Genomic DNA, 60,948 nt, shown 5'->3' with positions numbered 1-60,948 from the left:
ACCCAAGCACACTGGTAAATTACACTGCCACTTTAATCAATACTCATTCTCTCAATGAGTTCTCTGACTGTCAAGTGGCATTATTGTTACTACTGTGACCATTATTTATTGGTATTGCACTACTCAGTGTCATTACTTTGTTTGTGCAATGTTTCTATTGTCTATAGTCTGGAGAAGCATTCAGGAAGATTTTCATGATACTTGTATCTATGACAAACTTGAAACTACCTACAATTCTCTGCTATTTTGCCTATTGACTGACAGTGAATACAAAAATGAACCAGTTTACAAAAACAAAACAAAAAACACTTTATTATAACAGCAGAAATTCAGGATTTAACAAACTCCAGGGAGAGCAGTTTCATATAGCAACTCATAAAACATGAGCTCTATTAAAAATTGCATTAAAAGTATGATTCAAGTATTAAAAGTCACAGTACACGCCCTCTTAATTCCTGCCCGTCGATCCAAAGCCACCATGTCCACGTGCCGTCTCATCCAGGCTCTGAAAGGAGAAGGAAATAACAGTCAAGAGTCATTGACACAACTACAAATACTGTATATCGGGTCCTTCTCTCCGGTGGGTCTGGGGTTCGAGTCCCGCTTGGGGTGCCTTGCGACGGACTGGCATCCTGTCCTGGGTGTGTCCCCTCTCCCTCATGCCCTGTGTTGCCGGGTTAGGCAACAGTTCCCCGCGACCCCGTTTGGGAAAAGCGGTTCAGAAAGTGTGTGTGTGTGTGTATATATCAGGGGTGTCCGACATTCAACCCACAGGCTACATGCAGCCCGCCGCTACATAGATCAATGATATATAAACACACTATACCCATCATAAATATTAGAAATTCTATTGAATCACATGGTAATATAGGTAAGTGCACACCATGCTGAAATAAAAAAACAAACATTTTTTCCAAACCTTTACTCCACACATCACTATGATTTTTACATGTATGGCCCTCAAACCCAAACCCATCCACATTGATTGAGGCACTTGCCCCCCCCCCCCAAAAAATAAAAAGTTTTACACCCCTGCTGCAAACCAATCACATGTAGGAGAGTCGATACCTCGTGCTGTTCGAGTTCTGGATAGCAGATTCTCTCACAGATGAGCTGGGCCACGCGGTCTCCCTTTTTCACTGTCAAAAAGAGAAGGGTGTCACCGGAGGAAAGACAAGTGTCCCCCTTGCCAACAAGTGGGGCAAAAAGCCACTCGCACTTGGAGTCACATCAGCATTTACCTTGAAAAGGTTCTTTTCCGAAGTTGAAGAGCACAACACCAACATTCCCTCTGTAGTCTTCATCTACAACTCCAGCTTTTCAGATCAAAGGGACAAAAGTGTTAACATCCTGGCAGACAATAACTCAAGGCAATATTTCAAGTAGTTAGTGGTGTAATAGAGGATCTAACAGTTTTTCCATATTCTACATTCAATGCGAAATTCTGGAGAGGAAAAAAAAAAAAAAATCTATCAACGTTAATAAATAATAATAATAATAATAATAATAATAATAATAATAATAGGACCCGACTGGGAATTACTTACCTCCGACATCAATGAAGTTTTTCGCCGCCAATCCGGACCGTGGAGCTACGAGAGATGACAGAACACACCGCATCGGTGTTAATACTCGTGGCTCGCGCGCGCCCTCGCGCTCTACACACAGCATGAGCGGCGCGGGTCATTCGATTCGTGCATCGGACGAGTCCTCGCTCACCAACTCGACCATAGCAGCCGGGAGGAAGGGCGATCTGGATGTCCGTTTTCACCACGGCTTTGTCCAAGGGGGGCACCGTGTAGTCATATGCACTGTGTGGTACAGGAGGCAGCGGGAACGAGAGATCACGAAGCAGCGGGAAAAAAAAAATTAGAATTTCACCCCGTGTGCGCTCAAGAACATGATCATACGTGGAGCGCGCACGCGGTAAACTCAATGTAACAGTTAACAGTGTGCTGCATTTTTTGTCACTCGCTCATGATGAAGCGGATCACACACGGAGAGAACGAGCAGCGGTTTCCCCCCCACACCTGTAGAGATCGTAGCCCGCTGCTCTGGCTGAGCCCCTCGTGGGAACCGTGGCGTTTTCGGAAAGCTTGGCGAATTTCAGCACGGGTCTCAGCTCAGCCTCCGCTTCCACCCGAAAGCGCTTCGCCGGAGAAATCGCTCCGCAGTCCAGCTTGGAAACGTCCGAGGAAGGCATCTTTTCTAGGACGTCAATTAAAATAATGACTAAAATAGGAATTAATTATTTAAACGAAACAAAGCGCGCGTGGCTACTTGCACGCGGGACACCGCTGACCGTACGCGGCAAACGAAGAAGCGCAAATTCAATTTACCCGCCAGCAGCAGCAGAATTTAAATTCCCCGCCAAACCCCTCACCAGTGACGTTTCTCGAATCACACGTTAACGTTAACAAATAAAGGCCAAATTTATTTCGAGAAACTCCAGAGAACTGAGACTTAAAGAGGATACCAATCATTTGTTCATGATATATATATTTTTTATTTTAACTAAAAGGAGAATGCTTAGAAAGTAGAACGCTTTAGAGACGCGTGAGCTGAAACCATAGCAACGCAATCTACTTCCGCTGGTACGTACGCATGCGTGAGGGAGCGCGAGCGTCTGCGAGGAAATGACGTCAGAAGCATTCTGGTGGTACAGTATAATAACCTGGGGCACAATACGAATTCACTGGTTGGCACCAAGTAACTGTGATGAGAGATACTTCGTCGTCAAGTCACTGAAGTGTACAAAGTATAATCTTAGACATAAGAAACGGTGTATTTCGACATTAACAGCGAGCAACTCAAGCCGCCTGAGGGAAACAATCATGAATGACAACGAACAATCTCACGTGAAAGTAAATAAATGTCACGAAACAGTTTAGTTTAATTTCCTCAAAAATAACGACCCACTTTTGTCAAACGGAACGAGCGACAGGCCGAGCTACGTCGTCGCCTACACTGCAATGTGTATCTATAAATTCGATTTTAAAACAGCATTTTTTTTTTTCATTTACACATTCCCCAGTCCTGGTTTTCTTCGTTATTAATGAACACATATATTAAAAAAAATATCTTTATGAAACCACATCATGTCTGAGTGTATTCGCAAGGAAAGGGAGCAAATGCTGTACCTCCTCGTCCTTCTCCTTTACCCGCCATTTACCGCCATTAGCGCCGCGCAGCTCCTGTGTCGCGCCTGTGACTCTCAGCCTTTCTGGAGCTCCCGTCAATCGAGCAGCTGCTGTAAGGAATTCGGCATGAGGCCTTATGGGTGTCAAATACGTTTTGTAGCGTAGTAGAGTTTTAAAACCAACATTTGGATTACGATTCAGGATTTCTCTTCAAATTTTCAACATTTACAGCAACAAACACACATTTTCAGAACCGCTTGTCCCATACAGGGTCGCGGAGCCCACCCGGCAACTCAGGGCGTAAAGCCAGAGGGGGAGGGGACACCCCCAGGACGGGACGCCAGTCCATCGCAAGGCACCCCAAGCGGGACTTGAACCCTAGACCCACCGGAGAGCAGGACTGTGGTTCAACCCACTGCGCCATCACACCCCTATTCACAGCAACAAACAAATACACAAAAATATATAGATTATAATTAACATCCGAATTTATTCATTGAGAGAATAATAATAAGGCTCTGGAATTTAAAAAGAAATTGACTTAATATTTTCATCTGCCAGCAAAGGATACAACAAGGATTATTATTTTTGTTGTTGTTTTTAATTTTGTTGTTGTTATTATTGTAGAAGCTCTTGGAATTTGTTTCAAAATTTGACTTAATATATTGTTATTAATTGTTTATTATTCTTATAGTATAATAATAATAATAATAATAATAATAATAATAATTAATAAGGCCCTGGAATTTGTCTCAAAATTTGACTTAAAATATTTTCATCTGCCAGCAAAAGTCACAATGAACAAGGATTATTATTGTTTTTGTTGTTCTTGTTGTTATTTTTTATAATACTAAATTCGGATGTTAATTCCATGTATATTTTTGGGTGTTTTTGTTGCTGTGAATGTTAAAAATATGAATAGAAATACTATTCCTCAAAGTCTATTCATAAAGCCAGATTAATCATAACTTGCATTGGAGACTCAAATTTCAATGAGAAAGGTGCTGTTTCAGGTTTATTGAGATGTTTCAACGGAATGCAGCATGATGTATTTTTTCTTTGTTTGCGGCACTTATTTTTTTTGCTCCGCTTAATGTGATTGCAAGCTGGTTCATTACTTGAAAAGTGTGTAAGTTGAATGTGACACAAAGCAGAGCAGGGCTCACCCATCAGTTCTGTTCGCAGCTATTTGTATAATGTGCCTTCGCATGGACAGTGGAAGATTTACAATTACATTTATTCATTTACCAGACGCTTTTCTCCAAAGTGATGTACATCTCAGCAAAAATACAATTTGTGCATTACATTAAGAGAAAGAGACATGGCTGCAGACATGTGGCTCTTAAGTAAACCTAGTTTGTTATTTTCCACTTGATGCACCGATATTCATCGCTCAAGTAAGTGCATAAAATGCAGGATAGATGAATCTTGATAACGTCCTACCAATTTTATTTTTTTTTATAATATAAGATACACAAACACACACACACAATGCCGGAGTAGTGGCTATATAAAGGCTAATCTGGGGGTGATCATGAAGTTAACGGTGCATGAACATTTACACCATACATGAGCTGGAGAGATCTTGGGCGAAATGGACTAAGTAACTGTACTTCAGGAATCATGTGTCTGCCTTTGTATTTCCGTTTGGTAGTGAAAAGCATTTTTGTTTGCTTTCAGTCATAGGTTGCTCTGGAGCAAAGGGTCGGCTACATGAATAAATGAAGATTTCAGCAACACAGACAACTCTTTATGGTGGGTGTCAAGGCAAATAGAGAACACAGAGGAGGCTGGACCCAAGGGCAGGATCATTTATTCAAAACCAAAGGACTAGGCTGACTCTCATGGTTGGGGACGGGCAAATGTTCGGTCGATTGGCAGACAGGGCTGGGGCGAGGATCCAAGGTAGGGGTCGAGGGAGGAAGCAAGCGGTCGTTACCACGGAGGCGTGAAGCTGGACTTAAGGAGCAAAGAGGAGCAGGACATGGGGTGAGGTGGGTTCAAGAGCACAGGGGGACAGTTGTCTCAAGTGAGATTCTGAAACTGGGCAGTGGTGGAGTGGTGCTCTTTATAGCCAGTTGCTTTAATTATAACCAGCTTCTTCTGGCTTCAGTCCTCCTGTACAGGTGAGGGGGGAGAACCGGGACCCCTCGTACACCTGCCTGCACTTTCCGAGTCCCCTGGCAGGAGAGTTAAATGAAAAAGCACAAGGAAGAACCAGACCAGGGTGTTCATGCTCCCCTGCAGCTCCTTGATCCTATTGTTACTCAAGCTTAAAAAAATGGTCATTATAAGAAATCTTAAAATCATAGAGAGTTGTATGTTATTTACTTTGAAGCATAGTATTCCTGCTTTCTTTTTATGAAAAAATAAATACGAAATACTTCCCAGGAAAGTTTGTATTGGTGAAAAGTTTGTTGCTTGGAAAGGTTGTTAGTAGGGGACCAGCTGTGTATTCAGCTAGGCTTTACATCACGGTGTATCCCTGGGACTGCGGGTGATCTTGTATTTTTAGCTGTCTCCCTGCAGTTGGAACATCCTGGGTGCGCAAACCCTTCCTGCTGTAGTACCCCGACAAGGTACTTACCCTGAAATGCCCCAGTAATTACCCAGCTCCGGGTATAATGGGTGAATTATAAATACCTAGTTTTCTTACTTGAAGCTCTTGGTAGCACCTCCCTGTCGTGCTATAAAACCAGTAAGGTGTGTGAAACATCCCATGATATCTGAAGCGATGAGGAGCTCTGGGAGTCAGCTCCTGGACCACCTTCCGGAGACCGGAATATTAAAGTGACTCCATTATTAGATTACAGTCTGGACACTTTCGTGAGGAACATTTTATTGGATTATACCTGGACAGAAGGGACCCTGTCTAGAGAACTCTGTAACATTTTGTCTAGCATAAATTGAATATGTGTGTGTGTGTGTGTGTTATTTGTCTGGGGCAGGTTTTAGCCTGAGAGCTGACAGATGGATAATATTATCTTCCTAAGAATGTCCTCCTTTTAATGTCTGGCAGGACTGGCTGAGAAAGACAGATGAGAAGATGGAAGCAGACTGGCCGATCCTGTGGGGCAGAGGTTCTCAGCAGGCCTCTGCTATCTCTCAGAACACTGAAATAGCATGAACCCTCGCCCTGGGGAAGCATCGTTACGAATGCAGCTTATTGAAAATACACATGAAGTTAGTCAAGCTAAGAGGACATATTTTGATTACCCGTGCCTTATAAAACTTATTACTCTCTTGTGTGTTTGTGTCTATGGGTTGGACTGGGTCCTGCTCTCCGGTGGGTCTGGGGTTCGAGTCCCGCTTGGGGTGCCTTGCGGCGGACTGGCATCCCGTCCTGGGTGTGTCCCCCCCCCTCCGGCCTTACGCCCTGTGTTGCCGGGTAGGCTCCGGTTCCCCGTGACCCCGTTTGGGACGAGCGGTTCTGGAAATGTGTGTGTGTGTGTGTATATATATAATATATACATATACATAATGTAATGAACACATTGTATTTTCTATAAGATGTACATTTTTGGAGAAAAGTGGCTGCTAAATGAATACATGTAAATGCATGCATACATATACATGCATCAAACATTTTAATCCTGTAAATTCTGTATTCCTTAAATACATTCTATACTGTGTTTTACAGTAAGTTTATGCTACATGGAGAAATTTGCTCTTTTCCTGTGTTTTTCTGCAAGCAGGCAGAAAAATAATGATTGTTACAATCATTATTAACCAGAGAAGTATTTCAGGGTATTTCATTTCATAAAGGCTTTTAGTTTCTTTGCTTTTCTCACTAAAATATTTACTTCAACTTTGGAATCCACCTGTGTGCTGTTTTTGAGCAGTAGGTCTGGCAGGGGATGCTTTATAACAGGATGATGAAGTGTTTTCATCACATGAACTTTATGGCTACAGTTCAGTGTTTGGCGGCGGAAGAGTGACGCTTCGGAGCTGCTGTACTAATGCTGACTTTCACCAGCGTTTCATCTGCTCCTAAATAGGGAGAGAAGTTATGTGTTCTGGCAAGACTCTGTATGAATCAAGGGCTGGGTTCAAACAAGTTTACTGGGTTTATCTTATTGATTATTTGGCCTGAGTTGAATTTAATATTACAGATGCTCCTCTACTTACCACGGTTCGACATACAATTTTTCAATGTTACGATGGTATGGTAGCAATACGCATTTGGCAGAATCTGTACTTCGAATTTTGAATTTCGATCTGTTCCCGCGATTGCGACATGCGGCATGATTTTCTTTCCTGATGCTGGGCGATGGCAGCGAGCCGCAGCATCCACTCAACCGCGCTCGCAGTCTCTGTATCGATCACGCCAACAAGTGTAAACAACCAGTACTGTGTTGAAAAAGTTTTTTTGTGTGTTTTTGCATCCCATCATGTCTACTAAATGCCCATGTGTGTCTCCTGCTTAAATTTGCCCAGCCGTAGGCTACGGTAAGTGTTCTGAGCACGTTCCAGGTAGGCCAGGCTATGGTGATCGGTAGGTGCGGTACTCTATTCTTTTTCCACTTACGATTTTTCCACTTACGATGCGTTTATCGGAACGTAACCCCACCGTTAGCCAAGGAGAATCTGTAATTTTTAATGACGTGTGTTCATGGGGTGTGATGTATATCTGTAAGTCCAGAGCTCTTGTGGTGGTGTGATGATGCCTCAGTTGACTGTAGACACTGCCGCTTGAGTCATATTGCTCTCAGTTGCGGGTCCGATTTCATTGCCCTGACTTCAGCTGCTCTTGATTTATGAGGACTTGTTTGTGTTTGGCAGTGAAGGCTCTGCATTGATTCTGGAACGTTTCTCACCAGCAAAGCAATGTTCTGTGCCTAGATACATAGAGTCATTAAGGCAAAGGGCCAGTCTCTTTATTGGGGCAAGTGGTGCTGTGTGCCTTTGCTGTTCATTGATTTTTATTTGAGTATTTTTTTTGTTTTGGACTTCTTTTATTACTGTATCAAAGCTGACATAAAAAATTTCAAATTGATTAAGCTGAGACACTTAACAGAACTTCAGGCAGAGTGATTGAGTAATGTAATGTTGGGAATAAACACTAATCCATTAAAGGGACCTCGGTTTTCAAAACTGCTTTGTGGAAAGATGCATTAAATAATGTATTGTGAATGAATGCAGTCCACAGAGTTAATGTGGTATTCGACTGCATGCAGTGCTTCTTAGGAAAGTTTGTGAAGACTTTGTAAGTTACAGATGTTGGTTGGAAGTGATTTTTCAAATCATGTTGTTCAGTAAACAGCATTTAGGGATTTTTGTTAGAGAGTTTTTTTCAAGATCACATATTAAAATGGATAAAGCTTATTAGCATTGAGTAATATTAAAAACTGGTTTCATTCCTCTTATAAACATTTATTTTTGATGATTTGTAAAAATGACAAGGTTAGGAAGATATCTTTTGTAGATGAAATTTGAATGAAGAAAACAAAAGATAACTTTTTGAAATCAATACCCATACATTATCATGATAAATGTTTTACACACTTTTTTTTGATGTGTTTATTGTCTATGAGGAAAAACATAATGAACTATAGGCTTGTTTTATAGGAGGGCGTTCATTCTGTGTGGCAGATCTGTAGGGTATGATTATTGTACCTTCCAGAGTGGTACCTACTTAGGGTTGTTTCAGCAAATGGCTACATGCATGAATGGATAAAATCTATGGATCGAGACATTTCACACACACACACACACACACACACACACACACACACACACAGTCTGAACCGCTTGTCCCATACGGGGTCGCGGGGAGCCGGAGCCTAACCCGGCAACTCAGGGCGCAAGGCTGGAGGGGGAGGGGACACAACCAGGACGGGACGCCAGTCTGTCGCAAGGCACCCCAAGGGGGACTTGAACCCCAGACCTGCCGGAAAGCAGGACCTGGCCAAACCCGCTGTGCCCCCACACCCCCCTCAGATCCAGACAAGTTTTAAGCAAAAATAAATCCAGTTTTATACATGTAGGCAATCGAATTTCTGCACCATTTTTGTACAGTGCACTCTTAAAGCTCCCTGAGGATAGAAATAGCGGGGAGGCCGTGTACCTTTTCACTGACAGGACTGAAATTTGACCCCTGCAGGAGTGCTCTGCTGCCATCCATGGCTCTGGGTTCTGGGAGTGAAATGCTGTGTTCTGGCAACGAGAAAAACAGGCCAAACATTTAACACTCTCATCACGGTCACCTTTGCTGGTTCACGTTGCTTTTCACTGCGTCACATCTGAGGACGCGATCGAACCATGTTTCATTTATCCTTGGGAGATGTCACCATCTGCATATTTGAGTTGGTGACACTGACATTCAACACAACTGAAAAAATAAAGTCTCGTACTGGAGCATAAATGAAGTCCACACCAGAGACACTTTAAAACCAAAGACATTTTAATCCACGTGGCACATTGAAACCCGCAGCAGTGAGCCATCGCCTTCCCCTGTGCTGCACTTGGTGAGGAGACAGCGGTTAAGGTCTTCACTCGCAGTAGGTGCCGCCTGCTGGGGGAACGTGGCAACAGTCCTAAATGAAGGCACGTAAAACCTGTTCTAGGTTACAGTAAGGCAAGTCCACTGCACAAGGAAAACTTGGCATAAGCTCTACTGCACATACTCTCTTTGGGGAGGCACCCCTCCCCTTGCCTGCCATCAGCCTTCAAAAATGAAAACAAATGAGCCCAAATACAGATGACCTCATAACTGTTTGCTGTCATTTTGACTGGGCTTCATCTGTTGGCAGGAACAAGGGCTGATCTCTTCTCCTCTCCCCACATTATCTCCACGGGGAATGTTTAAATGACAGCCCCCATCATTATTCCAACTCCACCTGTGCATCCGTGGCAGATTAATCTCTTTTTTTGACAACATAATCCTTGGCACGAGGCAACATGTAACAGGAACGAGTAACCAGCACACGAATCTGTAGAGGACTTAGCAATCGTCTCTAATGTCACATATCTACACACAGTTGATCAACATTATAGACATGTACACACACACAATATCTACAACTGCTTGTCCCAAGTGGGGGTTGCAGTGAACTGGAACCTAACCAGGCAGCACAGGGTTCAAGGTTAGAGGGGGAGGGGACACACCCTGGACGGGATGCCACTCCATCACAAGGCACCCCAAATGGGACTCAAACCCCAGACCCACCACGGAGCAGACCCTGGCCAAACCCGCTGCACCACCGCGCCCCCCCCCGTTATAGACATGTAGTGACGCCAAAATACGGTAAGGCTTTATAATGGCGTCAAATCATCACTCAACGTCACAGGTAAAAGTCAGACCTACTCACAAGACGTAGAGGAATTCGAGTCTCTGAATTAATACAGATATGGAGCAACCTGGTATCTGTATGCTCGAGGCATGCAGGTAGTGTAGATATCATGTCACATTCTGAGAAGATGGCTCGTCTCTCTTACAAAACATCACTGCCCACGAAACACCCTGCCTGTATGCCGGAGCATAAGGGCACAACTTTTGTGTGCACAAGGTTGTTGTGATCTTGAATTTCTCATGTTCCCTGAGACCTTTCCCTTCGCCCACCGACAAATGTGGCTCCACAGAACGGGCCCAGCGAGTTCTAGAAGAACAGAGTCATCACCCATAAGACGGGCGGGGATGCAGAGACGAGCTCATGGTCTGAGGGGGTCTCATGACTGAGGATCTTCGGTCACCATTGTTGAACTTAGCGTAACGCACAAACCCCCGGCTTTGCCCGTGGCTCAAACGCTGAGTTACGCAAGGGCGTACTCAAAGGTCCCCTTCTCCAGGCCCTCCACCCCATCCGCCCAGGTGGAGGAGGGCATGCTGCTGTATGGGTCCAGCAGGATGCGGAAGCATCTGATGATCAGCAATCCCAGGAACACCAGCAGCATGCCCACAAAGGCAAACACTGTCTTCTGCTCCAGAGTCAGGGAGTATGCCATGATGTCATTGCCGCTCATTGTAGCCAGCGAGTGGTTGAAGTGGATGTTACACATGGTGATGAGCCCTCATCTCAGTGCCGGTGCTGTCAGACAGGAGCTCCAGATAACCTCAGAAAGAATTCCAAATAGAAATCATGCTCCAGTATGGTAACAAGGAAAGAATCATGTTAATTTTCTGCAAAGTCACTTGGTCAATATCCCATATTTATCATTTAAAGGAATATTAAATGGAGATTTGCTCTTTTTTTTTTTTTTTTTTTTTTTTTTTACAAATAACGTTAGCAAATACGTGATTATGAAAGGTTGATCTACACATGTATCATTATTTCCAGCAAAACCATGCAAAATGCAGAAAAACTGATATTGTCTTCATGTCATTCAACACGGCCAGTCGTTTCTTATACAGAGGTGTTCTTTTTTCAGGTGCCATAACATGCATTTATCATCCAGGTTAGACAAATAAAATTCACCCAGCTAATTACATAAAACAGTAAAACACACACCCATGCATGTTGAAAAAGGAAAAGAAACGGGTTCGGATTTCCTGATTTGCCACAAACCTTCAACGTGAAACGGAACTTGGAATCATCCGCTTACCATGCACGACGATTTCCCACAGTATCCAGCGAAGCTGCTGTCTGAACCAGATCAAGAAAAGACCCTTGACTTGGGTAAAAGACAAATAGAATCATAAGAGTCTTACCTGTTGCTTTCAAGCCACTGTCGTGTGGTTCATTTTCATCGGTGATCCGGATTGTGATGCAAGACCAAGAGGCAGGATGACAACACCTGTGGTCGAAAACCACACGAACGGAACGGAGGGGATGTGTTTATCCTTCGCTCAGATGTCTCCCATGACGACGGTGGTCTCTGTCTCTGAGCCAGGGGACGGGCTACCCGAGCGGACGCAGTGGTGTTGCTGTGCAGAGGGTGGAAGCATGCGGCTCACACTCATCGTGCCCCCCGTCCCTGCCGACCTGTTGCTGCCACTCCCGCCAGATGCCTCGTCCTTCCGACAGCAACAAAGCAGAGAGCCCTTCGCAGACCCCCCCCGAGCCCTTTCATTGGCAATAGAAGATTGCACACCCCCCCATCTCCACCCTTCACCTTAAAACTGAGTGCGACTCAAGCTTCCAGAGACTCAGCTCCGGTGATTTTCAAAAGGTGTGTATTTGCAGGGGGAGCTGCCGAGAACAGCGGTTCTTGTTTCGTGCTGTGGAGCTGTGTGCGAGTGCCTATCGCCTTTTGGATCAGAAATCACCAGCCTGGAATTCCTCAGCTGTGGTCCTCGATTTCGCTGCAGTTAGCCCCCCACCCACCCGCCCCTGCCCTCAACTCATCCCTCCGTACCATTGAAAGCCTCACAAGGCAGCTGAAGGTCCATCTCCACGAGCCTGTCTGAGGGTGCGCGTCGGTCCTTGGCGCTGCGACGGCAGCACGGCGGCTGGATAGAGTCCCTCCTACTCTGCTTTGTGTTGGCTGTTTACAAAACCTCTGCCTGAAATGTCAGAGGAATCGTGAGCTGCTGCCAGCGGGCAGGATTCTGTCTTGTCCTCCGTCAGTTGGGGCTGGCAGGCGACAGGGACATAGTCATGCACTTCAGCTAATATAAATCCCATTCTGTGTTTAACCTTCCTGTTAATTAGAACAGGTTGTCCTTCGCAAATGGATCCGTCCTCTTTCAGATTCTTTACAGGATGACCCGGCATGGACTGCACACTGAGGGTGTGTGAAAGTGTAGCAAGCCTGAGTAACCACTTACTTTTTCCAAAGAGTTTGCACAATTCTGTTGAGTAAATTTCATATAATACATTTGCAAGGAGCTCCTTTTTTGAAATGCCTCTTAGCTGCAGAGTTTGTCTAGCCAAAAAGACTACAAAGTCTTCCTTATAATAATAATAACGATAATAATACACAAGAGCCCTCAAACTCCTTAGTGATGTTAATAAATGTTATGGGCAATTTTTCAGCAGAGCTTAAGCACTTTGATTTTCTGCCCAGTAATTTGCTCATATCTTAGAGGCGACAGTCTTGGTATTTTGGCAATGTTCCTGTTTGTCCTCAACACAACCGTAGAGAAATATTACATTTATTCATTTAGCTGATGCTTTTCTCCAAAGTGACTTATAATGTTAAGCTGTTTACAATTATTTTACCCATTTATACAGCTGGGGGATTTTACCAGATCATTTTAGGGTAAGCACTTTGCTCAAAGGTACTACAGCCGGAGGTGGGGATCAAACCTCTCATCTTCAGGTCCACAGGCAGCAACTCTAACCGCTACACTACCTGCTCCCCATTATGTGGACTGGACCACCCCAGCAGCCACATCTGGGCAGTGTTCTCTTGGGTGGGTCAGATGGCTGGACTTCTCCCGCCCACATTAATCACAGCAAAGCCTATGGTTGGCCAGGTACTTATAGGGCTATGGGCTGTGTTGAGTAAAACGTGTTCCTCCCCAAGCATGTTCCATTGTCCAGTAAAGCCAGTGGCCGGTACAGTGAGAAAGGGTCAGTGGGTCACAGCACAGGTGTGAGGCTGGGTTCACCTCTTGTAACTAGGTAACTGGCTAGAACTTTACTGGAACAAAAAGTGAAAAACACAGAAAAACAGTGATTTTTTTTTTAAAGCGACTAAAACCAGAGGACTGATTTCCTTAAATGATTTTGAGCAGTGGATGAAAAATAAATTCTGAAGCTATTATAAAGACATTTTAGGTTATCAGCTTATATAGGGTCTCAAACCACCTGGATCGCTACATTCTTGAAAATCCAAGCCAATATAATTATCATCATCAATTATCATTAAAATCAATGCTACAAACTTCAGCATCACCAGCACAGACTTGCTGCTTGGGAAACTCTTTACTTTCCTCTGGAGTCACTGTTCAAATGTGATAATGCCATTTCTGCGAGGTACAAATCTTTGTCTGACTATTTCTGAACGCAAAAAATGTAAAGTAAATATGACCTGTTACACTGTTTTCCTGTGTTTCACTTCCGGTTGCTGGCCACACCATGATCAGGACAAAATGATCTGAGCCATTTTGACATATTCGTCCAAATCCATGCCTCATTGGTTCCCTGACCAGCTCCAGCCTCACTCACTTTTCCTCCTGGACACCCTTATGGATTTTTTTAGCTAGATCACATTACACTAAAGCCCTTCCCAACCATCAAGGTATCTTTCTCCTTCAAGAAATCGTTATCGACCTGCCTAGTAGCAAGATTCGTGAAGGCTCCGCATCAACGCAACGACCTCCAATAAGATTTTATCAGAAATGTTTTTATCTAACCATTTTTTTAAAATGGTGTGGTATTTGTTTAGCCACTTACATTTAAAGATAACATCCTTCTGTAGTTTATATTTGGTTGTTTTTAAAGGTTGTGCAAGTGATCGATGCAGCTTGCTGACATTTAACTGCTCTTCTCATCGCCAGAAACTCAAGAGCTTCAGAGAAGAGTTGCTACGACATTTCGAAGAGGGCTGCTGTGACCTCCTTGCTCGAGTCACAAGCATCGCAACAGTTGTAGTCTACAATCTGTTAAACAAGGTAAATACTGGCTTGGATAAAATTTGGAAAAAAAAATGTCTAATCAAAATGTGAGTTTTTCAGTTAGTGAAAATATTAATTTTGGGAAACTGCCATGTTTAGTCTTTCATTACTGAATACTACAGTCTTGACTAAGAAACTTGTTTGAATAATAATATGACTTTTGGATACTTCTGATGCTCTCAAAGTTTAACACACGAATAAGAGTTCCTATGTGCTGGGATTCGCCTGCAGACATCATTGCAATAATGCACATCATGTACTGAAAACTTGCTTAGATTCTTTTCTTTTATGAAACATTTGAACAAAAATGTGCTGTTGCTTAGATTTTATCAATTTCACACAGTAAAGCATATTTACTAAATAAATTCAGATTTGATCTTGTCCGAGGAGCCATTCGCGTCTTCTTGATCATGAATTGAAAGTTTTTTAGACAAGACCCTTGCATTTTTGCCCTCTGAGCTACGTAAAATTCAATGTGTTGAAAAAACAAACAGATTACACTGCAATATTTAGTAAAGTAAATTCAAGTCCAGCTCTGAAAGAGATATAATTCCGTGACCTCACCACTTCTGAAATATTTTCTACACCGACGCCGTCAAGGATCGGTGGCCGCGTTGCTTAGAAACCTGACGTCATGCAAAGCGCGCGCAAAGCACGCTAATCCCGAAAGCTCTCGCGAGAGGAGAGGCCTTTGTTGACTGGGTTTGCGTGTTCGGAGCAGAATTTTCGCGTCGCAAAACAGGCAGAAACTTTCAATAATGGCAGATATTGAACAAGAGTCCGGCGATAATCAGGAGATATTGGCGACCGACGCTGAGAACGAAAGCGAATTTCACGAAAATACCAACGGCGTGAAAATGTAACTATGGCTTATTTGCTTTTTCAGTCAGTGGGCTGTGTGTGTGTGTGTGTGTGGTAAGATGGGGACGCAGATGGCCGTTGCTAACCGCGGCGGTCCCTCGTCATGATACGAACTCTCTTCTTCTTGTATGTATCTGCACGGACAGAGTTACTGTGTCTTTATTACTGCTGTCTTGGCAATTTTTTAACGCAGAGTTTGTTATTAGCTGTGTTGTGTTAGACTTTGCGTTGAATTCAATATAGAAGGCCGCGCGGTCAGCACCACCGAAGCGAGGAGAGGGCTTCCGGCCTGTGTGTGTGTGTGTGTGTGTGTGTGTGTGTGTGTGTGTGTGTGTGTGTGTGTGTGTGTGTGTGTGTGTGTCCCTGTCCCTGTCCCTGACTGTGTGTGAGAGAGAGGCAGATGTCCACATTCACACCTCTTTCCCAATGAAAGTGGCTCTTTTGCAGGGCTTCGTTGTTAAACTTAAGTTAATGCATCAGCTGCTTTCGTTTTGTTAAGCGACTTGCAGTGCTACGTAAGGAACTTCACTGAGATGGGCCCGTTGGTACTGCGGGGTATTCTTACTGTACCTATTTAGGGAATGTATGTAATATGTTGATCTCGGCTGTCGCAGCACGAGTGGGGATTCGAACTAAGAGCCGCCAGGTTCCAAAGTAACAAGCCTAGCAGGTGGTAACGTAGCAGTCAGAGCTGCTGCTTTTGGATCTGAAAGTTGCAGGTTTGATTCCCACCTCTGGCTGCGTACACTTGAGCAACATACTGCTAAATTTTCTCCAGGAAAGTTACCCAGGTGTATAAATGTGTAAATAGCTATAAGTAGCTTTGGAGAGAAGCGTTAGATAAATGTAAATGTAGGCACTAGTACTACCGTTATGACCCTAGTGTCGTTTTTTTACCGTAGTCAACTTTGTGATGTTACACAAACGGGGCGTTGTGCCTACCTTTTGTACCAACAGCGACGGGGATGAAACCGGGCAGGAGAAGTCGGATCTCAAGGAGAGAGCTGGAAGCAGGAGACCAAACCGCTTTCAGCCTTATTCTAAGGACAAAGTCGGCGATAAGAAGGGTTCCCACAGGAACCGGGTGTTCATCAGCAACATTCCCTATGACATGAAGTGGCAGGCCATCAAAGATCTCATGCGACAGAAAGGTAAATGATGTCAGCTCTAGGACGTCACTCCGATGAGCCTTGTTTCCCTTTCCTCAGCAAAACTTGTGCCGTTTAAATGTGGCAAGGTAATAGTCAGTTTGATAAACTGTGTATTGGAGGACTGATTAACATATTTCAGGAGACACTTGGTAATTGTGTACAACAGTGAAAACTATTGTGAATGTTTCACAGTTTTTATTGCAATTTGGTAGGAAATAATTCCTGCTTTGCATATTGGTAAGATCCTATTGGACCTGTTTGTTAAGGGCTTTGCTTACAGTATTACAGTATTGATAGCTCCTATGTGTAACCTCTCAGTACTGAGTTTGTGTGTTGAAGATGACAAATACAATTACTGATAACTGGATTTGTGCCTTGCTGTGCACTCTTTTTGAATGATTGATATGTAGCTTTATTCAGTAGAAACGTGTTTGTCAGAGGTTGAATGGTTAACATAAAACATGCAAGTTATTTGGTTGAAGTAACCATGTAATGTTGGGCACATTGAAGTGTCCTTTTACATAATGTAGCAGCCTCTCTTTGTCCATAGCCGATCAGTTTCAGTGAATGGCATGGCTCTGTCAGGTGGAATGCTGGTCTGGACTGATTAACGAATTATGGGTTCTCTCCATCTGTAGCTTGCTACCAGTGGCAGCGGTGATGTGACGACTGGTTTCACATGCATTGTGTCTTGTGGTATTTCCCCCCTCTGTATGTCTCGTGTAGTCGGTGAGGTTACATACGTGGAGCTCTTTAAGGATGCTGAAGGGAAGTCAAGGGTAAGTGATGTGGTCTACTTGCTGCACGAGGTTTAAAATCTCCGCAGTTTTTCCATTTTTAAACCCAGTGTTTTTGCCAGGTTATTGCTCTTTGGGCTCTGTTTATGAGTATGGCTCCTCATTCAGGAAGTTTTTGTGGTTTGGGCCCGTTATAGTTGGCCGTAGATTTGTCAGAGGGGTGTTCTTGTTGATGCTATTGATTTTAACTTTGGGGTAATGAACACAGAATTTGTTTCCTTAATGAATCTTAAAGTTGTCTTGTAGTTTTTAAATTGGTGGATCTGTTTGGTGAAATTTCTGAAAGGGGGAAAAAATGGAAAGGTCAGTGGTCAGAACTTGTTGTGATTGACTTTGACCATTTTTAAAATCTTGCACATAGATATGTTAAACTGAAGGTAGGTAAATGGCACAGTGCACTCTCCTTGGGAACAGTATATTTCCGTCTATGTCCAGGATTTCAAACCTAGGAATGTAATCCAGTGCTGTTTGTTACTGTTGCGTCTCATAAAGCTATCTGTTAAAAGTATAGTCACATTTGAGCTACAAGCTACAATGTTCTTACAGCTGTGCTTGCTAGGTGAAAAACAAATTCTCACTGTAGTTGCTTTCCAGTCTAATAATGTTAATTTCAGCTTGTTCAGAAGTGGGCATGTTGCTCATCTGCAAGTGCCATATACTTTCTCTGAAAACCAGTATAATTTCTGTAGTCATCTTGCATTTACAAGCAAAGGCCTTAGTCTTTATATATCCTTGGCCTTCTCCTAAATTGACATCACAACCAGTTGGAAACCATGCAGAGATGGCCTTAGCCTATCTGCTCATCCTTCACTCTACTACGTATATTTGTCTACCAGGACTAAAAGGACTACAAGTTTTTTGATTTGATGTCCTTTAGGAACATGTAACTGCATGGCTGAGGTCCTTTCAAGGCCTAACTATTTGCATTCTTCCTTTCTACCTTCACCTGATGGGCCCTCCTTCGTACCTTCATGACTCCTGCAGGGCTATGGGTATGTTCGTTTTTAATTTTAAAACATAGTTTCTGCTCTTATGCATGTGGCTTGTCAAGTTTGATGGGACTTCATATGCAGTGAACTTTAGGAATATTTGTGCTTTTTTTCGTAGTGTTGTGGAGTTCAAAGATGAAGAATTTGTGAAGAAGGCAATTGAAGTCATGAACCGATATGATCTTAATGGCAGACCTCTGAATATCAAGGAGGTGAGGGCTGCTGGGCGTGTCCGGAATCACTGGTTCTGTCAAGGTGTTGTCCAGTTGTGGCCTGATGTTGGTTTTCTTGGCCATTTCAAACAAAGCCTTAAAGCCTTGAAGCCTTTGCATGAAGTTGTTTCCTTTGTGTATGTGTGTGGTCCAGGATCCTGACGGTGAGCACGCCCGTAGGATGCTGCAGCGCGCAGTTGGAATGTATCCCGGTGGCTGTGGCCCAGAAGGACTCCGTAGCGGGATGAACTTCCCTCCTTCCATTATCAACAACCCCAACGTTCCCCCTGAGATTATCCATTCCCTACAGGCAGGGAGGCTGGGCTCTACTGTGTTTGTGGCCAATGTGAGGGACTCACTTTTTACTCCAGTTTCCCCCCCCCCCCAATTTGTTTGTTTTCCTCTGTGTATTTTAACTTCATTCCACTTTGTCTTTTATCTTTTAGCTTGATTTCAAAGTTGGCTGGAAGAAGCTTAAGGAGGTGTTCAGCATGGCAGGAGTGGTTAAAAGGGCTGATGTCAAGGAAGAAAAAAACGGCAAGAGCCGTGGCATGGGGACTGTGACCTTCGAGGAGGCATTTGAAGCAGTGCAGGCTGTCTGTATCCTTAGTACTCCCTGATTACAGGACAAATGGGCTCATCCATTTATCAGAATGATCCCATTGAAACTTCAGGTGTTCAACATGATAGTGCAAGCATTATGCTGTTAAATTCAGTTGCTGTTTTCAGTATAAAAGAATTCTTCTGGCATACATTCATAGTATCTTTTGGACTTTATAAACATTAGAGTTCAGAAGTGGTGTCTGGGCTTCCTTGACTTCTGATACAAGCCATGTTCAACGGTCAGATGTTGTTTGATAGGCCCATGCTTGTGAAGATGGTAAGGTTTTTTTTTTTTTTTTTTTTTTTCTTTTTCCTCTGGGTGTTCATACAAGTATTGGACATTACTTAAATAGTGTTTTTGCCTTGCAAACATCTGTATTATAAACTTTTTATGTTTGGAGGTGATGCTTTGTTTCAGTAAACTGGATAAATGAGGCGATTTTTCTTTTTTTTTCCCCAGGATGATAAGTCTCTACCCCTGGATGACTTCCACTCGGTAGAAAAAACACCTCAGTTGCCCAGTAAGTTGTTGCATGTGTACCCAGGTGTCAAAAGTCAACTGGACATTGTTAGAGGGAAAATGCAGTTGGCTGATGTCTGGTCTCTGGAGTGATTGTTGGGAACTAGACTTCAACATTGCAAACTTGGCAGGGGGTCTTGGAGGTGTCGGCATGGGACTTGGCCCTGGTGGGCAGCCGATCAGCACCAGCCAACTGAGCAGCGGTGGAGCAATGGGGAGTATGGGACGAGGAGGTCGGTGGCTGCTTATACATCAGCAGGTGTTTTACTGTCTTTACTATAGCAGGTGGGCCAGGCATTCAGTCGAGTGCAGTAGCACCACCCTCAGTCTGCTCAATGTGAAGTTGAGTAAAAAGCCTTACTTGGTATGTTTTATTGTTGTATTTATAAGTCTGTCAATTAAAGCAGCAATGTAAGTTGCTGCAAACTTGGCTTAGAAATATGTTTAACAACTTAAATTCTGTTTTTAGTCTGGTGCCATATTAAATCCTCAATGGTCATATTAGTTGCTGGCAACAATCTTCTCCTTGCATATATACCAGTCTGACATGGTAATTCATTCTTTAGCAGGCATGGATGGGCCTGGATATGGAGGAATGAATCGAATGGGAGGTTTGTATGTTTACTAACCATTTGTACTATGTCTCCCACCTTGCTACCCTCACTTATCACTCACATTTTTACATTATGTCAATAATGTGCAGTTTTGTAGGATGTGACTACACTGAACATCTGTCCCCTCAGGCATGAGTGGCGGAGGTTTTAATAGCATGGATGGAATGGGCGGCTTTGGTGGAAGGGATATGGCCATGGGCAGAATGGGAGGTAATCATTTGTTTTTGTGAGGTGTGTGTGATGTTTGGCCGTGTGGCATGGAAAAAATGAAGATGTCTGAGATGGCCATGTCCCCTTTCCCTGCAAACGTGTCATCACAAGATCTCTCCATTTGCCTTTTACAAGGGGAACCCTCTCAGGCTTGTGCTGATGCTTTTTGATTCTTGTTTGCCCAGGGATGGATGACTACAGGGGTGGCCCAGGCATGGGTGGAATGGGCCTTCGCGGTGGAATGGGCAGTAACATGGGCAACAGTATGGGAGGTAAGCTTTTATTTTTTCCATCTGCATTCACTAGTACCTATACTGCACGATCTATCATAAACCAGTACGAATCGCTGTGCTGTAGGTTTGAACTACACAGAAACCAAGGATATAAACTGACATACTGATGACAGTTTTAGTTTCTATTATAAATTGTGATGTTGTTGAATGGGATCTGAGCCTTTTGATGTGTCTTGTCGGTACCAATATTTTCAGACATGTACCCTTCTGGAATGGGAAGCATGAACCGTGACTTTGGCAGGAACGATATGCCAATGAATCGAGGTTATGGGGACTCTTTTGGAGGAATGGGTAAGCTGTGTGTGTGTCTGTATATGTTCCAGTGTGTATGGTTTAATCTAGCTCATGAAGTGAAGCCATTAGGTGAAGATTGCTCTCTGTTAAACCAGGAGGAATGGGAAACTATGGTGGTGGAATGGGCAGCACGAGTGGCGGGCCTATGGGATCTGGCATGGGTAACATAATCTTACTTTTAACTGATTCTTATAGTCAATACATAGTTAAACCTCTTTATATTGTTTATGTATGTATGTATATATATATATATATATATATATATATATATATATATATATATATATAGAATAAAAAGGAAAACTGAACCAAATAAGAACTGGTTCAGATGGAGCCACATTTTCTTAAACTTGAAAGTAATAATACTAAGAGTAATACCTGTTTTAGGTCATTTTTTCAGCGAACTTGTGTTGGTCTAAGAACTAAATTGTTTGCATAAGAAATATTGGCAATAGCTTCTTTGATATCCAGGCTGTCTCCTTACCAAGGAAATTTTTTTTCTTTCCTGCCCCTTATTTAGGTGGTGTCATGGGAAATATGGGTATGGACCGAATGGGCTCTAACTTCGACCGGGTTGGCATGGATGCGAACCGTGGATTTGGAGGATTCGGAGGTGGCTCTGGCCAGATGGGCGGTGGAAATCTTGACAGGGGATCCAGGTCAAAAGTGGGTTGCCAGATATTTGTGCGGAATGTGAGTACTCATGCTAATTGACCAACTTATTGTCCTTGTTTTATATGTGTTATTTAATTGAACCTCACCCCCCCCCCCCCCCCCCCCCCCCCTTTTAAAGCTTCCTTATGATCTGACATGGCAGAAGCTGAAGGAAAAATTCAGTCACTGTGGTAAGTACCAGAGTTTTTATACCTTCAGCTCTGCCTAGACAGGGAAATGTGTAATGTGTGTGTTTGAAATAACAGTGCAGTTTGGTCCCTGAGAATTTAAATGCCCTTCACAGTTGCTCATCCATCCTGTGAACCTTCAACCTTGCATGTCTTATGGGTTAAGGTTTATATTGCAGGAGACCATGTGCTCCATTTAGTCAGTATTGCACTGTTCACCGAGACCTAGAAAAATTGTAAGATTTCTATTGTCACCGACAGTAAGAGATACTGAAATGACTCCTCACTTTGTCTGTTCCAGGTCAGGTGATGTTTGCTGAAATAAAGATGGAGAACGGAAGGTCCAAAGGTTGTGGCACAGTGCGCTTTGACTCTCCCGAGAGCGCGGAGCAGGCCTGTCGACTGATGAACGGCATCAAAATCAATGGCAGGGAGGTGGATGTCCGTCTTGACCGGAATGCTTGAATCTCAGTAGTGCTTGCCATGTCTGAAATGCCCCTTCTCGCTTTTGGTTTTGTTTTAAAAACACATTTCCCTAGTCCTTGATGTTGTACTACAATCTTAGTTATTATTGCCAGTTCCTTTGTTTATATAATGAATTCAGTTTTTTAATCCTTTTAAATTTGTGGGCTCTCAGTTTATTTGGAAAAAAAAATAAACTTTTTAATTTGTAATTGGCTCTTTGTCACTTTTTATGTGGTGGCTGGAGGGCATGATGTTAGTAGTGTATGGGATAGGTAGTGTATAGCACATTCAATTCTTTGTGAAGGTGTGTTTTAAAATTACAAGGACCAAGTCTGATGATTGCATATACTCTAGCCACTTATACAAGTTTTACTAGTGGTAACTCACTTATTGATAGCAGCTTGTTCTAGCGCAGTGTCATGGTGGTCTGGAGCTTATCCTGGACATAGAGTGTGAAACACTAACCTATCACAGTGCAAGCACATGTGAACATGGGGTGAGTATGCAAGCTACATAGATGTCTAGTACTACATACTTGTAATAGTTGTTAGTAAAGCAAGAGGAGAACTTTGGCTCTAAAATTCAGCCAATATATTTAATAAAAAACAAATCCACTTTGCCTTTCATCAAGAATTTAATTAAAGGCTGATTCGTGGAAGATGATGTTTAATATGTCTGCTTGTGTCCGAGTTTGGTTATTGCTCACCGGACTTTGGTTGTTATTGCAAAATGTCACCGGATTATTCCCAATGATTCCCAGTTCATACAAGATGGCCAGTGTGGTAAAGAGGATGTAAAAGAATAGGCATGTCAGACCAAGCTTCCAGTCCAGTCTCCAGTGGTTCAGGTGCACAGCCATAAAGAGCAGAAACACAGAGAGGAGCAGGGTGCATGCGGTGTACAGCAGGCCAGTGCTGTTGACAGCCACATGGGACGATGCGTCCATGACCACCGTCTTTATGAACCAGGGCAGTCCTAGGCACAGCATGTCAAACACATTGGATCCGATGACATTTGACATGGCCATGTCCCTTTTCCCTGTAACGGACAGACCTGAATTTGTTTGAAACAGAAGGTGTTGAGAGCTACTTATCTCTCTGCTGCTATTTGTGCTCATACTCCTACCTTCTTTTGCCACAATGACGCTAGCAACTGTCAGGAATGCTTGTTCCGACAGCCAGGAGAGTGAGACCCATCACTGTCTCGGGGACTCTGAGCATTTCTCCTATAATGGCCAAATAATTTAATACTATAATGTAATTCACTGGCTCAGCTACTACTAGTATCATCTGCTACTACTAGTATCATCTGCAACTTCACACAATATCTATTAATTCTGAAGTTATATATGGCTGAAGGCTGCTTAATGGTAACACTTCTCAGACATGAGAGTGTGCATAGTACTGTGCTGTATATACGCCATCCAGTTCATGCTGGTGGCTGTTTTTTCCTTTGTTTTTCTTGTGTTGGCCTTCATGACTTCTAGCTTGGATAGTAATCCTATTATGCTCCACTGTTGACTATGGGCATCACATGGTTTCCCATGGGTCAAGGGGGTTCGTAATTCTCTGAAGTCAGATTTGAGACGATGGTGTGTTCTAATCCCTTGGGGTCATCACATTAGCACTTCAGGAATTAGTAGAACATGTGATTTTATTTCCATTAACAAATCTTTTTGTGCACCCTAATCTTTTTCTGCATTTTAGAATCATGATCGATTCTAATGACGTGAATCAGCTGAACAATTTTAATTACTTGAATGGTTAAGGAAGAAAACTGACTTACCCACAACTGTGACCATCCACACCAGGATATAGGTGAAGGCTGAGATCCACACGGCTGACATGAGAAAGGTTAGGATGAACCATCTCTTCCAGATACGCTTTCTGCAGTCAGGAATGGTGAGATACAGGAGCAGAATGGCAGGCAAGGACAGCACCCACAGAATCCTCTTCAGGTCATTCTCTGGCATTGTGAAGATGTTTTGGTGATCTGGAACAGAAGTTTAAGAAAAAAAAAAAAAAAGAGTGCCTCAAAACATCTGGCTACAGTTCCATTCTTTTCTCTCAATGTCACACTTGTATTTTATGTACATGATGGGAAGCATGGGCTTAACTAAGGGTGGCACGGTGGTGCAACCAGTAGGGCTTGTGCCACACAACTCTTGCGTTGAGGTTTGGATGTTGGTTCAAATCTCGATGAGCCTGTGTCGAGTTGGCATGTTCTCCCATTCATCAAGTGGGTTTCCTCCAAGTGCTGTAGTTACTTCCCACAGTCCAATGACATGTTTCAACTGAACTGGTTACTCAGGTTGCCTGTAGTGTGTGTGTGTGTGTGTGTGTGTGTGTGTGTGTGTGTGTGTGTGTGTGTGTGTGTGTGTGTGTGTGTGAGAGATTGCCCTGTGAAGACATGGTGTCCTGTCCATTGTGTGCTCTGCCTAAAATCCTATCCTTCCAAAATAGGGTCTGGATGACCACAACCCTGCATTGAACAAGCAGTTGCTGATAATGGATAGCTGTGTGTGTTTAATTCCTCACTGTCAGCAATTTCACTGAGTCCATGAAGGCTGAGGGACATGTGGGAGAAATCAGTGTCATCCTGGAAGATCCCACTGTCACCTGTGGAATGCTGTTGGTCCAGCAAAGTACTTCTGTCATCGTAGCTGATCAGGGGTGGCTGCTTGCAGATGCAGGTGCTCAGGTGCCACATAAAGCCGTGGACGTGAGCATCAAAGGAAAGGACAGCTATGTACATGGTGTACACCAGCAACAAAAAAACAGCGTCATACCTTAGAAGAAACAAGAAGAAAGCTATCTTATCTAATTTTTACTAAGGTGCACATGATTCATCAAAAATACGCACAAAAATGGTTGCTAATATTCATTTGAAAGTAAACACATTGGCTTTGCCTGACATGTTTGTGTCCAGATTACCTTTATATATACAATGCTAAGAGGAAAAAGCGTGCGCACCAGACTCACCAGTACACTTTGTTATCCGAGATGACTGCAATTACAGCTGCAACACTTATTGAATGTGGGACAAAGTCTGTGGCCCCAGCAACATCAGGAGAGAGTCCGAGACCTACGGCATATTTTATTACTAATATATTTTATTATCAATCAGTAATACCCCCACTGTACTGTAGAAACACTAATACACTTATTTAAAATAAACCCTGTTACATGCCTATTATGAAGTATAATATAGAACTAAGGTAAAGATGATTATTTTCAAGATTTTCACTCGTTTTGCAAAGAAATCATCATTTTCAAAACATTTTGTAAAAATGACAAAAAAGTACATATGCTCTTACGTTCACTTATAGCTTCAAGAGATGGCAGGAAATACTTATCACAGACTATAGATACTGCCATCCTTCCTTTCTTGCTTTGTGAAGAAGCCCCCTGGAAACTCAGAGGACTGAGGAGACACACACTGGGTTTCGTTTTCTGGAAGAAAGTCACGTGTCACATTTCAGGAAAATTATCATCATCACCCTTGCAACAAAGCAGAAAACGTTTATTGCTAAACAACCACAGAGGAGCTACATTTTCACCAGTCCTAAAGCAAATTTAATGGATTTTTCTCTTGTACAAATGGAGGTTTTGATCCATTTTCGGCCAGTAAATGTGGTAATGGAAATGATCAGACACTCTGGTCCTGGTCTGCATTGCTCACAAAGCGCCCCGTATTGTAGGGACCGTTCTCTCTCAACTTACCCACATCACGGCGTTTCCGTGGGGAGCCCTCCTTCGCAAAAGCTGTGCAAATTTCTAACACCACAAAAAAAGCACAGAACAGAACCAATAATATTTCACAGATTTTGCCCACAATGCCTCTCCAGCTCTTCTTACGGCGTTGCGGTGCATTTATAACCATTTCCTCTTGATGATCAAGTGCTGATGTTTGAAGGACCCTACAGAGATGGCTGTTTCGTGCAAGCAGACTTGTGCAGCGCTGTCTGCAGGTCTGATCTTCTGCAGGAGAACATTAGCTGCTCTTCCCAGCCCATGATTTCAGATCATGGGATCAAAGGGTTCCACACTGAGCAGATCTCTTGCCCGAGGCTCCCTTTTCTGACCCATCATGCTAACTTCTACCACGGGAAAGAAAGACTTCAGCGCTTGAAATTATACACTGTCAGTTTTGCAAATAGTAACTCTTCTCTTTCAAGTCCAACTCTGCATTTAATCCCCAAAGCTGGGACTCTGTAGAACCCAAAAATAACCTGATTTATAAACGCTTTTCCCAGCCTTCAGCATTGTGCTCCCATTGTGTGTTCTGCCTTTCCTTCCAGGCAGCCTTGTAATTCATTAAACTGGCTGTTAGAAAATATTCATCACCTTTATTATGAGTAATTGTATCATGGCCCTTAAAACAGAGTATTTGTAAATAAAAAAGAAAACAAACCCCTAAGAGATTAGATCTTCATGTGAAAAACTGCTGCTGCCCAGCCCCCAAAAGACACTTACTTTTATTAGACCTAGCCAAAAAAAATCAAATATGAAAATTATTAATAATGCCATTTTCATTACAGTTTGCTTTGAGAATAGTATATATTGATATAAGTATTAGATTTTTATTACAGTTTACTCTGAGAACAATATACTGTATATACATGTATTATATATGTATATATACATATATAATATTATATGTACATATATAACACTCCGAAGGGATTAGATCTTTCTGTGAAAAACTGCTGCTGCCCAGCCCTCAAAAGACACTTACTTTTATTAGACCTAGGCAAAAAAATCAAATATGAAAATCATAAACAATGCCATTTTCATTACAGTTTGCTTTGAGAATAGTATACTGTATATATATGTATTATAGCTGTATAATACATATATACAGTATACATATATAATATTATATGTACATATATAAAACTCCAAAGGGATTAGATCTTATGTGAAAAACTGCTGCTGCCCAGCCTCCGAAAGACACTTCTATGACTATTAGCCCTAGCCAAAAAATCAAATATGAAAATCATAAACAATTTCATTTTCATTAGTTTGCTTTGAGAATAGTATACTGTATATATGTATTATATGTGTATAATACATATATACAGTATACATATATAATATTATATGTACATATATAAAACTCCAAACTTAGGTTTTTATTATATGTGAAAAACTGCTGCTGCTGCTGCCCAGCCTCAAAAAGACACTTACTTTTATTAGCCCTAGCCAAAAAATCTAATATGAAAATCATGCCACTTTTATTATAGTTTGCTTTAGTAGTTTAATAGTGTATATATGTAGTATATGCATGCTCTCATGGGCAGCAGACACACCGCTCATCTTTGCTCAGCGTATTCAGAGGGACCATTGCTGAGAGCCACGCACGCAGGACTGTAAGCTTCATAACTGTGGTTAGAACTGCTCCTTTTGTACCCCCAGATCGCAGGTTCGAATCCCACCCTCCAGTACCCTGGAGCAACGTACTTGTCTTCATTCGCCCCAGCTGAACTACCCATCAGCGCGAATGAGTGAATAATTGTAAATACCGACAGTGTAAGTAAGTCGCTTTGGAGAAACGTGTCGGCCGAATGAACCAATCACGTTCACACGTGACTTCCCAGGCGACGTGCACGCGCGGAGTACGACCGCTTCACGTGCAGGTCATCTTGGGACATGTTGGGGACGTGTCTGCGAGGGGCGAGTTCTCTGTCCATTTTCTGCACGTTAATAAGATCCAGTGCAATATTAAAAGAGAGAGAAGACACTTGCCGGGTGAGTGAGCTCAGTTTATATTTACATTAATTAACATTTCAAAATGTGAGCGAACTGTGTTTAACTGCGTGAGAAACGGATCCTGAGGTAATTTGAAGGATTGCACTGCCTGTTACTTAAGGTAAAGGGAAGCTAAATAATTTGTGTACAAATTCACTTTTAAATTTTAACTCCAGTAAATTCCCTAACTACTACAGCGGAGTGATAGTTGCAAAGCTAACACGAAACACACGACACGTGTAAAAAGGGTACCGGGTTACAGTAACTGTACGCGGTTCCCTCCATAACGCGCATAACTGCTTGATGACGTCATCTGCTGGTAAAATAAGTTCTAGTAAAACACTCTGAATTACCATTAATTTAAATTTGGGTGAAATTAAATTATGTGTTCCTCAACCACAAAATGTTATTTTTTCCACCAAACATGCTGCATAGTCCTTGTGTTTCAAAGAAATAGAGAACCGAGTGTATGGTAAAATCAGAACACATTAAATCCAGGCTTAAGACACACATGTTCAAAATCATTTCATACATAACTCATTTGTTTGATCATTCTTCTATTCCCTTTCCTGCTGTCACACCCACACCTGCGAGCACAAGGACAACACCTACCTGGTATCAATCAGCCCGGCCAGGTATATAATAGGCAGTGCTGTCCTGGTGCCGGGTGCGGAATCTTGCAAATGCCTCCCTACGTGGCTTTGTGACATTCGGGGTTCTTCTCCCTGTACTGTTTCCCTGTTTTGTGTTTTGACTCTCCTGGTTTCTGACCCTTGCTTGATCTCCTGGTTACTGAGTTTTGCTTCGGCCCTGGAAATGACGTCCGTGCCTTGAAGACCCACGCCTGTCCACGACCTCTGTTTTTGCCTGTCCCTACAAATGGACCTGCACTTGGGTCCAGTCCCTACCTCCCCTGGCCTCGGTTGTGACGCCTGCTCTCTTTCATTTATCTTACTGATATTTTCTATTTTTATTCTGTTGGTCTTTGGGGGGGGGCCAGTGCAGCAGGGAGTGTAGGACAAAACCCCCCTGTTCTGCCCGCAGATTTGTTTAGTTCATGTGATTAATTGCTTTGTTGAGCGGAACGTCACAAGGACAGTAACGTGGAGTTATGGCTGAATAAACAGAATTTACACTACAGAGATTAAACTTAAAATCAAGTAAACATTTTTAACCAATGTCTGCAAGAACTTCACAACTTATAGTTATTGCTTCCACGAACGTAGGAAAAACACACAGAACTCGGACTCTTCCACTATGCCTCTCCCGACAGTAGTGCATCGTGGAAATAGCACACGTGCACAAATTGCGTATTAACTTATGGAAATAAAGGTTCCGCTCAACAAAGCAATTAATCACATGAACTAAACAAATCTGCGGGCACAACAACCCCTTTGGACAAATAATTAACGATCTTTATTCTGATTATTTGTAGTTTATGAACACTTCTCTGAACTGTAAAATACTACATTTATTATATAATGAGACTGGAGTAAGGAAGGCATTATAAGTATTGTATTGTAGCATATGTTAATACTTCCTTTATAAATTTGCAGCTCGCTGTTTTACAACAAAAATTTGTACAATCAAAAAAACATAATTAAATGATCATATCTTTGAAAAATAAAAAAGCAATATTAAAAACATCATTGAGTGTTAAGGTTTATTTAAATTTCGTTTACTACCACCTGATGCTGTGTCTTACGCTATTCAGAAATGAATGAACACAGAGAAAGATAATATTTTTTAGGATTATTTCAGTATTAAATTACTTAATTTACATTATTCCTTCCAATTATAATGGTATTAAATGGCATTAAAGTGCAAAAATAGAAAAGAACAGGGGCTTTTGTCATTTTTAATTCAGTTAAGAAGGTTTTGTCCTGGGGGGGTGTGGTGGTGCAGCAGGTTTGGCCAGGTTCCGTTCTCTGGCGGGTCTGGGGTTTGAGCTCTGCTTGGGGTGTCCTGTGACGGACTGACGCCCTGTCCTGGGTGTGTCCATTCCCCCTCCAGCCCTGTGCCCTTGTTGTCGAGTTTGACTTCAGTTTGCCGTGACCCCACTTGGGACAAGCAGTTTCAGACACACTCTCTCTGTGTGTGTGTGTGTGTGTGTGTGTGTGTGTGTGTGTGTGTGTGTGTGTGTGTGTGTGTGTGTGCGCGCGCGCGCGTTTTTCCCTGGACCCAGGGCGACTACCAAGCTTCTGGGCTGTTGGTTGGAACATGGGTTCGAAGCTGTCGCAGTCCCTATGAAGCTTGCATGTTCTCCCCTTGTTCACAGCATGGGTCAGCTGGTAGCATAGTGGTTAGAGCTACTGCCTTTGGACATAAAGGTCACAGGGTGGAGCCTCACTTCCAGCTGTAATACCCTTGAGCTAGGTACTTACCTAAATTGCTCCAGTAAAATTACCCAGCTGCATAAATGGGTAAATAATTGTAGGTAGGTCAACATTGTAAGTCAGAGAAAAGCTTCAGCTGAATAAATTAATGAATATAATGTTTGCCTGGGTTTCCTTCCATAGTCCAGAGATATATGTTTCAGTTGAACTGGTGATTTAAAATTGCCCATACTGTGTGTGAGAGTTATTGTCCTGTGATGAACTGGTCACCGCTCTGGAGTGTACAGTTTCCCTCCCTGTACTTTACAGATAGACTTTAGACCACCACTAAACTGTACAAGATAAGTGGTTACATATGATGGATAGATTATTTTGTTCTTTTATTGTTGTAATTTTTAAAACACAAGTTTTTATTTTATTTTCTTTAGTTTTTTTGCGACTTTTAAAAATGCATGCTACATGCACTCTCTAAGGAGACAGTTTTCCTAATGTAATTACTATAATCACTTATCACTCCCCCCCCTGCTGAACTATTCCAAGTACCATTTTGGTAAAAGAGCAGTTAATCAAATAAGTCGTTTATATTGATACTGTCTTTCAAGAAAATGCAATGTGTTTTAAACTGACAGGCATAGCTTTCCTTTGCCTTTTCAGCTTATAGCAATATCTTAAATGTTTTTTTTTTTTTTTTTTTTTACACTAGTGTGGCTTCATTGTTACTACAAATGATATAGTGTTAACAAGATTTCTGAGAGATGCTTGCAAGCAGGTAAAAGTTTTAGGATGACTGAGATGCTCAGAAGTAGGGACACTATGTGTAAGGGGGTGACTGCTTGCTTTGTGTGATGCTCACTGTTACTGAGGCACCTATTTTGAATGCAAATTGCTGTACTTGTAAGGCATTTCCTAAGTGTGATTGGATTGATTATGTGAATTTTAAGGGAAAAATTGCATTTCATCTTACGTCCCAGCTCGCCTAAAATGAGGATAATATAATGCAGAAAATGTATATATAGCCCCTTAGGACAATATATATACATTTTCTGCATTATATTAAATGTAAAAAATTTAAACAAAGTTTAACTTTAAACTTATGGGGTGCTGGGGCCACTGCTGCGGGCCATTCAGTTTCTGTACACACAGAGTGAGAGCTGTGTCCGCATACTTGGCATTCAATGTGGGTGTTGGACTCCACCAAGGTTGTACCTTGTCTCCACTCCTGTTTGTGGTCTTCATGGACAGGATATCAAGGCACAGTCAAGGTCAGGAGGGCATTCTATGTGGAAGTCGGAAGGTAATGTCTTTGCTTTTTGTGGATGATCTTGTCCTTTTGGCACCATCACATGGTTGCCTCCAACACGCACTGGAACGGTTTGCAGCCAAGTGTAAAGTGATCGGGATGAGGATCAGCACCTCCAAGTCTGAGTCCATGGTTCTCTCACGGAAAAGGATAGCATGCCCCCTCCAGGTAAGGGGAGAGAATTTGTCCCCGGTGGAGGAGTTTAAGTATCTTGGGGTCTTGTTCACGAGTGAGGGGAGAAGGGCGCGTGAGATTGGCTGCAGACTGGGAGTAGCAGCAGCAGTTACAAAAATATAAGACTATTTTTTATTGGAAATTCTTGATGTGTTATATAAAAAAAACTGTTGTACTGTAAAAATCCACATTCTGGGGAAATAACACACATAAAGCAAGACAGCAGAACCACACACGTCCAGTGCAATGTGAACACAAAAAAAACACCGTAAGGGCAGCTGGACAGTGTGAGATGCAGTAGACAGTAGAAAGTACATAAGGTGTTGTACTATAAAGGATATATACACTAGAATGTTCTTTTTTTTTTCAGAAACACTTATGTATCTTGTTATGACACATAATAACAAAGATGAAACAAGGTTCAAGGTGTCATTTGTTCACAACTCTGTAGGTTAACCTTTTTAAATTTAATCCCATATAAGGCAGATGTCCAGCAGATGGCAGCAAATACTCACATCTTGCACAGGTATAGTTGATTGTCTTTACCTTTTTTCCTTCTATTGTTCTGTTTCTGTGCTGGATCCTGGAATAGAAATATGGTTGTGACGTTTGCACTTCTTCATGAGAATAATGTTCACATTTAGATCTGTTTTTTCTTTATAATGTGCTTCTAAGTCAGTGTGTGTATTGTCTCTTCTACCTGTTTTTCTGTATCTTATCGTGTCTATTTTGAAAAGATTTTTAGAAATGTTCTGGTAAACCACTTAATGTCAGTGTAAAGGTTTTCCGGTCTGTTTTTCTTTCAGAAGTGTATTTTAAGACTGCCCTGTACCATCACCATGAATTTCTCTGCAGGGATTATTGAAGTACCTATCCTTCTGTACTGTCCTTCTTCCGCATCCCTTGTGACCTGAGGAGAACCCAGCTGCCTTAAGTGGACACCATACGTCAAGCCTTGTACCACACTCTACTATACTATCCTCAGAGGCAGAGTTACGATTTGCCCTAACTAGGCGAGGCAGTCATGGATCAGGGGCAGCTTCAGGAACAAGGGAGAGCTGAGAGAGGGGCCCAGTTGGAGTAAGAAGGGGTGGTGTACTTAGATTCCTTCTTTGTCCGGCTTCCCAGACAGTTGAATGGAAACACTGCGCAGCAAGCAGAGCTGTGTCCTTGGCGTGAGTCATCACACCAGATCGGTTGCTGTTTATAAACGGGTCAAACAAAGACATGAAAGCAATAGTGGCAGACAAGGGCAAATGAAAATACGCCATTCTCCTTTTCCAGCTTGGGCCCATTTAGTTTTCCACTTATTTAATCTTGGCGAGTTAAAGCTTTTTCCTTTGTCCTGAACAAAATAAGACCCTTCCGCAGAAAAAAAAACAAGTGTGCCACGTTTGTATTGTGTTTACATCCCAGAGCTGCCTTTGCTTTATGGCAAAGTTATTTTAACTGTTGGGAAGCATTTCTGGTATTAGTTTAAAAACTGAGACGAGACTGTGCTCTGAGGATGACTTTAAAAAAAGGAAACTTTCAGCAATGACTTCTGTCTTGCATCGGTTGCAGTGACAGTACTACAGTAAAGTACTACATTAATCAGTTCGGGAGCGTTCCCTCCCTGCTGCGTGATGGTACACCTGGAGATCAATACCTTCCTGACGTCTGTGAGAACAACTGAATGTATTTCCTCAAGCTCTCGTCGCCCACAGATGAGCAGCGCCGCATTGCTTGACAGGAAGGAGGAAGGACACTACAGCACGCTGAGAATTCTGGGAGAAAATATCAAATAACTCTCTGTTAATGGCAGAATATTCGTGTCTCGAACGGTCCAAACCCACAGACAGAAACAGCCATTTTTGGCAGTGAGAAGCGGAGCTGGATTCCCCTCCACTGTCATACTGTGGGAATGGTAAGCCGAGCACAATTACAGAGTGTCTTTAGCACCCAGCTATGATTCCATCAGTTTTCTATGAGAAACTAAGGAATGGGGGTAAAAACGGGGTAAAAAATCATCCTGCTTCAAAAGATGTCAGTATGTCTTAAAAATAGGGGTTGAGGCTTTTTGTCTCTTCACTCTACAATTTAGTTGTTTCCAGTTGCCTCCGAGACATTTTTTTGTGTTACTGCGGCTGCAGAGAGGTGTTTTCGGTGAAAAATGCTTTCAAATGAATGTAACTGTCAGGATCCTTTGTTTGTTCTTAGCGGAGTCGTCCCGCATATCCGTGCCACGAATGTAGTTTTTCTTGGCTTTGCGTGTCATCGTTTTTTGAGCCTGACGGCAAGCTCTGTGCCGTTTGGTTGTGGCAGTGGCCTCCTGGAGGGGGTTAACCAGAAGAGCGCTGTTCCCTCGCTCATTACGGTGCTCCGCGTCACTCCGAATGCGTCATTAAGCTGGCGGCTGTGGTTTGTCGCAGTGATGTAGCTCAGGTCAGGGGCACCCTAATTAAATCTGCAGTAGCCGGCATGGTTCCATCCTTGAAGTCATTAGGCTAATGTAGCACAAATACATGTGATTAAGAGAAAAAGCCCTTGACAAACGGCAATGAAGGCTTCTAATGATGTGGGTTGGCAGGTGTTCTGGTGGATAAGGAACCAGGCTCTGCTGTTTTTCTTAATTATTTTTTCCTCCATTAATTTTGTTGTTTCGAGTTCTGTATTAGATGCAATGGCTCTGAAGGACTGACACCCCCCTCCCCCCCGACCTCCCCCTTTCAAGTCAGTCTGGAGCCAAAGGAGCCAGCGGAGCCAGACTCCTGGTCAAAGATGAGCCAGTCCAGTTCTTAGGAGGGGAGCCGCTGTGCTGTTCAAGATGCCTGAGAGCGGCCAGGGAATTGCTAACAGTATCGCTTAACACGTCCTGGGAATATAAAACCCACACAGGGAGGGAAATATCACATGTCCTTCAAAATAGTTGTTTTTGATATTTATCTTAATCTTGCATAAACCACAACGATTAGTGTGGTTTGTACACACAAGTCCTTTGTAGAACTCAGAACTCAAGGAGAACAGTTGCGGATTATTTTCTGCTAATTGCCTGTTCTCCAGAGTAGAAGTTGCAAGGCCCAAAGCTGAGAATATCTACAAAAAGGAAGTGGTGTCTTTGTTAAACCCATGATTCTCAAAGCGCTTTTTTGATCAGTGGCGTCTCTCGCTGTGTCATACATGGTGAGGGGGAAGGGGAGAGAGACCGTACGGTTTATTCCTGTGGGTCCCCCTGCGGCTCTCAGTGGCGTGTCGATCTGGATCACACACGGTGCTACGTGCTCTGCAGGGGGGATTGTGGCTGGAGTTGAGCATCTGTCTGAATGTACCAGAAGGGGAAGCATGTGCTTGTAATGGGCCTCCATCACCTGAGGGTGGCGCTGCAATGTTTTGTTACGGTGGTGGCCTGGGCCACATTCCTGTGTGCATGGATGCATGTGGTGATTGGTTTGCTGTAACCAATACTGGTTACTGGTTCAACAGGTTCTTTCCATCATAGAAGTGAACACTGAAAGTGCCCCTGAAAGTAATGATTATGCTTTGCCTACTGGTCACACATTCTCCCCCTTGTGGCAGGACTGGGTAGCGGCACTAAACATGGCAGCCGTGCCCTCTCCTGCACATTGGGTAACGGGGGAGACTGCAGAAGTCAGTGTACTCCTGCACTATGACTTCATCAGTAAGTGTTTGGTTATAGCCTTGACTTTATTGTGATCGGGCTATAAACTCATTAATGAACTATAATTGGACTGTTTGAGTAAATCATTTAGCCCACGTGTACACACTGTAGTAAGGGGAGCAATAATTTGGCATCTTCATGAAAAGGCCGTATGCATGCATGATTGCCTCATGTTTTATTATTCATGTAAGCATTAGCGGACAATATAGGGGTCAAGGATCATAGAGGTAATAACTGCATGTTGTTAGAGGTGACAGTTGTTGGAGCCAATGCCTTGCACTTAGCAGTCCCAGGTTCACATCTTGCTCCTGCAGAAGGACCTTTGAGTAAGGTATTACTCCACTAAGGATTACCCGGTAGTATGAATGGGTAAATAAATAAATATACGTAGTTCAATATACAAAGCTCACGTTTGGTGGTTAATCGCTTTGGAGAAAGATGCACGAAAACATGCGAATGAATGAATGTGGTCAGAAGGTTCGAGGGTGAATTTGATCTGTTATACTGTAGCATTGTGGATATTTTAAAATATTTGCCATGTATAATACTGCATGTGAAATGTGTGTTAGAGCATAGCTCCAGTGTACTGACTTTTGTGCACTTTGGGGTTGGAAAGCTGTCGTCTGTCAGCAGTGTCATAGTGTGGCTGCGAGTGAGTCCCAGGAGGCCTGTTCTTGGAGGTTGACCACATGTCATGGGGTGACTGGAAGCCAGCTCTTACTGCGGTGTGGATGCTGGCAGGCTTAGACGTTGGGGGAGCGTGGGTTGCACTCTTTGTGTTGCACTCAGTTTGCAGCTATCGAAAAAAGGCTGATTCGGTGAGTAACGGAAGCGTTGCTTCTCGCTTCTTTGCACGCAGCTGATTTTTGCTGAATCTGCTGTAGCGTGACACCTGGGCCAGAGACCACCTATATGGATGGACCATCTGTCGGCGGTGGCCAAAAACAAGGTTTCAGCCGGCATTCTTCCTGTACAGTTCGGAGCAGACGGGGTAGATCACGATAGATGTGCTTTGCTTCGATGTTCACGGGTGAGGCGGCTCTGGAGCTGCGATCTCTTCCCAGCTAACTCCATGCTGAAGAAGGGTACATGAATAGGATGGTATTTGCAGAACATCTGAGGTGCTGAGCATTTAATTTTGGTGTCACACCCCAGCCCACCCTGCGTCACTGCCTGGAGGAAGTGCCAGTGTGACAGGGGCATCAAACCCACTTTAATAGGAGGCACTCTTTCTCCTGGCAGAGGCGGAATAGAGACTGATTAAGAGATTGATCTGTGAAATGCAATCAGGGGAATTGTGGCAAGTGGGTAATATTTATGGAGCTATAAACACTGCCCTCCCAACAAAAAAATGGAGTGCGGCAGCTCCTTAAAGCCCAATTAATCCAGGCTGCTCTGCCTTCCATCCAGACGCCTGCTCTCAACACTGCCTCCGGCGAACACTCGCCGGGGGCCTGTTTTCGTAGACGGAGCAGAGATAACTGAAGTGGAGCTTGGAGAACTGGAGACGGCACCTTGTCACCATGCCCCTTCTGAGATGGAGTTCTAGAGCCAAGAGGATGGGCTATTGCTCCACGCGTCGTACCCCAGGATGTTGTCTGCTGTTACTCGCTTGCCTGCGGATATCTTGAATAAAAAGTAAATTCTGTTGGGTATGATTTTTAATTTAGTTATTTTTCTCTATTTTAGCTTATGTACTGAAGCACTTTATGTTCAGTTCAGTTTTGAAATGTGGATCCATTTCTTCTTGGCTGGAATTTGAAGTGCCAACCTTATGGCCTGTGTTCCTTAACCGTTATACCACCGCCGGCCCTCCAGCATGGCCGCAGGTGCACCGTGTTGACGTGTCTCGAGTGCTTTGATTCGCAATTTGTCACCAACCATTTAATTTGGAAAGTCAGTTTGAAGATTTGTTTAATGGATGAGCCAACCTCATTAAATCAAATGTCATTTGCAGTTATTAGTTATTTTAGCAGGTATTTATTGACTGAGTGCATTATTTACTGTTCTGGCAGAGATCCTGGTCTAGAGTGACTTGCAGAGCTTTGGTTCACACAATTGCGAGGCAAAGAAATTGGGACAGAATGTATTTGAAGTAGTGCAAGTCTATTATATAATGCACAAAATGATTGTTTTAAGGAACACTGCTGAGTCACGGGTACAACGCGGATCTGAGCTTAGCCGTAAATTTTCACATCCAAGCTGGGTTGTGCGTTGGCAGCCCATAATAACACTGCTAATTCTTTTTGTGCGATGTCTATAGACGACACAAACTCTAACTTGCTTAGAATAAGAACCAGTCTGGCAGTTTCAGATTAACTCTTGTAGAGACTTCCTCGGAGCAGCGGCGGATCTGCGAAAAGTGCTCACACACGGCGCGCTCTCCTCTCTACTTCGTGCGCGATTTTACAAGCGAAGCGGTTTCGCCAGAACAGATGGCGGCCCTAAGCGCCGTATCCTTTGTGTTCTGGCACAATGGGAGATTTTGGCGAGGCAGATACTGACATGCATTGTTTAATTGTTACATGTGACGCTTTAGGTTGTGCACAAGGGACTTTTGAATGGCGAATGAGACTTGTGTGCCTCATCGTAGGAGGTGCCATTTAGAGGAGTACTTGGTTACATAAGGAAACTTTCGCTGGCGTCAGGAGCGGAAGCTGAGGCGGGCGTCAATGGCAGCTTGTCTTGTTTGGTTCTCTACAAGACAGGATCCGCTTGTCAACCAGACTTTGAAACGTTGCTGTTTTGCATTTACATTTTGTAAATGTGCACTTCCCCCCTGCACAGTACATTTTCTGACGCCTAAATGAGTATGTCTGATCTGACCCAACCAATTAATTGACTTCTCGTGAGGTTTTGTGGTAGATTCTCCCCATGTGTAGAGGGGACAAAATAATATAAACACCACATGAAAAAGAAGTCAGTCTTTGAAGCTCCCCAATCAGAGTCACAAAGACAAATGATTTAATGTGGGAAGAGGAACATATGGCAAACAAGTAAAATGGACGTGTTTGACCCACATGGTGTGTTGGTAGCTGTTAAATGTAGTGGTACATGTTTAATGGTATAGACTGTTGCTTTACAAGCCATTGGGTCTGAAGATTGTTTTCCATGATCCTATAGCGGCCAGACAATACGAAGCATTTTAAGTGACGAGTCCTGTTATGTTCATGACAGCGTTACACATTGCTGAAGCAATTTGGTAGTGGTTTAATATTAGGAATATTATGGTGAAATCAAATGCCTGCCTTTCGTGGGCTCCCTGGTAACCGCATCCAAACATCGTGGCTGTACTATGGAAAGTACTAGAGTGTGGAACAGATTGAAGCTTTCCTTCATTAGAAATGGTCCGGTTCCGCAGTAGTCGGAAGGTTTGAAGCTCTTCTAAATTCTCATGGCGGACATGGTGGTGCAGTGGGTTTGGCCAGGGCCTGCTCTCGGGGGGGTCTGGGTTTGAGTCCTGCTTGGGGTACCTTGTGATGGACTGGTGTCCTGTCCTGGGTGTGTCCTCTTCCCCTCCAGCCTTGCACCTTATGTTGCCGGGTTAGGCTCCGGCTCGCCGCGACCCCTCTTGAGACAAGCGGCTTCAGACAACGTGTGTGTGACTCCTCATGGTGGGGTTTACTTCGTATTAATGACTAACTACTGAGTTTTTTACGGTCCATGTATGTTTCACAATATCTTCAAAGAACATTTTGCTTCCTCGGGATTCTGTCTTTGTCCCCAGTGCTTGACTTTCATACTGAATTCTTGCAGTTGGCCAGCTCATCTCTGTTCTGGATGTCACCATCAGTTCACTTCCGTGAATGAGAGCTGATTGCGTTCTCACCAGTGGGAATTGCAGTGACATTTGTTGATAGCTAAATTGAGACCTCTTTAAACGTAGCAGTTTGGGCACTTTCTTCTTTTTTTGGGCCTTTACTTCTGCGCCAGCCACACTTAGTGGGTGAACAAGCAGACAATAGTGTTACTTTGCACACTCAGCATAACTTCACAGCAGGTTATGAATTTCATGTAATAAATGTAAGTATGTGGAAAAAAAGAGATTACAGTGCGGGCAAGCTGAACAATGGGTAAAACTAGCAGGTGAAAGTGTTCCCAAAGGGTGTGAAGAAGTGAAATTTAATCCAGGCATACAGGCCTTCTGCCTGTCAATCAGAAACTCATTTCCAGGACCTGCCATGCAACCCAGTCACAGGAAGGAACGAGGACGATGCGGGTGAGAAGGCGGGGGAGTGGGTTGAACCACGCATGTGAATTGCTGAGCTGTCTGTCCGGTGGCCCGAGAGCGCGGTGTCGAGGGAGTGGGCCGAGTGCTGCGCATTGAGCTCGACCTCAAGTTCTAGCATGTACAGAGATCAGCAAGATGCATAAGAAGACTAATGGATTAGAAAACAAAATCATTTATGTGTGTTTAATCCTGGCAGGTGGACGAGTTCAGGCTGGCGCTGGGTTTGCGATTTGGCAAAAACAAACTGTTGACCTCGGCATCCCTTTTCACGTAATTCCTCTCCTTTTTCTGCACGGGCTTGTTGTGGGTGTATGTTCTTATAGGATTTCTTGTTCTTCCCTTTGGGGATCTTTTTCTGAACGCTGCTCCTTATATCCCGTGTTCCATGTCTAATGGTTAAATGACAATAGCCCCTCATCAGCTTGGCAAAGACCTCTCGCTGAGCTTCCACTTGTTGGGCTAAGTTGAGCTCCGTCTTGACACAAACAAGGCTTGTTCAGGTTCCATGACCTTTTTACGGCTGAGGCTGTGGCAGGGGTGTGTCAAGCTCCTTAGCTGTGTGTTGCAGATTGCTCCGCAGCATGGCAGGTCCACGGTGCCCTTTGCCGCCTAATAACTTTTTTTTGTTTTTAACCAGCTCTTCTTCAGACTCCAGCAGTTGTTTGTTTTAAGATTCATCCCTCTTTTGTTGATTCTGAAGATGTAATTGGAGTTAGGGTGACATTTGTCTGAAGGTGTTTTTTGTGACTTGCCATGAATGTTCTGCTTTCTTTCTATGTTAAGTGGCTTTTCTATGCAGAAGCTGACATCTCAAGAGCAGGGGTGGGAAGGCCAGGCTAGGCTGTAAGAAATCTGTTTTCAATGGCATGACAAGCTGTTGTTTATCAGATTTGTTTTGGCTTTTGATGGCTTTAATAAGACAATGAGGGAGATTTACACCCATGTTCAAAATGCCACAAGCAACTGGGAGGCAGTCTGCCCATCCTATTGAAACCAGATTTTCTGCTAATTGCTTTGCATTTGCCGTTTCCTCACCATCGCAAGCAATGGCTGTGGTGTGGCGTTGCGTCGATGTGTCACTGGGCCGCAGGGGACTGTGCGTTTCATTGCGTTAATCATTTAGAGAGCTGCACATCAGAAACAATCAGACTTGGACAATGGGTTCTCTCTGTGCGCGCTCCATTCGGCAATATGTGTCATCCGGAACTGTAATTACAGTTTTTGTTTTCCCTCTTTTTTAATTATTTTCATGGGGAGGGAGCAAACAGAACGGCTCTGGAAAAGATCTCCCATGCTGTTCTGAACAGAGTGAGGGTCGCCTGGGTCGGGTCGCCTGGGTCGGGTCGCCTGTTAAACGTCCTTCTCTTTGACCCCACCCTTGCTGCTCCAAGCGCTGTCACTGCTCTTGGATCTCACATTCACCCATCTCTTTCAGGCTAGGACAGCCATGTTGAAGCTCCTTTCATGTTTGTTTTTTGTGTTTTTTTTTTTTTTTTTTTTTTTTTTTTGGCATTATGCGCTGTTAGGAAAATGAGAGCAGCTCGTGTTTAGTTGTTGTCTGTCACCTGCTATCAGTTGTGCACTTGTTCTGCCTGTTGTTGTAAGGTGACTGCTGTTTCCTGCAGCTCTCAGTTTGTATCTCACACATTTGCAGTTCAGACCCTTCCAGTCAGAGGTCATCTCACCAGAACAAGCACAACGATGCTCTGAGAGAATGCGTGCACACACACACACACACACACACAGAAGCTGCTTGTTCCAAGCGGGGTCGCAGCAAGCTGGAGCCTAACCAAGCAGCACAGGGCGCAAGGCTGGAGGGGGAGGGGACACACCCAGGACAGGACGCCAGTCCATTGCAAGGCACCCCAAGTGCAACTCAAACCACAGACCCACCAGAGAGCAGGCACAGGCCAAACCTGCTGTGCCACTGCACCCCACCTTCTGCGAGAACATGGCGGGAGAAATCCTATTGATGCACACGTAGAACCTGCCTCAGGACTCCTGTTTTCCATGAGCTGAGCTCTTGGAGCGACTTTGCAGGTGTGCCCCTTTCAGAAGTTTACAGGTTTCGCTTCTGTAAGATGGGTTCACAAGCTGTTTACATTTATTTCTGCAAGCTTAGGGCCCTGGCTATCCTGCTGAATACCCCTTTGGTAAGCCCTTAAGCTACTACTATTTAAGTTCCTTTCCTCTGCATGTGTGTGCATTTATATGTGTGTGCATGGTCTTGTTTGCCATTTCTGGAATCTCTCAAGCATGAGATCTGTTTTAATGGCGTTTGCCTTTAGGACAACTATTCTATTTTGATGGGCGGCTGAATAATAAATATTGATTTACACTCCAGAAACAGAAGGCAGTTTTTGCAAAATACCCTGAATGGTCTGCGAGTTGAAGATTTGATCACTGTTTACATTTATTTACTTTGCAGATGCTTTTCTCCAAAGTGGTGTACAACTCAGCAAGCAAAAGTGCATTTCATCAACAGACCAATAGTTATAGATGCAGACTCTCGATTCTCAAAGCACAGTCCAATACCCATTGCCCAATACAACCGTTTTTGCTGTCACAGATAAGTAGTTATGTAGAGAACTGATGGGAAATAACAAAAGTAATTGTGAAAGATAAGCAAATTTGTGGAGCAGATGGGAGATTAGGACAAAAGTGGGGCTGAAAGAGATGTTTTGAGACCCATCGTGAATGCTGAAAAGGATTTACTTTCTCTGTGGGCTTCTGGCCAGAAGAAGCTGATTATGTATCATGATCTTGAAGGCTTCAAGCTTTTATCGCTGCTGTTTGTGATTTTATTGACACGCATGCTGATTGTCAATGGAGAGTCAGTTTACGTGGCCCGTATCTCCAACGGCACGGTAATGAAATCTTACACTGTTTTGGCTGAGCAGGGAGGCTTCAGTCTTGCACCACAGGTGAGCTGAAGAGCATGGCTGAGATTTGCCTGGTCCTGCAGGTCTGTTTTTGGAGAAGAGTGTCATCAAGGCCATGAAGAAACCGGTCTTAGTGTGGATAAAACTAAATTTGAGTTTGAAAACATCCCTCATGAAGTGGGCAGCTGGGTGGTACCAGAAATGGTAACTTTTCCTTCTGCTGAGTTTTTTCAGAAAGGACTGAGGAGTTGGCGCCTGTCGTCGCAGGAAGACGTTGTGACACTCATTTTTTGCCCTATAATGGCTATGTGTTATGGACAAAGCCTGGTCGCGGCAACGTTGCCACAATCGCCATGTTGCACCTCGTCCTTTCTGCGTGCAGAATGTGAAGTGTCAGCTGAAAAACAGCATTTATATTTTTACATTCACAGATGCTTTTGTCCAAAGCAACCTACATTATGTCTTTGCTTAGTAGGCTCTTTTATTTGCAGCAGCGAGAGTGCCTGTTTTTGCCAACTTATTAATGGGCACGAAAGAGCTCAGTTTGGGTACAAGTAAAAGCTGATGGTAGCATCTCCTATAATTGTGTATTTCAATCAAATAAGCACTGATGTGATGAAAAAGTGGATGCTCAACATAATCACCAATAAAGGGTTACATTTTGAATCCAAAAAGAGAACTCGATGTGTTATTATTTTAACATTACTCACACATGTGGTTCTGGACCCAGAGCTCTTCTCAGTTTGGGGACCCAAGAAGCTGTCCTGTAGGTATTGTTGAAATCCTAAAGGAACTTGGTGTCATCTTTTGTATCCTGTATTTATTAATTGAAAAAAGAATCCCAATTACATTTTTCTTCATTAGAAACAATGTCATAGGGGCTGTCTCATGGTCTCGTATGGCATTTCTGAGGAAGTTCACATTCTGGCAAGTAACACCAAAAATGAGCCGTTCGATAAAGCCAAGTAGAACAGCTTACACTCTTCGCTCGGGCTCTTTTTGGTTTTCCTGAAGATCGGAGCTCAGACTGCTCTGCCAAGTCGATGCAGAATAACACTTCTGTTTTTTGTGACCTAAATGTGTGACTTTGCTTATCTTTGCTTTTAAAAGGATTCTGTTGGTTCTTTTCATCCACTGTTAGGTGATGCAGTTTACAGCATTTTAAGCATATGGATGAGAGCACGAGGAAATGAAAGTAATGATCTTGGGCATATGCTCCAGAGTGAGCGGCTTGTGAAAATATACAGTATTTCCTCTTTGTCCTCTCTTTGCTCACATTGCAAGTGACTCTGCTTACATCATCGGTACTTTTAGCCGTGAGAAATTCCCTTTGGAAATCCGCTTGACGTGAAAGAGATCAGACGTCCGATATGTCACCTCTTCGTGCTCATGGCACCTGATGAGCCTTGTGCAGTTTCCGTAAAAATGGTCGACGAGCGAGAAGCGGCCAGGTGGCCGGACTCTCGCCCGTCCAAATGAAAGAGCACAAGTTGCTTGGCTCACTTGCTCTGCTCCTTATTTGTCTATGGGATGGAAGCGGAGATGTATTGACGTGGCCTGCATGAGAATGGAGTAAACCCTCCCTCGGAGGAACCCTGGCGAACATTTTGAATTTATCAGAGTTGCGTGAAAGCGCCGGTGCCCAGGAGGGTGGGAGGGGAAGACCCTCGGCTACTGCGAGGTGCAATTTTTCAAACCCTCTTGTTGAAAGCAAATGAAGAACCACTTGCGCGACCATGGAAATGGCAATGAGGGCATACAAAAGCGCCTTGATGTGATTAGCCTTTGGTTAGCAAGGCCAGAACAGAGGATGTACTATTTATACAGAAGGCCTCTCAATTGCGGTACAAGCCTAAATGCCCCAGCAGATAGACACCTCCTTTGTGTCGCTGGTTTGGTTTGCTGTTGGTTTTTCTTTTCACCCTGAGATGTTCTTTATTCTGCAAATACGTTTCATTTCCATGATGAACAGTGATGGAGGAGATGTGGTTAAGTGCTGTCCTTGGCCTTAAAATGTTTAGTCTTCCTTCATTTAACTATTGCTGTTTTAAATATAATGGCTAACTATTACAGAAAATCTTTGTAACTGTGAGAATTTTAAACACCATTTTACACGCTATACACCCTACACACTACCTTGGTAGTGTAATTAGATGTTAACAAATGCCTTTTGAGTGTTATTCACTTAGAAATTGGCAGGGTGTTGTCCTAATACATATTAATAACCTGATATCCGTAACATTATTTTCAGTATCGGTAACCAAGGATGTGCTTTTACTTTGCCACGCATTAGCAGCACTTACTATTCTGCAACCTGAGAAGACAAGTATGAAAGTATTGAACTTTATTATTACAATATAAATGTAAAAATTTAGCTTGTCTTGACCTCCCTACAGCTGCAATTTAAGACCAATAATGGCATGAGCAGAACAAAGGCTCTGAATCTGGTACTCTGAAGGTGTGGGAAAGTGTTTGTTATGGCACAGGGCACTTGCTTTGCCTTCGTGTGACCTAGAGGTTGACACTTCACACTCTTTCACACCGACGTCCTCAGAGCAGCTTTCTGTAGCCCGGCACAAAGATAAGAAAGTTGGACAGCACCGTAAAGAAAAATACTCATGTTGGAATCTCTTCTGCCATCACTACGAGTGTTTGCATTGATTGGGTGGGCGACTGAGTCAATCTGGAATCAGACAGCAGCTTCAGGAGCAACCTGAGCTCCTGTAAGAGCAAAATGGAGAAATTTACACACCATACAGTTGACTGATTTAATCGACTTGAGCAATATTTGATTGGGTGCTTCAACTGAAAACTTGTCAAGTGGGTGGAAAATTTTATTTGAACACAAACTATCTGTGAAAGTAAGCCAAACGGAGGATCTTCTCTTTTTATTACCAATTAAAATGTCTATGTGGTGGCGTTTAGTGGCTCTTCCTCCGTCCTGTTTCATGAAACTTCATGATTTTCAGCTGTGTGTCTAACGGGAGGATATTCAAGTGGAAGCCTAGTGGGCCGCAGCGTACGTTGGGTTTCTTTCCAGCAGAGCTCTTAATTAGTCAGCTGTGTCTGCAGTTTTAACTTAAGATAATCATTTTAATGAGAACCAAATTTTTCAATCTTTTTAAACCAAATTAGTGTTAAATGAAGAACGCTGTTTGAGGTAAGAGCGGAAACATCTTTATGCCCTAATAATGGAAAAAGCTTTCAGTTAAGTAATAATTCCTGATTTTTTTCTTGATTCTTGCACCTTGAACAATTGAATGGAATGGTGGATAAGCTTAAAATTTTCTTGTCGTTTCACAAATGAAGGAAATTATTGTATGGGAACAAAAGCACCTTATAAGTCTAAATTTGAGTTTTTAATGACTGGAAAACATAAGTGAGTTCTCAGCTAGCACTTGGTTTGACATTATCTGAAAGGCAATCAAACAGTACATACGCTACTGCTCACCAGGACTGCATTGTGTTTGTCCTCCTCATTTTGCAGAAGTATGTATCAGGAGTAATATCAGGAGCGCCGCAAGTCTGCCCTAAAACCATAAAAATGTTACCTGCCGAAATACAAAATCCTCTGCGCAGTAATGTTTTATTTCAACTATACATGCTGTATTTAAAAAATAAAATAAAAAAGATTCCAAAAAACAGTTAACATTATTTACACATTCACAGTTACAAGTTTTACAATATCTACACTTTTAAAAGACTGCAAAAAAAGCACAACTGCATTTCAGTCACCAGTTTGCACAGTATTAAGGATGAAGTCAGCAATGTGGCTGAAATGTAAAGGCTCAAAGAGATCCAACTGCAACAGACTGTCCTTGTCTTGAGATCTAAAAGGCAGCTCGACATTTACAGACCTCTGAAGACTGTATACATGTACAAATCTCCCTTTGCACAAAACGACAATTATTAGCATGTAGTAACATCCAGTTTGATGAGTAGGCAATCACTGAAATGTGTACACAAAATGCGTTTAGAAGAAAGAAACTTTGGATTCTAACAGGCAACCAAACTGTTGGTCTTGCTGTCCTAGAACTGCAATACATTTAGGAAAGGCCCAATTTACAGTTTAACTGCAATAAAAAGTTAACTGTATACGTGAGATAAAACTGGAAAGCATCCCTGCACCATGAAAAACAGTCATTTGGAATCATTTATTGATATTCTCTGGTTCGGTGTTCTGCTGGCCAAAGCAGGCCTTTAAAATTATGTTCTGTTCCTTTTGCAGGGACATGTACAACTGTCATAATTAGCAACATTCAGTAACGTAGGAAGAAAAATCTTGTCTTCTGCCCTATTCCATTTCTGCCATTCATGCACATTGCATTAAGCTTCTGGAATAATACTATCTGCTCAGCCAAAAAACCCGACAGAACATTTGTCGGTTGAACATTAATTTGTCAACTTTAACAGACCACTTAGGGATAAAAAAAATCTATTAGCTGCCTCCATTTCCCACACTGTGACTAAAATCTGAATTTTCAGCCATCACTTATTTCTGAAAATGGACCCAATGGACATGTTTACGGACACTTATCATTCAACATCATTAGTTAAATAAGGCACACAATGCACAGACTTGGGACGCAGCTAAAAAAAGTTTATATACACACACAGTTTTGTCATTACCGGCATGACGTCCATAGGGTACAATTATTACTCTTTGTTTAGGTGATTGCACAATTATCTTTCAAAAGCGTATTCATTTGAACAAGATTCTTAAAATGGGTGCTTGAAACTCAAACCACATCTTTGTTGTTGTAGACGCAAAACGACACAAAAATATGCAGTCTGTGGTTTGGTTCTTCGGGGAAAAAAAAAGGGTTAAAACAAAGCGATAGACATCTCATTTTTGGCATACAGAGCTGGACTCATTGAAGTTCCTCAGAGACTGGTTTGAGTTGTAGAAGTCTCCGGAAACATGGTCTAGCTCTGATTCGTTGTGTTCTCCACATCATGCAACCTTTTGCCTCGTGGCCCTTTACTCTACCTTTGAGAGCTGACGGCAGAGCACACCAGGGCTCAGCAGAAGAATTGCCAGAGTCCGATGTACTCAGACAGTGTTGGGGATTGGATCTGTAGCAGCGAGCATCAGCAGTCTTCCAGTGAGTTGAATCTGTAGTCCAAGTAGATACCCTGAACATTCATCATCAGAGAGAGTCTGATATTAATGTACAATGGGGGGGTTCAGTGAGTTTGGTGCATCTTCCTCCTGTGAGCGCGTTGGTGCGCTCCATGTAAATCCTGCAGTTTGCATGCGCAATCCTGGTCCGTGCAGGTACCCCACACACACCTAAGGTGCCTCTACTGTCTGTGCAACCATCCTGCAAAGGTATGTTTTCAGCCAAAATGTTTGTACCGTACGTCAGGTTTGTTTTAAAGCTCCTCCTTGCCCCCTGTAACAGCCAGAAAAAATGCATACATTTGTTCACATTTACTGGGAAGACTGTAGTCAGTGATAAGAAATGTTGGGACCAATTCTTCAAGTATTCTTGTTTGCACCTAGTGCTGGAACAGCAGAACAGTGCAAAAATGATGTCCTCTTTGTGGAGGCCTCTGCCCAGAATCATTCCTGCTCTTACATCCTTGGGAATACTCCCAAAAACTTTGGATATTCCCTTCCAAAAAAGGCATAAAAGAAAACCAGAGAACACCGCTGCCCAAAGGTTTTGTTGATGAATGCTAATAACCCTTCGGACTGCAGTCAGCTGGGTCAGATTAAGATCCCTTCGTTAGGCCTCACTGTTTAACTTCCTTTGGCCTGAGACCGACTGAGCATGCTCAGTAACTGTACTTGTTCACTATCCTGATTTGTGCAGTCTGTGGAGTGAAAGCATTGGGTTTTGGGGGAACATCTGGTTTAATGGAGGGTGTCCTCTTGACACCTGATCGAGGCAGGGAGCCATGGCCTGTGTAACTGCTCTGTCGGGACAAGGGGGGCTGTAGATGGCCCCCGGTTGTTGCCCCATGGGAGTCCAGTCTAGATGGAGGGGTGGGTGCCATGTAACCCCCACGGTTCATGCTGGTCTGCCGTGACACAACAGCTCCATTGGGAGAGTTCATGCTTTTGGGAAGGGCCGATATAGAGTGCCTCTGTGAGGGGGTCCTGTGTATGCCCCTCTGTCTCTCCAGAGTGTTCATTTGGCCTGTGGGTGTGGTTGGTGTGCTGGGCACATCCACCCGCTTTGTGGGACTGTTCCTGGGGAGGGATGAGGAGGGCGAATACAGCGAAGCTTCCCTGCTTGGGACTTTTGGTGGGATCTCTGACATGCTCATGGGATCAAGCATCAAGTTGTGTCGGGACTTGGGCCCATCGACCAGGATGGCCTGAGGGCTGCTGTTCTCGTTTAGGTGCTTTAGCAAGTCATTCAGTGTGTTCCTTGCATCCACTGAGTGTCGCACATCTCTCTTGCCGGGTTTGCTGTTAACATGGAGCTCTGGATTTTGCATCTTCCTTTCGGATCGTGGCCCGTCCATGTTGGTGAAAGAGGCTCGATAGTCATGGGTCGCGTTGGGGAGGACTACTGCACTGGGGATGTGCCCATGTGTGGTGGGTGAGTGGGGAGCTGGGCTAGCGGGGAAGAAGTGAGGGCTCTTTGGAGGTGACTCTCGGTGAGACGAGTTTGAGTTCCCCTTGCCGTGTACCTTCTCCCAGTGATTCTTGATTGGCTGCAGGTTCCTCTGTTGGAGAATGGGAGTTGACTCTGGTGTAGGAAGGGCAGCTAGTTCTGGGGGCTGACACTGGCTACTCAGGATCATAGCCTTTGTGTCGGCACAGGGTGTGATGTCTCTGCCGTTCCTCAGCAGGTTTGTGTACAACTTTGGGGAGTCCATGCTTGCCTGGTATTCCTTCACGGGGCTGTCAAACAAACCATTGAGTTTTGCAAAACTGTCACCGGAGTCTGTGCAGGACTGGACACATTCAGCATCCTTATTTATCTTCCTGGTCTTTCTGAGGAAAGGACCCCGGTAGCAGTAGACAATCATTCCGGCAATGAGTGCTCCCAGCAAAAAGGCACCAAAAACACAGGTGATAAGGACGTTCATATGCACCATCTGATTGGACTCTCCTGACTGAACTTCCCATATACCTGAAATATACAAAACAAAACTTAATGGTCTAATTTCAGGTAAAGGATTTACTTGTACCTGTAGATTTTGGTAGTTTTTCCATCTGCTGTTACGAGTCACCACTGCTTGGTCACTGTGTAGAATGTTCCGGACACCAGCGATGTAACAAAATCATGAGTCTAACGTGTATTAAGGCAGGATAATTTGCATGCAGATATTTTTTTAAGAAAATGAAAATCATTTGCACCATTTTATGTTTTTTTTTCCCATAATGTAAAGTTTTCATTCTTATCTGTGCAGAGAAAGTTAACAAACAAGACAATCTATAATTCATTTTGGTAAACATTCTAATCTTACACTGTGGCAAGTTATTTAAAGCAGCTGTGCTGACATTTGAAATTATTCAGTTTCCCTGGGGAGTGCGGAATATTGCAAAATGACATGCAATTTAAAGAATGGAGAGGATTTTTTTCTCCTGTTTATAATTAAATTTTAATTACAGAAAGAAACAGAACTCCAGAAGAAGGTTGCTGTGTAGCCTTTTTAAGTAGGAAGATGCATCAATTAGTTTGTTAGTGACCACAGACATTGAAAGTTAGTCATCCAACCTTCTAAACTGAACATGAGTAGTGTTAGTGGCAAGGCCTTGGAAAGATCCAGAATATTCAGTTACAGGCTTATGCTGGCAGTGAAAAGAGACCAGAGAAAAATACTTAGTGATTAATATTTATGTTACATAAACGACAATGGAAAAGAATAATCACAACAGCATACTTTTAAAACGAATGTTTCGGAACACACACACACACACATTTTCAGAACCGCTTGTCCCATACGGGGTCACAGGGAACCGGAGCCTACCCGGTAACACAGGGCGTGAGGGGACACACCCAGGACGGGACGCCAGTCCGTCGCAAGGCACCCCAAGCGGGACTCGAACCCCAGACCCACGGGAGAGCAGGACTGCGGTCCAACCCACTGCGCCACCGCACCCCCTGTTTCGGAACATATAAACTAAAAAATGTCAGAAAAAGAGGGAAAGTGGAGTGAAATCACTGCCATTAGTACACAGAACTCTGGATGGCTGTTTTTAATAATGGTAGTTAAGTTAATTAAGAAATGTTTCATTTTACTGAGATAACAGCTTCAGCTTTTCCGTACAAACTGCAGCTCGAACATTTGCCAGCTGATGGACCGGTGTCATCGTGCCTTCGCCTCTGGCCTGATCTTTGACTAACTATCTAGAGGCCACCTCTACCGAAAATTGCATTCAACAACAGTACGCTCCCTGGTCAAGGCCTTACCATCTGGAACACCTGGTAATGACCCGTATGAATGTGAAGTAGCCGGGCCCTCTTGAAGCACAAATTTCCTTGAACCAAACAGTTCAGGTTTCTGAGTGGCAATGATTTGAGGTGATTCTATGAGGTCAGTTGGCACTGAGGTGACTGAAGGTGATGGCAACTCCATGTCTGTGGTGACAAACAAATGGTTAACAAAATGGTGTGCAAAAACTGGGCCAAGTATATCACTTGTAGATGGGTTAAGTGTGTGTTGACTGGTTTGGGTTAGTCTTCATGACGATCAGTTGCAATAACAAAAAGCAAGGTATTAGAGAAGGTAGATGCTCAAGTTGCAATACCAGGTTTAACTCTAAGGTGTGCTACATACTCATGCATGGTTGTTTTGGCTGTTCAATGTTGAATCAAGGTAAAATGCTTCATACCAAAGTGCTACTGATGAAACCTAAGTTGGTAGCAAGCTGGAATTTTTCTTAAGATTGAAAAGACGCTTTGGAACAAGCAATGAAAGCATAAGAAGAACGAAGATGAGTAGTGACCATGCTTGAAGATGCCAGTTTACAGTGAATTAGGCATTGCTTGGGTCGCAACACATTTGTATTCAAAGTGATAGCGCTGGAAAGACCAGGTGGTCAGTCTTGTTCAGGTGACTGTGAGATGAAGGAAAGTTTCTGTTAGACAAAGATGGCAAGCACACCGAGAATGAGCAGGTGGTGGTGAAGAAATGGAAGGAAACAGACTATGATACGCTGAACTCAAGGAAAGAACGAAATTGAAGAAAGAAAAAAACTAACCAGATGTTGGGTCACCAAATGATTTGTAATCTGGCGTAGATGTTGTAGCCAAAAATTCTAAAAGAATTAAAGGGAAAAGCAAAATCAGTAGAAAAATAATGTAAAACCAGAATAAATAAGTCTGTAAACTTAAGATCTCACCGAATCACTGACACATTAATTCTCTTGCATAACCAGTTTTAGATATTATTGGGGAAGAAATTAAATGGGCAATTTCTATTTCTGACCCAATGGTTCAGCCTTTTGAATGTCTAGTGAGAGTGCTGTGTTACGTTTGTGGTTGGCATTAGTAGGATGTTGTTGCATTATACGTGTATAGAAGCAGTCCACAAAAGAATATGGTGTGAGGATTACTAGTGTGACGTTACCAGCTAATGGCAATGGGTAGCATAATGGGGTTTTCGCTTCTTACCATGACAGTCAGACAGCTGTGCTGTGTTGCCATACTCCACATCTTGTTCGTATCCAGACCTGCGAGATGATGGTCATGGTGTAAACAGAGGTACAAAGATACATTTTGTGCTTTTATTCTCCATGCAAATTGGAGGACATCTCAGACAAGTAATGTTTGAAAGCACTAGGGTGTTAATTGAAACCTCTGAGTCAGTACTCACAATTGGCCTGGCTGGATTTTCTCGCAGGATCCGTGGGGCAGCCATCCACAGTAGGGGTCACGAGATGCTATGCAGGATCTGCAAGTTGCATGGTTTAAACATTTTACTGAGTGTGACAGTGGACATGCATTCCACATCAAACTAATGCTAAGAATAATTGCAGTATAAAATGATAAGACATTTTCATTCAAGTCCCAGGAGGCGCTGTACTGTTATACCCTATATTCAAAGTACTTAACCTGAAACCCTCCCCTAAATACTCAAGAATATAAATGGGCTCATTTGTGCGCTATGATATATGGGTAAGTGCATCTGTGTGGAAAAATGGTGCACACTAGCCATTCTGATGGCTTAAAACCAGTGTTCTGCAATATAGTGAACGAGTGAAGTGTCCCAGAATGGACCTACTTGTGGCAGCTGGCATGACGCTGGCAGCGACTGAGCGGGATGCGAACCACACAGCTGGAGAAGGCCACGTACAGACCATGGCTCTCCCTGTCCAGGTGCAGGGACAGGACACGCCGGTCATCTTCCCTGTTGGAGGCACACCTGCCATGGTGGAGCAAAAGGGTGAGTCTTGGATCACAGAGGACTCACATTTTTTACAAAAAGCTATATTTCTTAATAATTATCTCGGGCCACTCAGGTACTGTGCAATCAAAGCCATAGTACAGGTGAACGTAAAGAGTCCATTTGGGATTGACTTGATCACTTACTTTGCTGAGTTAAAGACATCAATCTCCTCCAGAAGAACACTGTCATTCAGGGAGTTCTGGGAAGCCTTAGCCAAGACCTTAAGGACCACCCCAGCCTCAGAGCCAATGAATACAACTGTGTAGTTTTGATGGGGCCCAGCCCTGTTGTCCACAGCTACTGCAGTCAGCCTGTACCTACAAACGAAGCAGAGTGATGGTTAATATTTGGCTCAAACTGAAGTACTCCCATCCCCCACCCACCTGCTCCCGCTAACTGTGGGAGATCTCCCCTTTCCTGACCTGACGCGAGTCTTTGTAAACCAGGGCTCTTCGCTGAGCGATGGGACGGCTGAATCCATCAGAGGGTGGGATTTGATGAAAAGCAGCGTCTCATCCGGGAAATCAATGGAGGTTTTGTAGCCCTCAGCCAAGCCTTGCCCCGCACAACAGCCAGGCCTAGGAGAACACAGGGCCACATTATTCCCTGTGACCAGAGAGGGTATGCTTTCAAAGCACTGGGGCCAGCTGCTTATTAGCTCTGACAGCAATGGCATCAATGAACCCAAATACCTGTATACCTGCCTGTGCAAGTACACCCCCAAGGCAGGGTTCAATATGCAGTGCACCTAAATTGTCAGAAAATGTTAATGATTTGCTCTCAATAGCTGACAGATGATGCTGGGTTGCTGAGCCTGACCTGGGTTTGGGTAGCTTCTCCTCGGGAACGGCTGTCCACACAGAGTCAGGTGTCTTCTGCTCTTTGAACCTGCCCCGAAAGGCCTTCTTGATGTCCTCCATGGAAAAAGCGCACACTGCAGAGCCAGGGATACTGCCCGGGGGGATGATATGACCATTACTGACATGTGAAAGAGTGCAATACAGAAAAAGAACAAAGCACAACCAGTGTGGTGAGGGCAGGAGCCCATACCTGTTGAGCTGTGTAGTGAAGACCCCTACCACAGAAGGAGTCCCGTTGATGTCAATGATGTCTGTCACAGACTGCATGACATCGAAGTAGAAGAATGATTCCCCTGGGACAGAGCAGTTGAGGCGTGCCTTGACAAAGGAGGTCCAATGCTTTTCCAGCACCCTTTGGGAGCCGCCCAAATCATTCTTGCAGATCCGCGCTACCCGGGAGTACACTGCCTGCACAGACAGAGGAGAAAACAGATGAGACTCGGCATTACTGAAAGCACTTTCTGCCTCTCAGTGATGCGTCCCATTCCAGGGAGCTGCTGCAGGACCCTAGGCAAAGACCGTCAGCCTGTCCTACAACTCAAGTTTTCCAGAGGTAACATAGGAACGGGAAGGAGATAATTCCGGGTATTTACGTCCTCAAGTTAACTGTGTGGGATGTCCTTAATAATTCAGAAAGGCAAATACACTTCATGGCGCAGGTAGCATTAGCAGGACTGAAATATTTATTAACTCCCGGTTAAAGGGAAGTGCTTTAAAAACCAGTCTTTGAAATTCCCGTGATGTACTGGTAAGTTTCAGGCGATATGCCGGAGGACTGAAGTGGAGCACATACTAACACCCTTGGGGACAGTGCTTTGGCACAAAACCTGGGTCTAGAGAGCCGTGAGAAGCACAGAGGCTGTGGATGTCTCTGTGTTTATGGTTTCAATCAAAACAAGTGAGTCAACTGATGCCATACAACACTGAGTTTTACAGTAGTTTTATTATTCAAAACATACCTTTCCAAGGTTATTGTACTCTGCTGCTATCTCCCTGAAGAAAAAGTACACGTGGTCTCCATACTCCACAGCATGCAAAAAATGTGGCTCTGAAAGAAAGTTTACCATATTTTTTTTTTTCACTATCATAAGACAATAACATAGTTGGTGACCTGCTCTCTAAATGAACATAGCAAACAAAAACAGTAAGCCATACAGGAAGTGGTGTACGCTAAACTATGCTGATGGTTATACACAATAACGTAAGGAATAAGTACTTGCACAACAGGCTAACCATGGGTATGGTTTCTGCACCCATTGCATTTTGTCTTTAACTTTGACTTCCTGATTAAAGCAGGTGCCATTTGTCATCATTACTTAGGCAATGTTTTCTGCTGACTTAAACGACCTTAAAACTAATATTACTGAGTCAGCAGTGAGAGAAAAGTGACTCTCAGATTCATCCATCTATGTACTGCTGCCTGTTTGCATACCCTGCATCACAAAAAAACCCACTGACAAGTCAACAAAAGCTAGAAAATAGACATCCTGGAAACAGATGTCATGATGTGCTGCGTCTTACCTTTTAACCACTTGGAGTCATATTTGATGGTTCTCAGCGCTGAGCCATCCCCCATGCTACGGTAAATGACAGCATCACTGGCGAGGAAGTCTGCCACGGTGGCAGAGTACAGTTTCCCATCTGAAATGACACACATGACACCAGGTGAAATTTCTGCGAAACAGTGATCTTCGAGTCCTGAGACCCACTTTTTAAAATCCACAAACACTTGTCCATCTTTTTGTGCTGCTTCCTGAGCCCTGAGTTGCCATGGATACTGCTGCAAGCTCAGTTGTTTGGAGGACTGTGATTTAAAACTGCCTCTGCTCGGGCCAGCCAAAGAGCCCACATATAACGGGGTGAACAAAGTGCCTACCGGCAAAGAGGGCCACGTTGGTCTGCTTGGCATCGAAAGGGCACCGTGCCAGCCCACTGATCTCCTCACCATCAAACTCCAGGTTGTCAAGCTAAGTGAGGAACAAAGACACTCATGGTTATGATGGTCTCCTGTTGTTACCACACTGAATTCTCTCTTCTCCAGTCATCTGTCAATAAAGGCTTGTCAAAACACACTTGTGTAAAACAACAACATTCCGCACATGTAACACCATTAAAAACTGCAGCGAGGTACGAGATATTCACCCTGTAGTATCTACACATGGGATTGAAGCCATTGGTCCCACAGATGAACACCAGGTCATCGTTCCTGGGCACCAGCACTTTTATGAAGTTGTGGCACTCATCCTATGTTCCAGAGGCAAAAGTGAGAGACACGGTATCACTGCTGGGCTGTGGTGTTTGTGGTGTCTGGGGAAGTATCATATGCAACTAATCCCTTTCCAAGGCTTACCCTGTGCTTCCCTTTCATGGCGCAGGTTTCCCGGTCTGCTGGGCCAGACCTCCATGTTAATTTCTGCAATTTAAGTGGAAGAAAAGGCAAAAGAACATTGCACAGTGGAACGCTACAGGATTTACATGAGGAATTCTGCTAGCTTGTCAGCATTTCGCATATTCATTTTGCTAACATGATTATCTGTGCTATTAACTTTTAGGTCAGTCAATCCATAAGGAAGTGTCAGTACACAGTTTTGTCATTATTTTTACTACCACCACCAGGTGGCACATAGCTTTATATCTGCGGAAGTACGGAACATGACAAATTTCAATTTCAAACATAGAACTGAAATGAGAAAGGTGTTACTGAGAGATTATTTAAATGTCAAAGCTCCGTGGAAATGGCAGTGAAAAGAAGGACAGGTAGAGAGGGTCCTGGCAGCAGGCATGGGCTCACATCTGAGATGGGAGGAAAGGCAGGACGGGATGAGACAAGCTGAAGGACAAGTTTGAAGGACAGCAGTCAAAGATGGTGAACCTTAGACATTTTAGAGATGCAAATGAAATGAAGGAGATTGCCTCCTTCCCAGAGGGCCCGGAGGAAATTGGAAAACCCATAAAATGTATAAAAACTTTTCTTAAAAGTTACAGATGCCATAATGGAGTGAAAATTGGGATTCAGCAAAGGTCAGCAGGAAGGAGAGTGCTGAAAAGCAATTAAGTCAGAGGGCTGCTTAGTTCTCCTGCTTCCCATCCTGAGAGCAGAGCAAAGCTCAGAGGCTCATCTGGATTTAGTGCCAGAGGTCTGATCTGGGAATGAGGTAAACGGCAAGTTCGGTGCATTACAGGATGGTGCAAAAGGACAGCGACCCAGGTCTCCAATGAAACAGACGCCCGTCTAATGGTCATCGCTGGTCCATCATCCGGGCCGCTCTTGAGAGGCCGTTATCCTTCTCAGTTATGGCGTTAATTTACATTCATGCATAGCGCTCCTTTACACAAACATTAATGATAGAGCTCAGGCTCACCCGGTATGGAATGATTTCATTCCTGTAGGATTCTCGCAAGCTCACTAGGTACACTTGGTCTCTGTGGAAAGGAAAAACACAGAAACTTTAATGGCTGAAATACAAGTTGAAACCTTTAAAAAAAACTAAAGACAGAGGCTCAATATCTCACTGCATGACGTGCGTACGACACCGTTGTGATCGATAACAGTTTGAGTACTGGAGTAAACATTCCCGCATCTAATTCAATTAAAGACCTACTTAAAGATTTACCTGCCAGCGATGAAGAGTGTGTCTTGGATTTTTGTCATCAGCTGAAAGTCCAGTCGGTGCTGAGATTCATTGCCTGACGGTCGTCCTCTAAATACTGGGTAGTGCCTTGTGTCTGCAGTGGGAATGAGTTGCAGCATTATTTGGGATTACAGAGACTTGCAGTCAATAAGGAACATCGATTAACTGTACATATGCCATGTATAATGGCACTAACAAAATCCCTAAATAAGGTAATGAATATTAAACAACTCTGCTCAGTGCTGGTCAGCAGATTTCACCCCTCTTCAAATTTCTCACGGGATATCATGGGGAAAGGTTTTAGTCTGTTTGATTCTCAAACTGACAACCACCCCTCAGCTTACACAGATCAAGTTTTTGCACGGCTTCAATGGGGGAAAGACACGGGACTGAGTTTCTGTCCTGATTCTGCCTGATGGGAAGTAAAGTCTAATCAAGTGAAGCCATTCAGCTGCGGAGGAGACTTACAGTGGTAATCCACAGAGTCTATGGGCACGCTGTCCTCTGGAAAACTGCTGGCTCCTGGGCGTGGGGCTGTCAGGAGCACCAGGCTGAGAAGGAGCGGGAGTCTCGGGCCCATGGCCGATGGGAAAAGCAGACGCCTTTTCTTTTGCCAGCGATGCACACGTTACCTGAGAGACAGAAAGTATGAGCATTGCCTTTTAAATGGTTCCCCTTTGTCTCAGCCGCTTGTACGTGCAGCAAGCGAGTCATTTACTTAACATGATAATCCGCTCAACATGATAGACTACTAGCAGCGGTCTCCAATTAGCATATCTGCTTGCTGTGTTGACATATGCTAATTTTTAGCTGAGCTTTCAGTGTCGCTAACTGGCAGCTGCCTGTTGTAACGTGTTGTACCCTGGAAGGGCAGAGTGACGGGTTTGAGTGGCCTGCTGTGGGACGGACCAGCCTGGCCTGGAGGTCTGCTGCCTGCTCAGCTTTTGCGTGCATGTGCACAAAGGCCAAGCTGCTCTTGCATCTTTTTAATGTTAGTTAGTACTTCAAAGTTGACTCATTGTTATGGTAATGTTTTATGCAAAGTGTTCAACTTTTTTTTACTAATTTATTCAACAGTATTTTTTGAAGGTGTTAAGTTTCTGCTAAGGTATACGGAATGCGATGCTACTGTTTCCTGACACAATACAGCGGGTAGGGACTTCACCTGCTTTATACCGTGGTGGCACAGCATGTAATGGCAGGGCTTTAATAGTCTCACAGCTTCTAAGATGTTCGCAGCTTCAAATCCAGGGCATACGCAGACTTTGCATATTGTTCCCATGTTTGGAACTCAAAGACACTCACAGAAGAAAGCGATGGTACACCATTTCTGTACCCTCCCTTGCCAAGAAAACCACGGGCGGTCATTGGGAGTTGAATTCAGTTTGACAGCATCTAGCCCTACTTCATAAGCAGGGACCTAAATGGCTGCACACCCTACAGGTATGATACATGTGAGCTGTGTTTGTGCCTTAAAAATGTGCAATCCTTAAATCCTGAAAGGATAAGCGGTGTTACAGATCAAAGAGTTGCAAACTGGGCGGTAACTCATGACTGACATATCCTCTACCGAAGAGTCTGTGGCACGGAGAATGGAATAGCCATCACGACGGTGCCCAGAGAACAATGGGCGTTTGCTTATGGTATGCAGTGTCGCAGGTTGCACTTCTAGAATAAGCCATATTACTGAATGTTTGAGCAATAATGTTTAATATTATTCTGGATAAGTTTTGAAAAAAAATCATACGTAGGGAATTTCAAAATAGTCATAACATGCTTTCTGTTTGGTCTGAACAGACTTCAGACTTATTGTTCTCAGGCCTGAGTATTTAGCACTTTAACAAACTTCTCCTGCCTGAGCTACAGAACTTTGGACCATTTTGTTTCAATCAAGGTGCAACTTTGGCAAATAACACATTCTACTGTGACTAATGAACAAAAAAGAGCAGTAGATTTAATACCGTTCACTTGCAATACCCCCGCATTAAGATCTGTTGTGGGCAGAAACAATCTCGTATTTCTGAATAACCTAATGAAAAGCAGAAACGCGAGACAATTGTTTGCCATCTGATTTTACTGTTCCGCCCAGAGAGTACTACGTGTTTTTGTGCGGGGGGGGTTGGGGGTGTTCTTATTCTTGCCCTCCAGTGTCTTGGCCTCAGCAAGTCTAGAGACGTAGGATCGCTAATCACGCAAGAACCTAGCTTTGATTCCGCCCTGCCCTATAGAAGGGCATGGCCATCATAGGGTCCGCAAACAGCCCACAAGCACGGAATTCCTCCTATCAACAGAGGTTCACAGTGCCTTAAAGATATTTACTTTCTTTTGAAATGGACTGTGAGGAGCAGGAGTATACTTTTAATGTAAGCTCTGCAATAATAATCCAGCTGCAAAACATCAGAGGAAGGATTTCTACTACAGAGAAATGGTAAATAAAGAGGACTGTGCATCTTGAGCTCCACCCATGTAAGAGTTTCCCCTTGCTCAGCTCAGCTCTGTAGGTCACTTTGCTCTCCTTGCAGCATTAACTTGTGTGGGAGCGATGGAGTAACCTAACAACATTCTGCACTTGGTGTCTTAAGCGCCCCTGAGCAACGATGGCTAAGATGTCTCCCTTTCCGCTGTAAGGACAAGGCTTGGGGAGGTACAACTAATGGTTATGGAAAAGCAGGTAAGGAACACCCCATGGCTGCAGAACTCAGCCAGTAACAGGTACACTGGATGAAGACAGCATGAACAAAGTTTCCAGGTAAAATGCCACTAGAAGCGACAGCTGTCGAGCAAACACAGGGACAGCAGGGAGCGCACTGGTTAAAGCCGACGCTCTGCAATCAAGGCACGCAGTTTTCAATCCTGCCTTATGCTGTAATTCCCCTGAGCAAGGTACTTACAATTAACTACTCCAGTAAAAATTGCCCAGCTGTATAAATGGGTAAATAATTGTAAGAAGCTGAGTATACAAACTTCAGATTGTGAGTTATCTTGGAGAACGGAATCAGCTACACGGCTAAATACCATAATCACAACACCCTACTAGAGTTTACTGAGTTGATGAAGCCTGACAGGTCTCGTAAATGAGTGCAAGCTCCAGCTGCAGTGCCATAGCCTCGAACACACACGTGTGTCGCCTGATCCGAACAAGCTCTGAGGAGCACGGAGCCCAGACAGGCTGGACAATGGGGGCTGCATGTTCTTGACGTGAACTGCAGTTACTATGGCCTTTACTTTGCGCCGCTGGTAGGCCTGGAACGGGGGGCGGGCGGCTGGCTTCCCGCCAGCTG

At 43.6% G+C, this 60,948-nt stretch overlaps 4 protein-coding genes and 1 pseudogene across 11 annotated transcripts in view; 1 reads left to right on the top strand and 4 right to left on the bottom strand.

Annotated features, from left to right (window-relative positions):
* Nucleotides 1-286: 286 nt before the first annotated feature.
* On the bottom strand, nucleotides 287-3,409 carry LOC108942015 (deoxyuridine 5'-triphosphate nucleotidohydrolase, mitochondrial-like). The gene is made up of 7 exons (XM_018765021.1): nucleotides 3,141-3,409; nucleotides 2,031-2,208; nucleotides 1,720-1,811; nucleotides 1,548-1,592; nucleotides 1,242-1,316; nucleotides 1,069-1,139; nucleotides 287-505 (listed from the first exon to the last, which is right to left on the bottom strand). The coding sequence occupies exons 1-7, from the start codon at nucleotides 3,166-3,168 to the stop codon at nucleotides 449-451; spliced, it is 546 nt and encodes a 181-aa protein (XP_018620537.1). The 5' UTR covers nucleotides 3,169-3,409; the 3' UTR covers nucleotides 287-448.
* A 6,178-nt stretch (nucleotides 3,410-9,587) lies between these two features.
* On the bottom strand, nucleotides 9,588-12,376 carry ctxn2 (cortexin 2). Its single transcript, XM_018764997.1, has 2 exons — nucleotides 11,788-12,376; nucleotides 9,588-11,192 (listed from the first exon to the last, which is right to left on the bottom strand). The coding sequence occupies exon 2, from the start codon at nucleotides 11,136-11,138 to the stop codon at nucleotides 10,893-10,895; it is 246 nt and encodes an 81-aa protein (XP_018620513.1). The 5' UTR covers nucleotides 11,139-11,192; nucleotides 11,788-12,376; the 3' UTR covers nucleotides 9,588-10,892.
* Nucleotides 12,377-15,318: 2,942 nt separating this feature from the next.
* Nucleotides 15,319-22,677, top strand: LOC108941977 (myelin expression factor 2-like). Of its 5 annotated transcripts, none has more exons than XM_018764961.1 (18): nucleotides 15,319-15,499; nucleotides 16,459-16,652; nucleotides 17,379-17,431; nucleotides 18,434-18,441; nucleotides 18,557-18,650; nucleotides 18,805-18,996; nucleotides 19,097-19,250; nucleotides 19,481-19,530; nucleotides 19,714-19,774; nucleotides 19,905-20,006; nucleotides 20,343-20,384; nucleotides 20,517-20,597; nucleotides 20,783-20,869; nucleotides 21,086-21,181; nucleotides 21,283-21,345; nucleotides 21,705-21,877; nucleotides 21,978-22,029; nucleotides 22,328-22,677. In XM_018764961.1, the coding sequence occupies exons 1-18, from the start codon at nucleotides 15,399-15,401 to the stop codon at nucleotides 22,489-22,491; spliced, it is 1,767 nt and encodes a 588-aa protein (XP_018620477.1). In that variant the 5' UTR covers nucleotides 15,319-15,398; the 3' UTR covers nucleotides 22,492-22,677. The 5 variants fall into 5 exon arrangements, with proteins under 5 accessions (XP_018620477.1, XP_018620472.1, XP_018620474.1 ...); XM_018764956.1 differs by having other exon boundaries at nucleotides 20,340-20,384; nucleotides 21,280-21,345; XM_018764958.2 differs by having other exon boundaries at nucleotides 21,280-21,345; nucleotides 22,328-22,491.
* Nucleotides 22,678-23,125: 448 nt separating this feature from the next.
* On the bottom strand, nucleotides 23,126-25,868 carry LOC108942005 (sodium/potassium/calcium exchanger 5-like; annotated as a pseudogene).
* A 20,466-nt stretch (nucleotides 25,869-46,334) lies between these two features.
* LOC108942045 (semaphorin-6D-like) overlaps nucleotides 46,335-60,948 on the bottom strand; it is a 16,844-nt gene continuing 2,230 nt past the window's right edge. For 3 of the 4 annotated variants that reach the window (XM_018765087.2, XM_018765089.2, XM_018765088.2), the window contains exons 2-19: nucleotides 58,136-58,299; nucleotides 57,650-57,761; nucleotides 57,398-57,458; nucleotides 56,386-56,448; nucleotides 56,178-56,279; nucleotides 55,912-56,002; nucleotides 55,557-55,676; nucleotides 54,995-55,083; nucleotides 54,226-54,443; nucleotides 53,995-54,126; nucleotides 53,598-53,753; nucleotides 53,319-53,492; nucleotides 53,011-53,151; nucleotides 52,603-52,680; nucleotides 52,401-52,459; nucleotides 51,989-52,045; nucleotides 51,198-51,365; nucleotides 46,335-49,913 (exon numbers count right to left, since the gene is read on the bottom strand). In XM_018765087.2, coding sequence (XP_018620603.1) covers nucleotides 48,604-49,913; nucleotides 51,198-51,365; nucleotides 51,989-52,045; nucleotides 52,401-52,459; nucleotides 52,603-52,680; nucleotides 53,011-53,151; nucleotides 53,319-53,492; nucleotides 53,598-53,753; nucleotides 53,995-54,126; nucleotides 54,226-54,443; nucleotides 54,995-55,083; nucleotides 55,557-55,676; nucleotides 55,912-56,002; nucleotides 56,178-56,279; nucleotides 56,386-56,448; nucleotides 57,398-57,458; nucleotides 57,650-57,761; nucleotides 58,136-58,247 — 3,243 coding nt within the window. In that variant the 5' untranslated portion in view covers nucleotides 58,248-58,299 and the 3' untranslated portion in view covers nucleotides 46,335-48,603. The remainder of the gene's footprint in view (nucleotides 49,914-51,197; nucleotides 51,366-51,988; nucleotides 52,046-52,400; nucleotides 52,460-52,602; nucleotides 52,681-53,010; nucleotides 53,152-53,318; nucleotides 53,493-53,597; nucleotides 53,754-53,994; nucleotides 54,127-54,225; nucleotides 54,444-54,994; nucleotides 55,084-55,556; nucleotides 55,677-55,911; nucleotides 56,003-56,177; nucleotides 56,280-56,385; nucleotides 56,449-57,397; nucleotides 57,459-57,649; nucleotides 57,762-58,135; nucleotides 58,300-60,948) is intronic. The other variant, XM_018765090.2, reaches the window with a different exon arrangement.

Source organism: Scleropages formosus, chromosome 7 (assembly GCF_900964775.1).
Source record: "Scleropages formosus chromosome 7, fSclFor1.1, whole genome shotgun sequence".
In the NCBI taxonomy this organism is placed as follows: Eukaryota; Metazoa; Chordata; class Actinopteri; order Osteoglossiformes; family Osteoglossidae; genus Scleropages; species Scleropages formosus.
Note: the sequence above shows the minus strand (reverse complement) of the source record. Positions and strands in the feature narration are given on the sequence as shown.

What these genes read in the sequence shown, in the direction of transcription:
- LOC108942015 (XM_018765021.1), bottom strand. Translation starts at nt 3,168, where the DNA reads ATGGCGGGTAAAGGAGAAGGACGAGGAG. An exon ending in TAAAGGAGAAGGACGAGGAG is followed by an intron (nt 2,209 to 3,140) that starts GTACAGCATTTG and finishes TTGACGTCCTAG; the next exon opens with AAAAGATGCCTTCCTCGGAC. An exon ending in CGGCTGCTATGGTCGAGTTG is followed by an intron (nt 1,593 to 1,719) that starts GTGAGCGAGGAC and finishes CATCTCTCGTAG; the next exon opens with CTCCACGGTCCGGATTGGCG.
- ctxn2 (XM_018764997.1), bottom strand. Translation starts at nt 11,138, where the DNA reads ATGTGTAACATCCACTTCAACCACTCGCTGGCTACAATGAGCGGCAAT.
- LOC108941977 (XM_018764956.1), top strand. Translation starts at nt 15,399, where the DNA reads ATGGCAGATATTGAACAAGAGTCCGGCGATAATCAGGAGATATTGGCG. An exon ending in AATACCAACGGCGTGAAAAT is followed by an intron (nt 15,500 to 16,458) that starts GTAACTATGGCT and finishes TTGTACCAACAG; the next exon opens with CGACGGGGATGAAACCGGGC. An exon ending in GGAAAAATTCAGTCACTGTG is followed by an intron (nt 22,030 to 22,327) that starts GTAAGTACCAGA and finishes TGTCTGTTCCAG; the next exon opens with GTCAGGTGATGTTTGCTGAA.